General features: G+C 38.1%; 1 protein-coding gene and 1 pseudogene across 1 annotated transcript; one reads left to right on the top strand and one right to left on the bottom strand.

Moving 5' to 3' along the window:
• Positions 1 to 19,873: 19,873 nt before the first annotated feature.
• On the bottom strand, positions 19,874 to 19,990 carry LOC125244265 (annotated as a pseudogene).
• Positions 19,991 to 23,935: 3,945 nt separating this feature from the next.
• Positions 23,936 to 53,771, top strand: LOC125243567 (NACHT, LRR and PYD domains-containing protein 12-like). The gene is made up of 9 exons (XM_048153312.1): positions 23,936 to 24,011; positions 48,067 to 48,160; positions 48,238 to 48,375; positions 48,537 to 48,587; positions 50,590 to 52,394; positions 52,755 to 52,921; positions 53,030 to 53,203; positions 53,312 to 53,485; positions 53,594 to 53,771. The coding sequence occupies exons 2-9, from the start codon at positions 48,091 to 48,093 to the stop codon at positions 53,769 to 53,771; spliced, it is 2,757 nt and encodes a 918-aa protein (XP_048009269.1). The 5' UTR covers positions 23,936 to 24,011; positions 48,067 to 48,090.
• Positions 53,772 to 61,842: the final 8,071 nt, after the last annotated feature.

Below are 61,842 nucleotides of genomic sequence, written 5' to 3'. Positions count from 1 at the left end.
AGCAACCCTCCAACTCAGCACAAGTTCCTAAACAAACGTAAAATAAAACGTTCTGTTCAGTACAACTAAGAAATAAATAAAAAAGTGCTGTTTTTTTTATTTTCTTTATTTTACTATAATGTGTATTATATATATATATATATATATATATATATATATATATATATATATATATATATATATATATATATATATATATATATATATATATATATATATATATATATATATATATATATATATATATATATAGTGTGTGTGTGTTTTCTTTTCACTTACTATGTGTTAAGAGATGTTGCCATATTTAAAACATTAAGTTTTTTTTGTTTGTCTCTTTATACATGTGTAAATTGTTTTCACAAGACTGCATGGAATTTTTTTTTTTTTTTTTTGTTCTCGGGAAATCAATATACTTTAAAATAAATGGAATACAATGAAGAGCACAACTGTCCCTTTATTGTAGAATAAATTTTGTTGATTCTTGTAATGCACTTACATTTTCAGCATCATTACTCATGTCTTCAATGACAAAATTCAGAAATAATTGTAATATGATGATTTGCTGCTCAAATGTTTATAGCTGAAAACAGTGTTAATTATTAGTTTGGAAACTTCTGTAACACCTCCTTTTTATTTTTCAGATGTTACTCTGAGGGGTTCAACAGGTTTGACATGTACTGATAAAAACGCCTTCACAAAACAAATGATCTTTTAAACCTATTTTATTATTCCCACAAGCGCTTATTTACATGTGTCACAAAGTCAATGAATAAACTTGAAAGCCAGTTTTGTCTCTTTTAAATGAGTCCGTGAGGTGAAGTAAACTTAGTGTTAGTCCAGTCTTTTGATGAGTGATGAAGATGAAATGAGCTTTAAAGGTTATTTGAGTGCGATGCAATGTTTTAAGTCCTATAATCGTTCAGTGTCGTTTGTTGACCCACTGTGTGGGTTAAGGCCATGAGCTGTAGCCCCGCTACATGCTTGACAAACTGGAAATGCTCTCACAATATCCACCATGATACGACGCACGTGACATTAATAAAGTCCTTTATTTGAGCAGAAACTCAAAAAAGAACATCAATTAGAAGAGCAAGATGGTAGCTTGAGTTCAAACCATGAGGCTTCCCTCTACCAAACAAGCTAACTTCTTCTATGGTGGCCAAGCTTATATGCCCGGCTACCTCCAGGCACTAGCGCCCTCAAGCTGCTGCTAGTGGTACTACCAGTGATTTACACACTACACACTAAGGCATAAAATACAATAATGCAACAGGTAACGTCTTGTCCGTTACACTTCATTACAATGTTTTAAATCAGAAATCTTTGATAAATAAAAATATAAAGAATGCATACATACATAGGCCTAAAATGTGTAATATGTTGAGCATATATTTTTATAATATATAAAATAAGTGCAAAATAACATAATGGTAATACTTGGTATTGACTAAGATCTTAGCTATAATTTTATATTTTAAAGTATATTAAAATAGAAAAACATTATGTATTTCTGTGATGCAAAGCCTCTGAACATTCATGTTACCTCTATGGCATTTTATATAGGCTACTATATTTGTTATATTATATAGCCTAAATGTTAATGCGCAGTTGACAAACTATACATCATTGAAGAAGATCTAAGACTCAAGCTTCACATTTTGACCTCTGTTTTACTCTTATAGTGACCATAATTTGTTAATAGCCTATGCATCAGGAGTTATGAATATGTAAAATGGAGTCATTACCTTCCGTCTTACCTACAACATCCATCAGGGCTTTTAGCTTAAAACATGCACATTTGGAGAAATATTGATGGATTCTCATATGTTTATGCCAATTTTCTATACAGAGGAGTAATATTTATTCAATATTTATTGTGCGCTGGATTCTGTGTTTTCAATTCATACTTGCAGCCGGAGGGCGCTCTGCCCCTTTAGTCCACAAATTAATCTAAAGAAGAACAGGAATACCATGTGACATTCCAGGAACTAACAGAGGCTTCTAGAGGTCACTAACCATGGCTATAACATACAGATAAACACTTTTGAATATAATAAATACACGATTGAGACGATGTATGCATGTATTGACTGAATTTGCGTCTGAATAGCGCTGGCTCCGTGGGCGTGGCCGCATTAGCGGATAATGAGCTGAATCACGGATGTCTGACATGTCTCTCTTTTCATTCAGATTACATAAACACAGAATATTTGTTTTCGATTTGACTTACACGATTTAAAACCTGACATTTCACTGTTTCTTTAGACATAAGTCTATTTTTTTCTGATTAATATTCACTAAGTAACACTTCATTTTCTGAGAACTCTCAGATTGGACTATCGGTGCGTTCACGCGGCCTCGTGATTCCTGTAGTTACGAGATCCTAGCTTGTAAAAAGCGTTCACGTCCTCGTAGAGCTCGTAATTACAGCTTGTAAGCTGGGAGTTTTCTGAAAGCTCCCACATGTACCACGTGGCCGCTGTACCACCTGACCGCTGTAAATTCATAGGCGTTGATAGTGGTGCCACGAAAACGCATAATTCCCAGTCCAAGGATGTGAACAGCTCCGAATATAACGTCACGTGTCGTCATCTCAAGATTCCGCTATATTCGAGGTGGCGTGAACTCAGCATGTGTTCAGAGGGAGACGAAAGATCACACATCATATTACTCTCCTTTATTTTGCAAAAAGCACATTTGTTTTTACTCTGACTGTACACAAACAAAATAAATGTTTGTGCAAAATTGACAAGAGTAATTTTAGTTTCACACAGGTAAGAAAAAAACAGGTAAGGTTAAAATGTTTACTTTCCCTGCCAAAATTATCTTACAATAATAAAATAATTAAAAGACAATACAGCCAACTCCACTGTTAGTGAGTTTTTGAAAGAGTCAAATGTTCAAAGGAACGCCTACTTTCCCTGCCAAAATTTCACCGCAGGTCTTACAATAATTGCGCCTGTAAAATGGAGCGCGCAATTAAAAGAAATCAAAATGTTTTTGCCCTACCTCGGCATATAAAATATTCCTTTCAGTGCACCTAATAAAAGTCTTTTTCAGTTGTAAAGACAGTTTCAAGTAATATGCAAAAGTGTATAAAACAAAACATCCTCTTTAGCACCTTAATACATGTAACTTTAATAAGTTTATGACACAACTTAGGTTATCTATATAATAGTTAGACAAGTACAGTAAGTGTTAGATAAAATAATTCAGAGATCAAGTATTTCGAGAAAGTCTTTCAGGTTGAGCAATCTAGCACAGAAAAGCAGGTACCTGGATGCCAAAAAATGAGACCGACACCGAGTGCAGTTCAATCATTGGCACACAGTTAATTGTCCAGGGGTGCACTATATAATTCAAATATAAGAAGTGAAACTAACAGTTCAGTAACTGAAGTACATAAAAGGACTATAAGTTCACTCATTACTATGATGTGAGGCCTGCATCCTTTTAGGGTGTACAGAGAAAGATCACATGATGAAGAGAGACAGGGCACAAGATGTTTCTAGAATCTCACAGATTGTTAGAGGTGTTTACATCCAGCTGAGGTCTTAGTCCGATTACTAACGGATTGTAAAAGTCCACGTTAAAGCAGCATAGCAGCAAATGATACGAACAATTATGAAATCAATGTGTATGGACTCAATAATGTTATATAGTTATCAAACAACAGCACAGTGCAGAAGAAGCTGATATAATAATGACCAAAACTGTCTCTCTTTCTAGTGAGCAGGTTACACACTGGTACCTGCAAATCCTGAAAACCTTCAGGAGAGTTAAAAGCATCCCCAAAGCCTTGAAATGCACAATGTGGACAAAACCACCTTGGCCTTGTCAAGTATAACTGCAGAGATACATATAAGTAATTATTCTTGTTCGCACCACAACTTCATAAGAACTCAGACGCTGGCTTTCTGTGTTTTCAGTAACACTGCTGCATCTCTCCAATTGAAAAAGGCAAAAAATACAGAAAGAATAAGCAGCAGATAACTGATCAGAGGTTTATCACATCACACGATTGGTTCAACCTCATTATAATCTTCATGTCTGCTGTAAATCTTCTGTAGATCACAAAAAGAACAATAAAACACTTAAAAATAAGGTTCTATTCATTAAATTTGGTAATTATTTTAAGTATCATGAATTAACAGCATTTATATTAGGGGTGTGCAGCGGCCCATAATATGGTATCAGTGGTACCTAATATCTGAATATTGCTCAATTTTTTCTGCTAATAACTTTTTCTATGCATACAAAAACCTATGAAATTTGATACTATGTAAAATTCTAAACATAACGGGTTATTAAATATTGACATTAACCAAGATTACATGCCGCTAGTGATCATGACTGGTTTATATTAAGTGTAGCAAAAGAATGTGATATTTTATATATTAAGCATTCCCCCGGCACACGACCGTGAATGGACCTTGTTTTCAGCAGTGACGGAAGAGCGGGAATGGAGAGCCTGAAGGTACATTTGTTAAAAATTAACTCATCTAAATATAAGAAACAAATGCATGATTTAAGAAGTCAAAGACTAGAAACAAGTCAAATTATCTGCAGTGCAGTAAGATGATTACACTTGGTAAGACTTCTTAAAATAAGAAAATGTCTCTAGGCTTCAGAAAAAATAAGCATTAAATCACTTATTCCAAGCTGTGTATTTAGTCTATTTAACTTAAAAACTAGCTTTTTAATCATTTTTTTAAACAGTCTGCTTATCTTAAAACCAGAGTTACTAAACAAGATAATTCTTCTGAATTTAAGAATTATGTCATTATATATTCTGACTTCAAATGAGACAAAACATTTAAACTTAAAACAAGATTAAAAAAAAAAAAATCAAGATCATGCATACATATTGACAACAACTATTTATTCAAATGAAGACTGTCTTGTAACAGTAGTTGCCATGTAAAAACATTACTTGCTCTTAATGCAACAAAACACTGAATGCATTTTGACATTACTGAAAAATATGTCAAATGAGAATAAAATAAAACTACAGAACAACTTTAGTAAAAAACTTTTTTTAAATTCCCTTGAACACAGAACAGTCCCTCCAACCGTTCCAGATGTTCACCAGGAACACTGATGATGCCTTCTTACTTTCTTTTAATCTGGTATGGTCCTCCTACCAATTCCCACTAATAACCTCTACTTCCCAATAAAATCTTTCCACTCTGCCGTGGCTTTTTTGTATGGAGCAGTGGTATCCCTCTCATGAATCGAGTGCTCTAATATTTGGGTCTGAATGACAGAAAGCAGGGTTTCCACACACTTGGGGTATGTGAGATGAAGGGTGTAGTAGTAAGCCATAACCAAAAGCAAAGTGGACCGGGACATTGGTGCTTTCACATATCACCAAGAAAACAAGCCATTTTATATAAAATTAAAAAAAATAAATAAAAAAAATAAAAAAATTATATATATATATATATATATATATATATATATATAAAATACAGGTCCTTCTCAAAAAATTAGCATATTGTGATAAAGTTCATTATTTTCCATAATGTAATGAAAAAAATTTAACTTTCATATATTTTAGATTCATTGCACACCAACTGAAATATTTCAGGTCTTTTATTGTTTAATACTGATGATTTTGGCATACAGCTCATGAAAACCCAAAATTCCTATCTCAAAAAATTAGCATATCATGAAAAGGTTCTCTAAACGAGCTATTAACCTAATCATCTGAATCAACTAATTAACTCTAAACACCTGCAAAAGATTCCTGAGGCTTTTAAAAACTCCCAGCCTGGTTCATTACTCAAAACCGCAATCATGGGTAAGACTGCCGACCAGAAGGCCATCATTGACACCCTCAAGCGAGAGGGTAAGACACAGAAAGAAATTTCTGAACGAATAGGCTGTTCCCAGAGTGCTGTATCAAGGCACCTCAGTGGGAAGTCTGTGGGAAGGAAAAAGTGTGGCAAAAAAACGCTGCACAACGAGAAGAGGTGACCGGACCCTGAGGAAGATTGTGGAGAAGGACCGATTCCAGACCTTGGGGGACCTGCGGAAGCAGTGGACTGAGTCTGGAGTAGAAACATCCAGAGCCACCGTGCACAGGCGTGTGCAGGAAATGGGCTACAGGTGCCGCATTCCCCAGGTCAAGCCACTTTTGAACCAGAAACAGCGGCAGAAGCGCCTGACCTGGGCTACAGAGAAGCAGCACTGGACTGTTGCTCAGTTTTGCATGTCATTCGGAATCAAGGTGCCAGAGTCTGGAGGAAGACTGGGGAGAAGGAAATGCCAAAATGCCTGAAGTCCAGTGTCAAGTACCCACAGTCAGTGATGGTCTGGGGTGCCATGTCAGCTGCTGGTGTTGGTCCACTGTGTTTTATCAAGGGCAGGGTCAATGCAGCTAGCTATCAGGAGATTTTGGAGCACTTCATGCTTCCATCTGCTGAAAAGCTTTATGGAGATGAAGATTTCGTTTTTCAGCACGACCTGGCACCTGCTCACAGTGCCAAAACCACTGGTAAATGGTTTACTGACCATGGTATTACTGTGCTCAATTGGCCTGCCAACTCTCCTGACCTGAACCCCATAGAGAATCTGTGGGATATTGTGAAGAGAAAGTTGAGAGACGCAAGACCCAACACTCTGGATGAGCTTAAGGCCGCTATCGAAGCATCCTGGGCCTCCATAACACCTCAGCAGTGCCACAGGCTGATTGCCTCCATGCCACGCCGCATTGAAGCAGTCATTTCTGCAAAAGGATTCCCGACCAAGTATTGAGTGCATAACTGAACATAATTATTTGAAGGTTGACTTTTTTTGTATTAAAAACACTTTTCTTTTATTGGTCGGATGAAATATGCTAATTTTTTGAGATAGGAATTTTGGGTTTTCATGAGCTGTATGCCAAAATCATCAGTATTAAAACAATAAAAGACCTGAAATATTTCAGTTGGTGTGCAATGAATCTAAAATATATGAAAGTTTAATTTTTATCATTACATTATGGAAAATAATGAACTTTATCACAATATGCTAATTTTTTGAGAAGGACCTGTAAGTGATCGTTTCTCTAGATAAGACCCTTATCTCTTGCCTGGGATCTCATAGAATGCTTTGAAGCTGCAATGAAACTAATTTTGACCTTCAACCTTTTGGGCTCCATTGAAGTCCACTATATGGAGAATAATCCTGGAATGTTTTCATAAAAAACCTTAATTTCTTTTCAACTGAAGAAATAAAGACATGGACATCTTGGATGACATGGGGGTGAGTAAATTATCAGGAACATTTTAATTTGAAAGTGAACTAATCCTTTAATACCAAAGTACTCTGCAAATGTGTTTATTTTAAGCGTGCGGTGGCACCAGATACTCTTTTATCGGTAATGACAAACAGAGACATAATTCATTTATAACATTAACAAGATGACTTGCTGAATTCATTTTGGGAGCTATGGCTGAATATTTTTAGTCAAATGTCTGTATATAAGATTAGTATTGACAAAGTTCAGAGGCTGTCATATATGTGAATCAACTTACTTTGTTGTGCATTTTCAATATGAAAAATAACTTTTATATTGATGGATTAATTGCATTTAAAAAAATCCGTTTTTATAATAAACCTTTTAAAATCAAATGTAGATTTGAATTTTTAATGTTTTTATATCCAAAAAATGCTATGTGAAGGTTTGAAACAGAAAATAGTGGTTTTCATCTTGCCACTTTCCTGGTAAAGAAAACACCTTTTTACTCAAATTAATCAAAATAGAGTTATTGCATTTTGGAACCCAACACTTCACATTGTTTTCAGTGGACTAGAACGTGTCAAGAATGGTATGAAAGTAAGTATCTGAAAACACATTGTATGAATATGTGAAAAGAAAACATAAGCAGTTATATACCTCCATGTAATTGTTGCTTATACAGAAAATAAAGTATCCCTGCCTATTAAGTGGTGCTTGTATATAGATTACTTAAACACATCACCGCTACAACTGTCTTTATAGTATGTATACTGCACTGGAAATAAACAGCCCCCCTGTTGCTAATAAATTAAACATACACCATTTTTATCTTCACAGGCAATTTTGTAGCTGAAGGCAGGGTGTAATGTGGGTATACACACGATCTGACCACTGGTGGGACACATTCATTCCAGATTTCACCCCCCTACAATCAGGGATGGACTGGGACTAAAAAACGGCCCTGGACTTTGACTAGGCCTGGCCCAAAGCAATCGGCGTGCGGAAACTCGACAACAACAACAATAACGCCTGGCATGAGTGTCACAAGACTTTAATTGACGTGGCTCCTGATACTATACCATCCAAATTATAGCAATAGCACTGATGTTGACTAGATGTTGTGTTAAAAGCATATTAGATTAACTTGAATACTCATATAGCAGGGGTCTCAAACTCAAATTGTCGGGGGGCCGTTTCTGTGATGACACCTCATAGGAGGGCCATATTAACATTCAAGCGCAAGAAAGCGCAACATTTCAGAAAATTTACTGAATTATTTCTCATTTACTTCAAATTTCATTAGGCCTACTAAAATATTTTTAGACCTATAATATAAATATTTTATTTACCATACTAAATGTAAACAGCAGTGTCTCTCTCGTTACAGAGTGTAATATAATTATATAATACTATTACTAATATAATACTAATATACAAATATAATACTATTAATTGCAATAGTCTGGTGCAACTTCTTACAATCCAACAAGGTGCATGGAATAAAAAAATTAGTAATTTAGGAACAAAACCAGCAACACTTGTGGCGTGGAGGGTCAGAAATAAACAAAAAACTGGGTTTTATATCAACTTTATTTTGCCAAAAATAAAATCTCTCATTTTACATACATTATTAGTTTTTAACATCTAGTGAAGTATTTTCCCTTACTTTATGTTAGCTTAAATAACATTAAAATCTTGCACTGAACAACACTGTACTGAACAAATACAATCCCTGAATGCATTTGTACACTCCTCTGTTTCTTGACAGACACCTGCAGCGCTTGTGCTCACACAGCTGAGACACATTTGACCAATGCCGTTTGAGCATCGGTAACGTTTAATGGCTGCATCGGACGCGTTTTGGTGGTTTAAATCGGCGCTCATGACTTAAAGTCGGTGCTTTTACCGTAATTTAGGCAAGCGCTCATAATAGAAGCGATTGAGAGAGCGGCTCATGGTTGCATAGCAACGACAGACGCCACTGGAGCGAAAGCGCATTGGAAAGAAGGAGAATGCGGCGCGGCGCTTATGTGACGCGATATGTGAATGTCCCTTAGAACGGTGACTTTTTCTTTGCATATCAGACAGGTAGCAACTACTCTTCCACTTCTTCTTCTCCTTACTTGGCGGCCACGGCCAGTGCAGCTGGCATCCAACTTAAAGGTGCATTGCTGCCACCTACAGTACTGGAGTGATTAGTGGGGGAAAAAACAGATGATGACTGCGTGCGTGGCGGTGGTGGGCGGCCGCCGGCCGTCCTGGAGTACCGGCCGTTCTGTGATTCTCCAGATCACACAGATGGCCAGTCCACCCTGTCTTAAAAACATTAATCTTATAACATTCTTTATGCAATTATAATTTAACATTGTGAGATGAAACATTTATAAATGCATTTACATTTCAGTTTCAGAGGTGAAGAAACGCATACTTCATTACGTACCCAGTACAGCCGACTACTTCAGCCCAAGCGAGATGTAACAGCTACAGCAAAGCAGATCTGGCTGCTTAAAGATATATGGAGTTCTTAAGGAAACGCATGACGTCACGCCACACAGAGACCAGTGTAAGTATTCATTGGAAAGAAGGAGAATGCGGCGCGGCGCTTATGTGACGCGATATGTGAATGTCCCTTAGAACGGTGACTTTTTCTTTGCATATCAGACAGGTAGCAACTACTCTTCCACTTCTTCTTCTCCTTACTTGGCGGCCACGGCCAGTGCAGCTGGCATCCAACTTAAAGGTGCATTGCTGCCACCTACAGTACTGGAGTGATTAGTGGGGGGAAAAAACAGATGATGACTGCGTGCGTGGCGGTGGTGGGGCGGCCCGCCGGCCGTCCTGGAGTACCGGCCGTTCTGTGATTCTCCAGATCACACAGATGGCCAGTCCACCCTGTCTTAAAAACATTAATCTTATAACATTCTTTATGCAATTATAATTTAACATTGTGAGATGAAACATTTATAAATGCATTTACATTTCAGTTTCAGAGGTGAAGAAACGCATACTTCATTACGTACCCAGTACAGCCGACTACTTCAGCCCAAGCGAGATGTAACAGCTACAGCAAAGCAGATCTGGCTGCTTAAAGATATATGGAGTTCTGTATATTGTTTAAGGAAACGCATGACGTCACGCCACACAGAGCATCTCCATAAAGCTTGTCAGCAGTGGAAGTAAAGTGCTCCAAAATCTCCTGGAAGATGGCTGCATTGACTTTGCACTTGATAAAACACAATGGACCAACACCAGCAGATGTCACGGCCCCCCAAATCATTACTGACTCCAGAAAATTCCCACTGACTTCAAGAGCTTGGACTGTAGTACACAACTGTGAACATGAACATGTTGTAGAAAAGAGTTAGTGCACACTTTCCTGTATGATTACATTTCTAAATGAGGACTGACAAATTCAGATCCTTTTTCAGCAGAATAAAGCTCCACTCAAACACATAAATCAGGCCAAAGATTTGACTGAGAAAGCTCCAGTGCCTCATCATTTTGACATGTATGCCATCAAATTTGCATGTCTCAGTCAATGTTTCTTAACAGCTATTTATTGCCCAAACTCTTATTATATCACATTAATTAAGTCACTTGTACTTTCACAAATTTTAAACCTCTTTTCATGTATTCTTACTGTTAATTCAATCACAGTGTGATTTACTATCATTGTATTCCAAATGTCAATAAAATGTCTGCAAAGGGCCCTTTTGAATGGAGAAATATGACAACAATGTTGAAAAGCTGATTCAAAATTAAGTAAAAAAAGAAAAAAGAAAAAAAGATGTTCTATTTTAAAATCTTGTGTATTTCTAAAGATCTTGTGTACACTTATGTATACTCAAAATTGTTATTTTTACTTCACTACACCAAATTAAATTAAAATGTATTTTAAACTTGATTTAAAAAAAGTTACCTTTTCTCTATTGTGGATACTTCTTTACATCAATTAATTATTGACTTTACAGCTTGAGGGAACTGTTGAAAGGAGATGAGAAGAACCCAAACGAACCGAGTAAGCAAGAAGACTGCGTGTCAGATGGATCTGACCTGGACGCAAGAGTTCAAAATCAGCCTGGGACTGCTCAAACTGATACTTGCCTTGAAGAGAGTGTTTTTATAACTAAAAAAACAATCTGAAGACATAGAAATTCAAAAACGTACAGTGTTGATCACTACATTAGTAACATTAATTTGTGAGTAAAATAATGAATTCAATTTATGAGGCAGAGGAATCAGAGCAGATTGGTGCAACCCCAAATTATTCACCAAACCACCCTCACCATATCCACCAACATTTCATCTCACTCACATCTCCACTCATCAAATCTGCCTTTGTAATTGTGAAATGTGCTCCACTGTTTGCTGGTGGCTGAATAAAGATGTGTTTCCCATTGAGGAAACCCAAGCAGTGCGGAGACTGACACCTTTACATTGCCATTCCTCCTCAGTTCCCAAATTTAATTGGGAAACATAAACTGACAAAATCTATAACTGTTACATAAAGCAGGGCTCGACATTAAGCCTTGTCATGTGCTTGTCCTTTGGTCTTTGGTCATTCACTTGCAAAAACTTACATTTCCAGAATGAAAAAAAAGGATTGTAATTGTGCAAATGTAATTTATCCTCATCAGCGTTCTTTTAGCTTTTATTTGTTTTTAATCATGCTATTTTTCCTTCAAAATAATTCATAGCCCTGCATAAAGTCAATGCAGCTTAAATATGAAGTTTTGATTGTTTATAAATCATGATTAATATTCATTATCATTCATTGTCTTTCTGTCATGATCTCTTTTTATCCTTTTTGTTTAAAGTTGCCAGAAAACTAGATTTAATTCACATTTATTTGAATAGCGTTTTTCACAATACATATCATTTCAAAGCAGCTTTACAGAGAATGCATGTCAACATCACAATTTATTGTCCAGTATATGTGGTTTCAGAAATGTACATATATAATCATGCAGTTAGCTAACAATGTAATAATTTAGGCAATTTAATATACATACTGTATGTAATTTTAAGCATGCTTTTCATCAAACATGCTTCTTTACTCTGTCTCTTCCTTTACCTTTTAGACAATCTTCTTTCAGTAGCATTTTTAATTTAAGTAAAGCCCCAGATATCATACGAACAAACCTGTTGCCACAGAGTGTAGGGTTAATGATAGATCTGGCAATTTACCGGTATGAGGAAAAGCAACATTACCAGTAAATTGAACAAAGAATGAAGATTAGCGGTGTTAGCAGATACATCGCAAGATCGTGCTGACATTAGGAGTCTGTATTGAGCCAATCATAAAGCTGTGTCGGAGCTTCCATGGACGATGTGTTCATTGGGCATTAGCAAGTTTGAACTGCAATCTGCTGCCATTTTAGTTGAGTTGAGGTCAGGAGAAAAGGAGAAGAATGTTTGAAGAAAGAAGTGAATGTGGAGAGCTGGACACTAATGAATTCTTGTTTGCTAAAGTCACTGCAGAGGTCAGGACTCTCTTAGTGTCTGTGCAAGTGAATGTGGAGCTCAAAATCCAGAGATTCTCAGATAAGCTCATATGCACAAACATGTAGGACAAATACTAAACCTCACAATCATTGAATTGGATCAGGTTAATTTCTCATGTTCTAAATTTCTCTTTTACTTCAAGATGAGATCAGCATGACGGATTCTGATGAAAGGATCCTGAGGATGATGCTCCTGCTGGAGTCATTTGGAGGGGGAATTACACAAGAGAAGAATTAGGAAAGCCAGGATAACAGAAAAAGCGCAGCTTGACCTAGTTTAATCAGTGCATCCTGGCTTAGTCTGTTGCACGTTTTCTGAGTCAGGGTGAGTATGTGCAGCTATGTCAAGCCAGGTTTAGATAGTTAGGATAAGTCCATTCGTCACTCTCTCCGGCCTTTCTAACAGACACCGTTTTCTTGTCTCTGCTTATTTCATTTCAAAATGAAAACATGCACTGACCCACTTGATACACATTTACAGGTTTTTGCAGTCACTAGGACACATTTCCAGAACTCTTCACACAGTTCTCCTGACCAACAGAAGATACAGGTTTACTCTTCACCAGCTCTCATCTTAACACTGCGGTTACAGCTTTTTAAATGTTCACAGTTCCTGAAACTATGGCTCCATTTTCTCAAAACTCTAAACCACAAAACACAAACAAAACATCACATATATCTTGCAAAAGCAAACACTTCTAAAAATGCTATTATAACACAGTAGACACTTTTCACATCTGTGTTAGTTTTTCTTGTTCAGAGAGCAGTGGTGTGGACAGGAGTTTGTCACTCACAGATACACTGTATACACAGTATGTGAGCACAACTGATGAATTTTACACAGTTATTGAACTGAACAGAATCAACACTGAAATTACTTGAGCTGAATAATGTCACCATTGGCCTGTTAACAGTGTTACAGCTTTTACACAGTAAAAGAGTTACTTGAGGCTCAATCAGTGAATCATTCACTCATGTACTGAATCTTCAGACCAAGACTGTAAAACTACAAACACATTACGTGCTTTACACTCAGTTTGATATTGTAAAACAAACTTTTTTAAAAACTATAAACGCAGTCCTCTATAACAGACACATCACTGAAAACTAACAGCTCTTGTGTTTCATTTGAAAAACACTGCCATTTAAATACCACAATAATTTACTGATCACCTAATATATATATATATTATATATATATTTTTTTTTTCTGTCATGGCAACTCTCAGAGTGTTTGGCATGGTAATGGATATGACAATGTAGATATGTTCGGTGGAATAGATCTGCTATGCTGCTGCAGAGCAAGTACAGGACTTGCGATGCTAAGCAAACGCTAACTCATGTATTTAAAGATTAAGCACGCAAGCTCATTAGCTACTAATACAGCTGGAACCAATCATCTGTGACCTATAGATAATGATGTGATTATTCATATATTCATTATTATATGTAAGTGATTTCACAAAATATTAATAATAATTGGTAAAATATAGCTGCAAGCAGCAATTCGGGGCCAAGCCCCAGAAGGGGCAGTAGCGCAATACGGAGCAGGTAGAGCAAAAACAGCAGAAATTGAATGTACATGCAAAACAGCTGGTTCAGAAGGACAGGTGGAAATGAAATGAAAATCAATAGAAGTTCAGATGAGAATGAACACAGAATGAACTAAAAACACTTGTATCTAATTCAAGAGGAATAAAGATTAGTACAATGCTTATTTGGATAAAAAAGGAATCAAAATGACTCATTACACACAATTGCATAATGACCACCCAACACGGGATTCGAACCCACAACCTCCAGGTCCAGTGTCCATTGCGCATGTCATTGCACCACTGTGCAGGTGACTGTTGACACAACTGCCGAAGTTCACTAGTTTATGTGAAAATGGACTCAAAAAGAAGAATTTTTATGAAACTGCACTGAATGTTATATTTAATAACTTTACTTTAGATCATTCTGCAGCTCATCATGCTGTAGCGCAATACAGAGCAGGAAGAAGAAAAACAGCAGAAAATGAACAAACATGAAACACCTGGTTCAGAATTATGGGCGAGAATGAACTCAGAAAGTACAGAAGCTTAGATGAAAATGAACACAGCATGAAACAAAAAGCATTTATTTCTAATCTAGAGGCAATAACGGAATCAAAACACACAATTTCATAAAACCACTCCACCCGAGATTCGAACCCACTATCTTTAGGTACAGGGCTCGTCAGGTACCTGGCTTTACACATTGAGCTACATTATGACACATGTTCAACATGTTGTGGAAGAGAACTTTTAGTGTAACAAAGAATTTACAAAAAAAACATTTCTTAGCATGCTAACCATATTAGCATGCCAAGCTAACTTAATGCTAATGAAGCTCATGGTTAACTTGATAGCTGAAGAGCCACATTAAAAGAATGACAACTGGTTAGCATGCTAAGCAATTAGCATGCTAAGCTAACTAGCATAAGATAACAATCACAAGGAAGGTCACATTCAGAGACAAATATCTCGGGAACGGTAGCGAATATCAAAAATCCGTTCAGTCATTTCTATGCGGCTCGGTCCAAAGATCTTCTGAGCTGATTGTGGACAAAATAGGACAAAATTTGTGGGAGGAGTAGCGAAAAAACTGTTTTTCATTTATTTCAATATGGCAGACAGGTACATTTAAGGAAAATGACAAATGACACATCGTTGGAATTGGCATTAGCCAGGGAATAAAATGACATAAAGTATACACGTTTTGGAAAGTGTTTTCAAAAGTTATAAGCATTTTTGCAAAAAACATTATATCTGTGGAACAGTAGGTGGCGCTGTGTTGAAACTTCTCAGGTACCTTCGGGACCTACTAAAGGTCATACATACTAATTTTTGTGAAGATATGTCAAATAGTTTAAAAGATATTGAAATTTATGACAAAATTCAAAATGGCAGACATGCTTTTCATCCGATGTTGACAAATTCAATATCCCGGATTCGGCATGGCCCAAGGAATCCATAGACACCAAGATCTTGATTTTCTAATAAAGTGTTCAAAAGTTATTGGCCAAAATATCCATTTTACAGATCTCATGACCTGTAGGTGGCGCTGTTCCCAAATTCGGCAAGGAACCTCAGATCATGGTCTTGATCAAGTGTACGAATTTTTGTTTTGATCGCTCAAAGTTTGGCTGAGATACAGCCTCTATAGCAATTTTGGGTAAACCTCATTAACTTCGTGACATCATAACTTTTGAACAAAGATGAATAAAAAAAAATCTGCTCAGTCATTTCTGTGCGGCTCAGACCAAAGATCACCTGATCAAAGTCTGGACAAAATTGGACAAATTTTGAAGGAGGAGTAGCGAAAAAACGGACTACTGTACTTTTCAAAATGGCCGCTACTGTAATGGGTGGAGACTTAATGTAAGAATTTGAATAGAATCAGCATGAAGAGACAAATCAGATGTACTAAATTGTATTTTTCTAGAGCAAATGGTTCAAAAGTTATAACCTTTAGAATGTTGAATTTTTGAACTGGTGGTGGCGCTATAGAGTTGGTCCTTGAGACTCCAAAATTGGTCAGATTTCTAGACATGACCATCACTACAAGTGTGCCAAATTTCATCATTTTCTCATGTTCCGTTGATAGGGCTGCCATAGACTCCCATTCGGGAGGAAGAATAATAATAATAAAAGGGAAAACGTACAATTACAATAGGGGCTACAGCCCCTTTGGGGCTTGGCCCCTAATAATAAAAGGGAAAACGTACAATTACAATAGGGGCTACAGCCCTTTGGGGCTTGGCCCCTAATGAAAATCAATAGAAGTTCAGAGAATGAACACGGAATGAACTAAAATACTTGTATCTCATTGAAGAGGAATAAAGATTAGCACAATCCTTATTTGGATAAAAAAGGTATCAAAATGACTCATTACACACAATTGTATAAAGGAACCCCACACGAGATTTGAATCCATGACCTCCGGGTCCAAGGTCCATTTCTCATCTCATTGCACCACTGTGCAAGTGAATGTTTCCACACCTGCCGAAGTTTATTAGTTCATGTGAAAATGAACTCAAAATGAAGAATTCTTATAAAGCTGCACTTTAGATCATTCTGCAGCTCATCATGCTGTAGTGCAATACAGAGCAGGAAGAGGAAAAACAGCAGAAAATGAACAAACATGAAACAGCTGGTTCAGAATTACGGGCAAGAATGAACTCAGAATGTACATAAGCTTAGATGAAAATGAACACAGCATGAAACAAAAAGCATTTATTTCTAATCCAAGAGGCAGTAAAGGAATCAAAACACACTATTTTATAAAACCGCTCCACCTGGGATTCGAACCCACTAACTTCGGATACAGGGCTCTTCAGATAACTGGCTTTACACATTGAGCTACTTGAGGATGCACATTCAACAGACTGTGGAAGAAACCTTTTAGTCTAACAAAGAATTCACAAAAAAAGCATTACTTAGCATGCTAACCATATTAGCATGCTAAGCTAACTTAATGCTAATGAAGCTCATGGTTAACTTGATAACTGAAGAGCCACATTAAAGAGAATGACAACTGGTTAGCATGCTAAGCAATTAGCATGCTAAGCTAACTAGCATAAGACAACAAACACAAGCAAGGTCACATTCAGAGATGAATATCTTGGGAATGGTAGCGAATATCAAAAATCCGTTCAGTCATTTCTGTGCGGCTCGGTCCAAAGATCATCTGAGCTGATTTTGGACAAAATTGACCAAAATTTGTGGGAGGAGTAGCGAAAAAACTGTTTTTGATTTAATTCAATATGGCAGACAGGTACATTTAAGGAAAATGACAAATGACACATCGTCGGAATCGGCATAAGCCAGGGAATAAAATGACATAAAGCATACACATTTTGGAAAGTGTTTTCAAAAGTTATAAGTGGTTTTGCAATAATCATTACATCTGTGGAACAGTAGGTGGCGCTGTGTTGAAACTTCTCAGGTACCTTCAGGACCTTCTAAAGGTCATACGTACCAATTTGTGTGAAGATATGTCAAATTGTTTAAAAGTTATTGCAATTTATGACAAATTCAAAATGGCGGACACGTGGTTCATCCGATGTTGACGAATTCGATATCCTCGGATTCGGCATGGCACAGGGAATCCATAGACACCAAGATCTTGATTTTCTAATAAAGTGTTCAAAAGTTATTGGCCAAAATAGCCATTTTTCAGATCTCATGACCTGTAGGTGGCGCTGTTCCCAAATTTGGCATGGAACCTCAGATCATGGTCTTGATCAAGTGTACCAATTTTAGTTTCGATTGCTCAAAGTTTGGCCGAGATACAGCCTCTATAGCAATTTTGGGTCAACCTCGTTAACTTCGTGACATCATAACTTTTGAACAAAGATGAATAAAAAAAATCTGTTCAGTCATTTCTGTGCGGCTCAGACCAAAGATCACCTGATCAAAGTTTGGACAAAATTGGACAAATTTTGAAGGAGGAGAAGCGAAAAAAACAAATACTGTACTTTTCAAAATGGCCGCTACTGTAATGGGTGGAGACTTAATGTAAGAAGTTGAATAGCATCAGCATGAAGAGACGAATCAGATGAACTAAATTTAATTTTTCTATGACAAACAGTTCAAATGTTAAAACCGTTAGAATGTTGAAATTTTGAACTGGTGGTGGCGCTATAGAGTTGGTTCTAGAGACTCCAAATTTGGTCCAATCACTATTCATGAGCATCTCTACAACTGTGCCAAATTTCATCATTTTCTCATGTTCCGTTGATAGGGCTGCCATAGACTCCCATTCGGGAGGAAGAATAATAATAATAAAAGGGAAAACGTACAATTACAATAGGGGCTACAGCCCCTTCGGGGCTTGGCCCCTAATTATTGTGGCATTTAAATGTCAGTGTTTCCCAAATGAAACAAAAGAGCTGTTATAATGTCATAATTATAATGTCAGATATAAACTTGCTATTGCCTTTTTTATTTTTTATTCAGTTGCAAAAACAAGCTTCCATAAACAACAGATAACATTATACATTTAGTAAAATGTCTTTACAGCACAAGAATGATTCTCTGCTGTCTGTAATTCACTGCAGTTTATTTTACATAATCCATGATTTCATTACAGTACAAAATTATTCCTAAATTCCCCTTATGAATGATAGTAATGAAACTGAAAGATGAATATTTCAGTATGGTATTACTGTAGAAATGTTACTCGGTTTTGTATTGTGTTCCAGTGTTTTTTTCGATTGCTTACACACTAAAATTAAAAATAACACACTGAAACCTGACGCTCGAGGAGGAAAACCTCAGCCCAGAACTATAAGCACATTCTCAGCCTCACGCTTTCTGAAAAACACTAAACACACTTCTCTACATTAGACACAGAAATATAACATGTCACTTCCTTGCCATTTCAAGACACTGCTTTCCAAAATACCACACCTCTGAACCCGTTGATCAAACACGGCCGTCAGCTGATGAAGAAAAACTGTCTGACGGCCAACCGTCGGCTTGGTGTTTTCCTGCATTTTTATGTTTCAATTTTGCCAACTGCTTTACGCTTTAATGCTAAAATAGAAGTTATTTATTGTGGCCAGAGGAATAATCTCCTTTTATAATAGTCGATAAGGAAAACTGATAGTTTGCTGGACAAACTAGACCAGTCTTTCTAAATGAACTTTTGAATGAATGAATGAGGCATTTATATAGCGCTTTCATATGTACTACTGTACACCCAAAGCGCTTTACAATCATATCAGGGGTCTCTCCTCATCCACCACCAGTGTGCAGCATCCACTTGGATGATGCGACGGCAGCCACAGCACAACGGCGCCAGTGCGCTCACCACACACCAGCTGTAGGTGGAGAGGAGAGAGAGTGAAAGAGCCAATTCAATGGATGGGGATTATTAGGAGGCCGTGATTGGTAAGGGCCTATGGAGGGAATTTGGCCAGGACACCGGGGTTACACCCCTAGTCTTTACGAGAAGTGCCATGGGATTTTTAATGACCACAGAGAGTCAGGACCTCGGTTTAACGTCTCATCCGAAGGACGGTGCTTGTTACAGTACAGTGTCCCCGTCACTATACTGGGGTGTTAGGACCCACACAGGCCACAGGGTGAGCACCCCCTGCTGGCCTTACCAACACCTCTTCCAGCAGCTACCTGGTTTTCCCAGGAGGTCTCCCATCCAGGTACTAACCAGGCTCAGCCCTGCTTAGCTTCAGTGGGCAACCAGTCTTGGGCTACAGGGTGATATGGCTGCTGACATTGTATCATTTTAAACTAGAACTATAATCTGTTGTAATTAATTCACAATATATGTGCATAATTTGGTCGATTTATTTTATAATTTATCATAACCCTTGTGCGTACCGCAGGCCTCAGCCTCAAAAGGTGAGATGAAGCCTCATGAAGCTTTTCAGCCAAGAGGTTCACAAAAGGGTTCATTTCTCAAGGCTTCATTTTCTCACAATACCACCTGGTGGTCAAAGAGTGTAAAACAAGCAGATTCAATACAGGTGACCTGATGTGATCTGTGATACACTTTATTTTGCGGCAGTTAAGGCTTAGAAATAACAGTGAAGAAAAAATCAATTTCCACTAATATATTTATTTGAATGTAATGTGTATTTTCTGGTTGTATATAATGATTGTATAACATAACTGTGTAATAAATGTATTGGCTTCAAATGAATTCGGCTATTAAATGTGTGTAATAAATTCTTTGGTCATAATAGGCAGGAGGGGCAATATTATTATTCTAAACCATTCTGAAGGGATCCATGTTTTATTCAGGTTTATATATCTGCTGTTAGTGAAGACGAAAGCATTTGTTATTGTGCAGAAATTGAGTTTTAATGACGAGATCACTGCTTTCATGTGCTCAACATTGTCTGTGATTGACTACAATGATCATCTCTGCAACCTTTCATGCCACCATCTAAATTTAATGCCATAGATCTAAATGTAATGCAGCACTTTTCACAATTAGTTAACCTTGAGAGCTGTAATAGTAAAAACGTTAAAAGTAAACTTGGCTATTTCAAATGGAAAGATGTCAGCCAATCACAGCAGTGGGCGTTTCCACTGAAGTCTCACACAGACACGCCCCTTAAAACAGAGCGTTCAAACCAGAGGCTGAAATCAGGGTAGGAAAAATGCTTTTTATTCATGAATTATGACAATTTTTGATGTAAAAAGCATACTAACATTATAAGTGCACCTCAGGAAACATTATAAAACAATAAACCAACGCAGTTCATGACCCCTTTAAGAATGAAAACAAAATAGTAATAATGTCATAAGAAATAAACCCGCCCCACAGATTAATGTGATATCATATCAGATATATGGTGATTATAATAGCAATATAAATAAGAAGGAAAGACAGTAATAGCGATTAAACACAACACTATATGGAGGCATAAACACAAAGCACAGCAGAGTCAGACAGGAGCCGGAAGCAGACGAAGATCTTCCTTCCTCACATTGATCTCACTGATAAACACTCATCTCTTAGTGACAGGTTACCATCATATTCACACCGTACACTGCTTAACATTTATCATACTTGATAAATATGCAACTTCCATGTGTTTACTGACACACTTCTGCACACACAGTCCCGTTCACAGCTTCCGTCCGTCACTCTCTCCGCTGATGATGACTGATGGAAAGTAGCGCAGGAACTCGGCCTTTCTAACAGACACCGTTTTCTTGTTTCTGCTCATTTCATTTCAATTTGAAAGGCAAAATGAAAACATACACTGACCCACTTGATACACATTTGCAGTTTTTTGCAGTCACTAGGACACATTTCCAGAACTCTTCACACAGTTCTCCTGACCAACTCTCATCTTAACAGAGAAGATACAGGTTTACTCTTCACCAGCTTTCATCTTAACACTGCGGTTACAGTTTTTAAATGTTACACACAGTTCTTGAAACTCCATTTCTCAAAACTGTAAACCACAAAACACACACAACATGCAAAACATCACATATATCTTGCAAAAGCAAACACTTCTAAAAATGGTAGTATAAGACAGTAGACATTTTTCACATCTGTGTTAGTTTTTCTTGTTCAGAGAGCAGTGGAGTGGATAGGAGTTTGTATAAATGATCCACAGTTTAGCTCACATAGACTGATGTTGTGATCACTGTGTGAAGAGTGAACATAGATAACATAACAAATCTTTAACGTAGAAATTTTACAATTTTATCCACTAAATGAGCTCTTTTCAAATTTGATGCCTGCTACAGGTCTCAAAAAAGTTGGCAACAAATGGCTGAAAAAACAAGACATTTAGAAAGGATTCAGCTGGGAGAACATGTAGCAACTAATTAAGTTATTTGATATCAGGTCTGTAACATGATTAGCTATGAAAGGGATGTCTTAGAGAGGCAGAGTCTCTCAGAAGTGAAGAAGGGCATAGGCTCTCCAATTTGTGAAAGTGCGTAAAAAAATTGTGGAAAACAATGTTCCTCAACATCAAATTGCAAAGGCTTTGCAAATCTCATCATCTACACTGCATAACATCATCAAAAGATTCAGAGAAACTGGAGAAATCTCTGTGCGTTAGGGACAAGGCCGAAGACCTTTATTGGATGCTCGTGGTCTTCAGGCCCTCAGACGACACTGCATCACTCATCAGCATGATTGTGTCAATGATATTACTAAATGGGCCCAGGAATACATCCAGAAACCACTGTCGGTAAACACAATCCACCGTGCCATCTGCAGATGCCAACTAAACCACTGTCGGTAAACACAATCCGCCGTGCCATCTGCAGATGCCAACTAAACCACCGTCGGTAAACACAATCTGCCGTGCCATCTGCAGATGCCAACTAAACCACTGTCGGGAAACACAATCCGCCGTGCCATCTGCAGATTCCAACTAAACCACTGCCGGTAAACACAATCCGCCATGCCATCTGCAGATGCCAACTAAACCACTGCCGGTAAACACAATCCGCCGCGCCATCTGCAGATGCCAACTAAACAACTGTCGGTAAACACAATCCGCTGCGCCATCTGCAGATGCCAACTAAACCACTGTCGGTAAACACAATCCGCCGTGCCATCTGCAGATGCCAACTAAACCACTGTCGGTAAACACAATCCGCCGTGCCATCTGCAGATGCCAACTAAACCACCGTCGGTAAACACAATCCACCGTGCCATCTGCAGATGCCAACTAAACCACTGTCGGTAAACACAATCTGCCGTGCCATCTGCAGATGCCAACTAAAGCTCTATCATGCACAAAGGAAGCCACATGTGAACATGGTCCAGAAGCGCTGTCGTGTCCTGTGGGCCAAGGCTCATTTAAAATGGACTGTTTTAAAGTGGAAAGGTGTTCTATGGTCAGACGAGTCCAAATTTGACATTCTTGTTGGAAATCACAGACGCCGTGTCCTCTGGGCTAAAGAGGAGGGAGACCTTCCAGCGTGTTATCAGCGTTCAGTTCAAAAGCCAGCATCTCTGATGGTGTGGGGGTGCATAAGTGCATACGGTATGGGCAGCTTGCATGTTTTGGAGGCACTATAAATGCTGTATATAAAGGTTTTAGAGCAACATATGCTCCCCTCCAGATGACGTCTATTTCAGGGAAGGCCGTGTGTATTTCAGCAGGACAATGCAAAACCACATACTGCAGCTATTACAACACCATGGCTTCATCGTAGAAGAGTCCGGGTGCTGAATTGGCCTGCCTGCAGTCCAGATCTTTCACTTATAGAGAACATTTGACGTATCATTAAACGAAAGACGACCACAAACTCTTCAAAAGCTGGAAACCTATATCAGGCAAGAATGGGATCATATTCCAACACCAAAACTCCAGAAACACATAACCTCGATGTCCAGATGTCTTCACACTGTTTTGAAAAGAAGAGGAGATCCTACACCATGGTAAAACATGCCCCCGTCCCAACTATTCTGAGATCTGTAGCAGGCATCAAATTTGAAATGATCCCATCTCATTTTGTGCATAAAATTCGACACACATAAAATCACTTTAAACATTTATCAATAATGTGATTTGAAAGTCTTTTAGTTTTCATTTTATTCAAATTTAAAAAACCTGTATCAACAAACTTGAAAAAACACAACTAAAAAATTCAGTTTAGTGAGAACACACATTTCAGAGAAGAGTTAGTGTGTTTGCTGACGTCTGACTGTCACTGACACTTCAAAAGCAGTTTCACTTCCTTTATTTCACATAAAGTGAACACTTTCAGAGCCGCTGTTCAACACAGAAAAGTCTTCAAATATGGTTTGAGGTGAGTGTTTCATCTTTCTTTTTTTGTTTTCATCTATTTTAAAAAATAGATGAAAAAGAGTCCATAAATACAATATTTTCACTTTTGAATGCAGATCTGTGAAATGTGAGATGGGAAAAGTAGGGCTGAATAATAATGATTTATAATTAACTGACACGTAATCTGTGCTGAAAACTACGGAGCCCCGCTCATGACACGCAGGAAAACAATAGTAGGCTAAATCATGCGCACGATTTATAAACCGAGGGAACAACTATGTAAAGCGAGCATCATGTGCGGGGCTCCATAGAAAACATCTGAAGCTTTGAGACGTTTATCTGAAGTAAACTAACCCTGAAACATCTTCTCTGAGATACAAACCTGCTTTCTGGAAGGCCTGTGAGTGTATGAATATACAGTCAAACCAAAAATTATTCAGACACTTTGACCTGACCATGTTTTGCTGAAGTGTTATCTGACATAATTAATTGATTGTTTTCTGACACAGTTTAACTCTGAGATCGTGTCATATTTCATTACCATTTTTTTTAATAAACTGCATTAATGAATGAAATGTTCAAGGTGTCTGAATAACATTTTGGTTTGACTGTATATGGTTTATGAGGAGACAACTGTGTGTAGTGACATGTGTATTACATAAACATGTTTTATAAGAACACTTCATTTGTCCTCATAAACCAATCGACTTAAAAAAAAACCTACAAAACAATGTTTTATTAAATGTAAAAATGCAGACAGTTTCCTGTGATGGTTAAGTTTAGGAGTAGGGGAAGAGTAGGGGGAGAGAATGTACAGTTTGTGCAGTATAAAAACCATTACACCTATGGAGAGTCCTCACTGAGATAAAACAAACCTGTGTGTGTTTGTGGATGGGTGTGGGTGTGTCTGTGTCTTTTTAAAAAAAAGTGACAAAAAGAGCAGCACATTTACTCTCTCTGGTCTGAGGCTGTGTTACATCCTTCCGGCTGATAGCAGACTGTAGAGTCTTTGGTCTATAGTGTAGTGGTAAAGCGCTCTGTGAATAAACTAGACTCGACACTCGAGGCATGACCAGTGACTATATCACCTGCTGAACCTGGTAAAGTTAACCTGGAGATCCTCTTCTCATCAGCTCTGCTGGAATCAAGTGTCTGTTCAAATGAGGAAGATCTTCTGGAGACTCTGAGGAGATCTTCAAGGTTTCTGTTGTGAGATTTTATATATTGTGTCTGATCTGTGAGTTGATGATTGTGTGTCTGTGTGGATCTGTTGTGTGCTTGAGATTTTCACTTCATAGTTTCAAACCAAATAGCTGAAGAGCTGAATGAAGATCAAATTCACATCAGTACAGCAGGTGGCGCTGACACCCAGTTTACTCCCATACTGGACTGTTGAAGTGACAGCTTTAACACTGAGATAAATGAGCATTTTGTTTACAGATGGGATGATGAACACAATTAAAGTCATCTGCACTTTTTACAGTTTTTACATCTTTAGGACATGTTTCTCAATACACTTCTTCAAATCTCGTTACTCAGCTCTCCTCATCAGCTTTCAGATAACTTCATGTTCGAGATGCACTAGTACTAAACTACCAAACACTTCTACAGTTTTAATCAGTTCATTCTTTCTGTAGTCACATTTTCAAAACTCTTAACACTATTAGCACAACATCCGTCTGTTGAGACCACACCATTAACACAATAACTAGGAAGAGATGATCGGTTTACGTGTGGCTTGAACAGCGATCTGTCATGACACATTAAACAAATATTTAAAATATACTTAAAAAAAAAACTTAAAAACTCCAATGTTTTTAATCGAGATTAATCCCAATCAATTACAGAAAAATTAGCATTTAATTTTTTGAATCAATTTTTTAAATCAGCAATAATGCTAACAATTCAACCTTAGTTTGTTTGCTTAAAGGGATAGTTCACCCAAAAATGAAAATGTGATGTTTATCTGTTTACCCCCAGAGCATCCAAGATGTAGGTGACTTTGTTTCTTCAGTAGAACACAAATGATGATTTTTAACTCCAACCGCTGCCGTCTTTCAGTCATATAATGCGGGTCAATGGTCACACAATTATGTATATGCGCGAGACATCACTTCCGCTGTCAGAGCGCGATCAGACATCACCAAGCGAATGCTGAACGCAGTTGGACATAGTGGTGTTTTAGAGGTAAAAAATGATATAAATACTGTTCGGTTTCGATCGTTTCATGTCTTAGGACATCAATGTGTCGTCACGAGCCGCAGGGTTTCATTTGTATTTGTCTGTGCATGATTATTAACTCTTATAAATTGTGTGACCATTGACTGCATTATAACGACTGACAGACGGCAACGGTTGGAGTTAAAAATCATCATTTGTGTTCTACTGAAGAAACAAAGTCACCTACATCTTGGATGCGCTGGGGGTAAGCAGATAAACATCACATTTTCATTTTTGGGTGAACTATCCCTTTAATAAGATCTGCACCAGTTCAGCAAGAATAAGGAGACCGTACTTGTGTTTTGATGCTCCTGTGAGCACGTGTTCACTTCCTGACAGAGGTGCTGGAGGGAATCTCGGCGGTGCTGATTGGCTGGCGGTCGGTCGTCGTTGAGTTCTGAGGAGCAACACTCGATATGAATGGATGGTTGGCTTTGCAGGGCTGAGCCTCATGTGTTGGTTACGGGCTTACACATTGCTGCATAACAGAAGTTTCTCTACTTCTCGAGCTGCTGGAAGCAAGGACTTTGAGAGGTTCTTCTTCAGTGAGGTTCAACGAAGGCTCAGGCGTAAAAGTTGAGTCTTGGAATGAGCTCTTAGTGTCAAAGAGCATGTAAATGTGCAAGCAGAATGATTGTAAAAGATTGTAAAAGTAAGCCCGAATTAAAGCGAAAGCCAAGCAAAACTGCTTGTCATTGGGTTTTAACCATCTGACCTATCCCCACGAGTGTTTCCGCCAATCAGAAACTGGTCATAGTACTGGGAAAGGTAAACATGTAGAGATATTAATATTTATGAAGACTATTTAAAGGGGTGGTTCAGTGTTTTTTTTCTAGACTTGATTGTGTTTTTGGGGCACAGTTTAACATGTCTTAATGCTTTGGATTTCTTGAAAACGCTGTATTTTTCATATATTTTACCTTTATTCTACACCTCTGTTTCCACTGTCATATGAACGGCTCGTTTGACTTCCTGCTTCTATGAAGCCCCTCCCTCCGACATACGCAATGTGCTCTGATTGGTTAGCTGGCCCAGTGTATCGTGATTCGCTGAAACATCCGGAAACACCACGCCCCTTACCATTTGTTGTTACATGTGCTTCAGTGGAAATGTAAATAACGGCATCTATATTGCTGTATCAAATAGAGCTGAATCAGACCCAGATGAAGAGGAAAAAGCAGAACCTCTCCAATCGCGGCTTTTAAAGGAATGGTATTTTATGAATGGTATTTCATTTAGTATTTGTGTCAAAGTGTTTAGATGCTGTCACTGCTGTTTGTTAGCTTTCAGTATACAGTTTTATCCTGATTAAAGCTTTACTGTAGCCGAATACATGACTGAGTAGTAGCATTTTTGTCAAGGTAGCGTTTAATTTATAGCATGAACAACTGTTTGTCTATGAACATAGAAGTTTGTTGGTGTTTGTTGCACTAGAACTTAGCTAACTGGCTAACAGAAAGGAGTTTCTCTTTGTATATGTCCTTGATGCAACCAAAAATAGCAACAGAACTATAACATTACGTTTAAAAGACAAACAATAAAACGTACTTACAGTTTGGGGCCGATAAACAGCAGCTTCAGCTTTTAAAGTGGGAACTGCTTCATCTTTCAGTAAAAGCCTTTGTGTAAATCCAGCATTGAACTCGTGTAGATTCTGGAAGCTGTCTTCAGTGCCGCATCCAGTGTGAAAATATCACAGATTATAATGGGCTCTATTATCTTTAGACGCGCCACTGATTTGCTGCACAAATGGTCCTGACAGTATAATAAAGCATAGCAGCCTTCTCACACACAGCTCCTTTGTACTCAGCAGCCTTAGCAAGGTCAACCGTTTCACTTTGCAGATATTTGTGCAGGTTTTCAGTTACAGACAGAAAGTCTTGAACATTATCAATAGGTATACTGTGGAGAATCTGCTAAGTTTGGCATGGAGTCCTACTGTTGATGCTGGAGAGACACAGAAGAACTGCAGGGAGATTCTCTAAGACGGCATTTATAGACACTGGACTTGACCAGCGGGTCTTTGAATGCTGCACAAGTTTGAATGGCTCTAACCCCAGCTGATTTTGAACATCTCTGAGTTTGTGATGGTTTACAAAAAAATGAGTACACATTCTGCAGCAGGTCAAAGAGATCCATGGACCTCTGGTATGGCCTGACAGGTGTGACATAAAACTAGGTTGAGATGATGTGCATAGCAGTGCACATAAATGGCCTCAGGATGGTTTGTTTTAAATCTGGCTTGTACACCACCTACAGCCTAACTCATAACTGCCGCGCCATCATACGACTGTGCTACACACTTAAGCTCATCAATGGCATGATGCACTAGCTGCTCTTCTATAGCAGCAGTAATACAGTCTGCATCAAATTCTTTTAGTGTCGTCATTGCAAGCAAGCGCTCCTTCACTGTATCTTCCATAGAAGACACACATTTTATTTAGAAAATAAATAAAACAGACAGAGAGAGTTAGGCGAGTTGAATTTGTATGTTTCTGTCGATGGATACGCATTCTGGCTTTCCCTAAACTTTGTTCAGTGCGAGCGCCGTGTGTTCTATGAGCAGTCATTTACGCCGTCATCACCTGGGTGTTTGATAGCCCGTGAGCGCATGTGAAACCTGAACTGCACACTTTGCTATCTGCGTTTAAACTAATCTCTTGACAAAGCCTTGACAATTTAAACATTCGAGTGCAAGGCGCGACAGAGAACTTACACACGTGCATAAATATTGAGGTCTTCTTCAAGTCTTGTGCTTGAACAGACAAATTCACACAAAATTATGTCAACATGCCCGTCTTGGCGAGCACCCTGGCAAGCATAGTCGGTTATGTCTTAAATGAACTTAAGCGCTCAAGAAAGAACGCATGTGTTCAGTATCCGTGTACTATGTCTTAAAGAGACAGCAGCCCTTGTGTTCCTGCTGTCTGAATGTGTTTTAATGTTTATCAAACAACAAAAGACAAGGAAATCACTCTTTGCTCATGACTGAATAGTAACTTATTAAAGGTGCCCTTGATTCAAAAATTGAATTTACCTCGGCATAGTTGAATAACAAGAGTTCAGTACATGGAAATGACATACAGTGAATCTCAAACTCCATTGTTTCCTCTTTCTTATATAAATCTCATTTGTTTAAAAGACCTCCGAAGAACAGGCGAATCTCAACATAACACAGACTGTTACGTAACAGTCGGGATCATTAATATGTACGCCCCCAATATTTGCATATGCCAGCTCATATTCAAGCCATTAGAAAGGGCAGAACGTCTGGATCTGCACAGCAGAATCATCAGACTAGGTAAGCAAGCAAGGACAATAGCAAAAAAGGGCAGATGGAGCAATAATAACTGACATGATCCATGATATCATGATATTTTTAGTGATATTTGTAAATAGTCTTTCTAAATGTTTCGTTAGCATGTTGCTAATGTACTGTTAAATGTGGTTAAAGTTACCATCGTTTCTTACTGTATTCACGGAGACAAGAGCCGTCGCTATTTTCATTTATTAAACACTTGCAGTCTGTATAATTCATAAACACAACTTCATTCTTTATAAATCTCTCCAATAGTGTAGCATTAGCCGTTAGCCACGGAAGCACAGCCTCAAACTCATAGAGAAACAACTGTTAACATCCAAATAAATACTTTACTCACATAATTCGAAGCATGCATACAGCATGCATGACGAACATCTTGTAAAGATCCATTTGAGGGTTATATTAGCTGTGTGAACTTTGTAAATGCGCTGTAATATAGTTGAGAGCTGGTGTGGCAGGGAGCACGCGAATTAAAGGGGCGGCGTCGAGTGTAAATCAGTGCATAGTTAATGATGTCCCAAAATAGGCAGTTAAAAAAATTAATAAAAAAAAAAAACTATGGGGTATTTTGAGCTGAAACTTCACAGACACATTCAGGAGACACCTTAGACTTATATTACATCTTTTAAAAACATGTTCAAGGGGACCTTTAATTAATAATCTATATTTAATTTATAGTGATGATTACATGCAATGTTGTTTTACATATTATTAGCTACTTTATTCAATTTCTGTACCTGAAAACTGGATGAAAAACCTGAAATGCTTTATTTATTTGTGTCTTTGCTTTACTGTATTTATAGCTGTTTGATTATTTGTTCTTATTTTCTTCATTTTTATTTGACAGTAGTACTTTTTTACCTATACATAGCACATACCAAACCGTACCGAAACCGTGAGCCTAAAACCGTGATACAAACCGAACCAAGAGTAATCTTAACCATTGCACCCCTATTATTTTGTGACCAGTGGTTTTTGCCCTTGCTCCCTGTCTGATGTTCTCTGCTCATCTCTCCCTCAGTTTCTCCATTGCTCTCCTGCCTTCTCCACTCTCGCTTTGCCCTGCCTCTGACTGTCCCTCTCTCTTTCTTCTCCTCGACCTGCAGGATCCCAGTCAAACACTGGACAAAAAGGCATCAGTTCTCAGGAAAACTTCTATAAAGTCTATGAAATTGCATTATCCAACATCAGGCAAAACGGCCTAAGGTGAACCGGCTTCAGACAAAAGGATCTCAGGATGAGCAGAGAGTTGGTAGCTAAACTGGCTTAGTTTGGTTGCTAGCTTGCAAAACTAGCTAAGCTATCTGAAAATTTATAAATGCAGAAGTGTCGTTTCTATTAATAAATAACTACATAATTGGTTTAAGTTTAAAATGCCAAACAATAGTATAGTCCTTTTTAGTCACTAGGTAATTAGCAGTCATTAAGGGCCAACTGTTTATGTAGTTTCATAAACTAGATCTAGCTAATTGAATATTAATTTCATATCCGAAAGGATTGTTATCATACACAATCACAGACAGTACCATGGAACACAAAACTTTTATTATTTTCTGTGCTATAGAGTGATGCAAGTATGACGTCAGACCCTGGAAGACTAATTCACCACTGGTTACCTCCTGATTTTCTTATGCGGTTTTATAATGGGGGTTTTCGATTTATGTGTAAAATAAAGCCTGTGGTAAACTTGACAATAATTTGACTTTTTGTTCTACAATGAAAATTACACACACCATACCGAAAACACGAATTTTGAAGTAGATGCACATTTTTCAAAAAACGTAGGCTTAATTAGGTCTACGTTTTTAAGTAACTACACAAGGCAGTTTGAGGTGTGTGCATTGTACGTTTCTGACGTCCATCTACAGGAGCTAATAATGCTTGAGTCAAAATAAGATATCTGAATTATTTAGAAACTTTAGTTTCATCATGTTTTCATAGCCTACTACCTCGCGATCTTGCGTCCTTGCTCTATGTCATCATCAACTGTTCAGTTCCAATAGAGGGTTTGCATCGACGTCACTTTCCCGCCGGAACACTCTCCCTCAGCTGGACTGAGTGGCAAAACAACCTGCTGCGTGACTGGATTTAATAGAGGAAACTGGGAAAATGGGAAAATGCGAGTAAAACTAACAATTACACTAAAGGTTGGGCTCGAAAGTGTTTCTCACAACTTGTCAAATAAACCTAATCCATGGACATGTAGACAGGAGTCGTATTTTCTGACATTATATGTGCCTGATTTCGACGCCGGGGAAATATACAAAATATTAACAGGCAGATTTGCGTTATGTAAGTACAATATAGGTAGGTCTAAATCGGAGTAATCACTTATATCAATGTTATAATATATATATATATATATATATATATATATATCCAGGGGCGGAGCCAGACGTTGTGAATATTTAGGCTTAGCCCAAATATTTTGCCCAATGACATTTTAATTTTCTGTTAACAGCTTTACTGTCATGAAATGAGCTTTGTTGTCATGAAATGAGCTTTGTTGTAGTATTTTTGTACATTTTAAGGTTAAATGCATCAATCTGGTGCACTTTGAGAGCTCAAAATTAAGAGCTTCAACCCATGTACAGTGTGCAAAATTGAACAAAGAAACAGCATTGTACCTGGACATGAAAGATGGTTCAAACATCTTTTTAGTTGTGATATTGTCTCAGTCTACATTGTGTTTTAGGATACCAAACAATTATTACAATAATATAAAAATAATAATATAATAATGATTTAGGCCTATATAATTATTCATATGACAGTTATATCCACATATTGTAACAAATGCACTCTAAAATAAATGTAAAAATAAAAAAATATTTTACACAACAGTACAAAAAAATTATTTTACACAAAAGTTACTTTACACAACAGTATAGGGGAATTACAATGGCCTACTTTTGTAGTAATTAATAAGACAAATCCTTTTATTTTGATCACCAGCTGATCGTGTGAGCAAATGTGCGCACTTCTCTTTAAAACACGCAGCACAGACAGACTGTATATACTTAATCACTGTCTTTTGCTGTTTTATAAAGGTAGAAAGCAGTGGCGTGCAGTGGTGTTCTGAAATGAGGAGGCACTTTTTTTTTTTTTTAATGAATCAATATAAATTCATGTTGAAATACAAAATACAACGTTGAGACCATTTATGTTTTAAATTTTCGGTTCATTATGAAACGGCGGCAGCACAGGGTCATTAATAGAAAACAATGAATGAATGTTTAGCTGACAAATGTGCTAAAGTTGTAATATCAGTTATATTAAAACAAAAACCCTGCAATAGATGTAAAGTGCTGTAATAGAAAGTTATTCTCGTGGCCAGAGATTAACATTCCTCTTATAATAGTCTGTGAGAAAACTAATGGTTTGCTGGATAAACTAGGATAATTTCTCTAAACAACTATTAAGCTAGAACTAATCATATATGTAATTGATTATACTCCGTTGTAATTAATTCACCATATATGTGCATTATTCCCTCTTGGGTCGATATATGTATCATAATTAATCATAAGGCTTTATGATTTATTATATTCATATATTACACCCATAAATTGATTAAATACTTGTAATATCACTAAAGATCGTTACAGTGCATAATAAACTGGTTAGCTTTATATCTGTAAATCAACTTTGATGAACTGTAATAAAGTGCTCTCACCTTCATTACTGCTGTATACAATATCACTGTGGAGACTGTAAGCTGGATCACGAACAGTTTTTGTACTAATCCATCCTTGGCTTGAATAACAACTTTTTAGTACAGTCTCTGTTTTGTATCGTCCCTTTGTATTGATATTTGTTCATTAAGCAGTCCGGTGTGAAATGATTCATGGAGACATAAATGAATTTCGGTAGAGTTGAGGGAGATTTTCTTCTAAAACAAAATTAATCCACCTCATCTTCAGCGGCTCAGATTTCGGGAGTAAATGGAGAGATCTATGTAGATTAATCCATTCAGCTACAGAACACCTAAAACACTTGGGAGTTGTTCTCGTCAGTGCAGCAATGGTGGACTTATTTACAACTCGCTGTGAACTCGCTCAGGGGTGCGTTTCCCGAACAACAATGTAACTCGCTACTGAACTACCACAGTACGATTTATTTGAATTATGGTTTTGGGAATCTTAGTAACAACGGAACTTGTGATGTTAGTTGGATAACAATGCTTTTGGGAAACGCACTCCTGGGCGGTTCTATGTTAAAACTAGTGCTGTCAATCGATTAAAAAAAAAAAACTCGATTAATCACATTTTTTTCTGTGATTAAAAAAATTTGTTCCCTTTCGAAGGGAACTCCACTCTGCGTTTTCACGCTTTGGGGGAACGTCTAACGTGACTCGGTGTCTGAAAAACAACCATCCAATAACTCCAATGCTCATTGGCCGGCGACAGCCTATGACGTCATAGGGGCGCGACCCGGAAGTATAAGAGCGCGCCCGCGGAAGCAGTCATTATCTCTCGTCTTTCAGGGACTGCTTGTGTCTTGCACTGTCTGTTTCTCCAAATTACAAACTGTGAGTACAAAACTATGTCTGAGGGCAAAAGTTTTAGGAAGTGTGTGGATCCTTGTCCGAGGTTTCTGACCCCGGAGGATCCTCACACTTTGTGTGTGTTATGTCTGGGTGAAGAGCACGCACGGTCAGCGTTTGAGGACACTGGCTGTGAGCTGTGTGAGCGTTTTCCGTTGAGAACGCTCCGTTCCCGCCTGACTCTCTTCTCGAGGGGAGAGACGTCGACACCGGTTCCCGGGGGATCTGGTCCTGCTCGTGCCGAGGCCGAGCGGCGGCTGCGTTCTTGGGGTTCGCAGGTGGAGCTCGCCGCTGAGTTTGAGAGAGGTGTCACGGTCTCTCAATCCCAGGCGGCGGCTGGCGGGGATGAGCTCCTGGAGGGCGATGATGCTGTTTCATTGACGTCATCGGATCCGGGAGCGATTGCTCTTCTGGCTCCAAGCCCCCAAGAGCAGGTGTTGGCTATGGAGGAGGAAGAAGTGGCTGAGGCTGCCTCTTTCCCCTCCAAGCCGCCCTGTCCAGCATATGTGGAATTATTAGAGGTTGTGGAACGCGCTGCGGGCAGGCTGCAGCTGCCTTGGTGCGTCAGAGAGAGCCCGTTCGTGGCAGGTTGGACGAACGGTTTCTCTACGACCACAACCCTATAATTCCTGCGAGCCTTCCATTCCTTCCCGACCTACATGTTGAGGTGAAGAAGGCATGGAAGAACCCATTCTCGGCCAGGATTCATCAGCATCAGCGGGGGAATTTCGCTGATGTGGAGGATCTGGGCCAGCATGGGTATGTGTCGATGCCCCCCATTGACGAGACGTTTGCTAACTATCTCGTCGCGGGTAGGGCGCCGACACTGAAAGCTCCGGTTCTGCCGTCTAAACCCTTAAAAATGACATCACGTTTGAACGGCAGAGCATATGCTGCTGCAGGTCAGGCTGGTGCTGCTTTGCACACGATGGCGGTGTTGCAAGCATACCAGGCTGACTTGTTGAAGGACCTGGATCAGGGGCAGGGTTTGTCCCCTGAAGCGGTAGCTGAGCTGCGCCAAACCACGGATTTGGCTCTCCGTGCCACGAAGCAAACGGCCGCCTCGATCGGGAGATCAATGGCGGCTATGGTGGCTACGGAGAGGCACCTATGGTTGACCATGACGGACATCGGGGAGAAAGAGAAGGGCTCTCTCCTCGATGCCCCGGTCTCGCCATCTGAACTTTTCGGCGGTTCCGTTGAGGCGGTCGTTGGGAAGTTCAGGGAGGCGAGGGCGCGCTCAGCGGCATTTAAAAAATGCATCCCGCTCAGGTCCGATTCTGGGCCCAGACAGCCGGGGGGATCTGGTCCGCCTCGAGCCGAGGCTCAGAGGCAGGACCAGAGATCCAGTGTCGCCGCTCGAGCGCCTCCTCCGCCACGGAGTAGGTCTCAGAAGCGGCGGGATGCGAGGAGAAGGAAGACTGATCTGAGAGAGGTGATCAACAGGCGGCGTGATCAGTACCGCTGATTGCTCCCCTCTCTCAGCGAGGGAAGGGTTTTTACTTTCCTTCGCCCCTTCTCCTCGCCCTCCCGGGACATGTTTTTTAATCTAATCTGTGCACGTTCAGGAGAACACCTTTGAACAGTCAGGACCGGTGGCCGGCCCATGATGAATTTTTTCTGAAGGCCCGCCTTCTGGCTTGATAGTGAAAAGGTCCATAGGCTTATGGAACCGGGGATATCATTCTTCTCCTTTAAAAGAGCGAGGAAGGAATCTCTGGTCTTCGAGCCGCGGGAAGGTAAGACAAGGTCTGATTTTATCGCTTAAATGTTCGACCTTGTTTTTATTCCTGTATTATTTCCTGAATGTGTAACAGTGAAATGCTAGGGATTTTATTTGGGTATGGTGTTTAGCCAGGCTAGAACTGAGTGTATGTATGGTGTTCGTATAATGATTCCCATATGTATTTTAGTTTTTGGCCTTCTCCTGAGGGAGTGGCTGAACCTTTTTGCCCAGATTATCCCTTTATTTATGTAGGAGCGACGTTGAGTGTAACAGCTAGGTTTTTAGACTGCTTCGTTAGAAACCTGATGCTGTTTCTCAGGTGGTAGGCCCTTATCTTGTGTAGATAAGTTATGCTTCTAATATTGCTAGGCCCCACTCTCTAGAATGTTCATGCGATAAGAGGGAAAATAAATTATTTTTCCGAGCCACTTGATTTTTCAAGTTTGAGTTGACTACGCAGCATTTTAGCTCGGTCCTCTAGGCTTGGAACAGATTTGAGAATCTGTAACAATGATTTTATTTTTCCCTGTGTCAAAATAGCATGTATTTCTAGACGTTTGCCCTGCATTTGATATGTGAGCTGGTTATGCGGCCACAGGTTGGCACCCGCTTATCATGGCCTTCTTAAAAAGTGGCCTCTATGTGAGCGTTTATGGATCCTTTTCCAGGATTACTGAGTGCATCACCTGTTGGATTGCATACTCAGGGTAGCTAGATCACTTTTTGAGGAAAGTTAGTATCTGTCAGCTCCCTTTTCAGTTATCTGTTTTTCAGCTATATTGCTTATACGGTGATTGTAGGCTAGATTGTAGTTCAGCCTCCTTCTAGTTAGCAATGATTTATACTGCTGTTAATAGATTCCAGTCTGCTCACATACTGTTTTTTACACTGCTTCAGGCCACTGCAGCACGTTGCTTGAGGTAGCAGGCTTAAACTCGCCTCCCTTGAGCCATGTTGGTTGTGTTTGGTTCCCTTTTAAGTCACATAACTTAGGGTACTTTGCCTGTTTGGAAAGTGTAGCCTAGCACAGTTGGCAGTTATCTTCCCATAGTTAACTGGGTTAGAACTGGTTCCCTGTAGCTTGGTTCCCTGGAAATTCACGAACTGAAGCCACGTGTTATCGAATCGGCAGCCCTCCTTTTTAGTTTACATGTTGGTACAGATTGTGTTTTTCTGTGTGACTTAGGTTGAGATGACAGTAGTAACACCATACTGAAGTTTGGTTTAGCCTATTGTTGCCTCTCTGAGTCTGTGATTCTAGTTGAGCTAAGAGCCACCTAGCGCCTAGGTTGGATCTTTAGGCTCCTAGAAACGGCCATGAGACTTACGCCATGTGTCCTGGAGGATAACTAAGCCTGCGGGCAGCCTTTTTGGACACATTGGTGTTTGTTTTGGGTGTATTTCTCTCTGAGAACTAGTTATATACACTTTTCTTTGGCCAGGGGCCCAAGTGGTAGATTTACCTGGCTTGGGACCTAAACACTACCACGAGCTGATGCCACGTGTTTGTTGAGGTTATAGGCCTTCAAAGCAGGCCTTCCTTAATACGTGTTGGCGTATGTTGTACTCCTCTTGCTTAAAGAGTAAAAAGGTGCTTTTCCTGAGTACACTGCTTGTCGGATTGTGTTGGGTGGATTATCATAAGAGCACTGTGCAGCTTTCTATTGCTGTCATAGAAGTCGACTGTCTGCCTCACGCTTAGACAGATGTTCAGAATGGCTGTGCCAAAGACAGGCCATTTTTCTGAAGTTACTTCTGTTTTCAATTATTACTGTTGTCATGTTATAAGTCCCTCCTGGGCCTCCATGGTTATGTGCTCTTGGCATAGTCTACCTGTTAGGTGAGCTCTACGCTTCCCCCTTGGGGTTGGGTTTTGTAATAGTGCTTAGCTCCCTAAGCTGGTTATGATGGTTAGGCCTTGATCAGGCCCCGTCTCAAGAATCAGCCCCCAGGCTGGTTTGTGCTCCCCTTTGGGAAAAAGGGTTTTTTAGCGCACAGCCTCCTCAGTGCGTTAATTAAGCACTGGGTAGATCCTAGGTGAGCGGAATATCTCCCCTCGATATGAGGGTTCATAGCACTCAGCTGAGTTCTGCTCTCCAGGATGCCCGTCTCTAAGCGCGGGTCTGAGCTGGTTTCTGCCTGTCTGCAGCCACTCTTACCTGTCTCTTCTTGAAGAATGCTTTCTAGAGGCTCTGTATTCAGACAGGGTTGGCCTGGACTAAGTCTGTTCCCCTAGAAGACTAGGTCGGCCTCCCTGGTGGCAATGAGGGTGACCCCGTTCCCCTCAAGAGTGGCTGGCCGAGGTTCCCTTTGGTTCCTTGGCCACATTCCCTTAAAGGGACCACTTTTCCTTCGGGAAAGTGGGTCCCGGACGCCTTAGCGATTTCCTTAGGCTCTATTTGTGAAAGGTTATAGGTAGAAGCTTTTGGAAGTTCAGCTTGGGCTGTTGGCCAAAGGGAATGCTGTCACTGACAGCCTGGTGTGACCCGAGGGGGAGTTGCTGGGCAGTTCGAGAACTGCTTTGAGACATTTGTTTCAGCCATATTTTTGGCAGGCACTCTCCTCAATCATGGCGGCGGGGGTATATCGTTCCCAAAGCGTGAAAACGCAGAGTGGAGTTCCCTTTGAAAGGGAACGTCTCAGGTTACTTATGTAACCATAGTTCCCTGAGAACAGGGAACGAGACTCTGCGTTTCCTTGCCATGTTTCAGGCGACACACCGAGTCACGTTAGACGTTCCCCCAAAGCGTGAAAATGCAGAGTCTCGTTCGCTGTTCTCAGGGAACTATGGTTACATACGTAACCTGAAACGTTTATTACATTATAAAATATATAAAAATTTCACAGTTATTCTCCAAATTAAAACAACATAAAGAAGCAACATGAAGACAGTATATTTAAATACTTGTTTAATGGCATCTTTTTATGAATGAAGGCCAATATCACTGATACTGTAATGCAACATAACAGCATAATTCGGCATTACAGTGTAATTGAAAGCTATATATATATATATATATATATATATATATATATATATATATATATATATATATATATATAATTTTTTTGTTCCACTCTGCGTATATATATAATTATTTTATTTTTTATTAGGCTTCAAAAATATTAAAAAAACTTTAATTTAACAATCCACACATAAAAATAAATGCCATATTTACCTGTGCCTTTCCTACTGTCTAACAGATACAGAAATTATGCACTGCATAATTTATAGCCTAAATTAAATATAGCTTAATCATTATTAAAGGGAAGATGGCGATCCCTGCCATGCCTTGGCTTGCGGCTCTTCCACATTGTTTGATTGTTTCTATCGATATATATCTTAATTGTTAAGTTAAATTAATAGTTATTTTGGTATCTAGAGGCTATAATGCCTCCAAAGAAGGTAATGATGGAAGAAACAATAAAAGAAATGAATGAAACGCTGAAGAAACTGACGCAAGATATAGGAGATGTCGTAGCAAAGCAAACAGAGATAACGAACCTTTTGGCAGAAATCAGAGAACTCAGAGAAAGTGTGGCCGCAAAAGATCTGAGGATTGTCGCACTTGAAAATAAAGTGTTGAAGATGGATGAAATGGAACGTAGAATCCAAGATATGGAACTGTTTACTCGAAAAGAAGATGTAATTATAAGCGGCCTTGATGTTAAACCGAGGACATACGCTGCCACGGTGACTGAGAGAGATGACGAGAAAAGCCTAAATTCAAAAGATCAGGAATCCCTTGAAACGCAGGTAATCTCCTTTCTTCAAAGTAGGAACATCCATCTGGACAAGAGTAACATCACAGCTTGTCACATTCTACCAAGAAAGGACCGCGCAACCAAGCCCAGAATCTTGATGCGTTTTGTGAATCGTAAACACAAAACGGAACTTTTGGTGCAGGGGAAAAAGCTCAAAGGCACGGCGGTGTACATCAATGAACACCTAACATCTAAAAATGCCGAGATTGCCCGAGTTGCTCGGCAGCTATGGAAGGAACGTAAAATAAAAGCCACCTGGACTAGAGATTGTAAGGTGTTGATAAGATTGAATGGCCCTTCGATTGAAGCGGAGAAAGTGTTGATGATTAGGGAGCTGAAAGATCTGGACTGCTACAAATGAAGATGACGGTAAATATGCTTCTTGGGAATATAGGAACTTTGGGCCAGGTGAAGATCAAAGGATTAGTTACGTTTTTGGCCGGATATGTAATTTATTTTTTATTTTTCTTGAGGGGTATTCGAAAAGTTTCTATCCTTGACCGATGTTTAATTAGTTTTGAAGGGAGTTCGGTGAACCTATGGGAACAAGGTAGGAAATATTTTTCTACTTTGACTATGACTGTTTGTAGTATGGTTACTTATTTATTTATTTATTTTATTCATCGATCTGGATTCACAATGTTTTCCTGGAGACGCAGGCTCAAATTTTATAAACTGTCAATACTACACTGCCTTTGCTACTGCCGCTTTTTCTGTAAACCTTACTTTTCCTTTTCTTCATTTTTTGCCACTGGGACTTCCTATTGCAGCGACTTTTTATTTTATTTTGGACTTATTGTGGACTAAATCATTTATTTCTCCATGTGGCGGCACTTGTTGGTTAAACACAGCATTTGTAAAAATAATATTTGTAGGGTATTATTATTTGTTTATTTGTTTGCTTATAGAAAATGATGACTGATACTGATTTCTCTGGGCCTACAAGGGGCTATACATTGTTAAGAGCTAAATATATAGACTACAAGTTGTATGATTTTGAATGCAGTATTGATCCAGAAAATCACTGCTTTAACACAATTAATTCCATGTGTGATTACTATACAGAAGAAAAGTTTAAATGATATAGTTAGCCTGGACAGTAATTTTTCAGTAATACATTTTAATTGTAGGAGTTTGTATGCAAACTTTACCAAGATCCAGGAATACTTAAGGTCTTTAAAACATAAATTTTCTGTTCATAGCATTGTCAGAAACATGGGTTAATGAAGCTTGAGGTGTAGAATTTTGTATGGAAGGTTATGAATTGCATCATTGCAGTAGAAGAGATAAGAGGGGAGGCGGTGTTGCCTTATTTGTGACCACAGATTTGAAATGCAGAATTGTAGAATGTATGACAACAGCCATTAATGATTTATTTGAATGTATTACAGTGGAGATTGATATGGAAAAGAAGAGGAATGTTGTTGTTACATGCATTTACAGAACACCTGGGTCAAAAATTGAAATATTCAATGAACAGCTAGAAAAAGTGTTATGTCAGCTGAATGAAAAGAAAGATTATATTCTGTGTGGGGATACAAACATTGATGTGTTGAGTGTGAATAGACAAGTTGCAGCTAATGATTATTTGGAGATGCTATATAGTAGAGGGTTGTTTCCATTGATCACCGAGCCAACTCGGATAACTACAACATGTTCGACATTGATCGACCATATTTTTACAAATGTTTTTGAAAGTAAAACTAAGAGTGGATTGGTGATCAATGATATAAGCGACCATTTACCTGTTTTTTGTATTTTGGATTGTCAAATATCCAATGAGAAAGAAGCTGGCTGTAGGACTAAATATGTTAGAAAAAGGACAGATGAAGCAATTTTTAGATTTAGAAATGATTTGAGTGAACAAGACTGGAAAGAGGTGTATGTCGGGGAAGTAAATGCAGCATATGAAGCTTTTTTAGATAAATATCTTATATTATATGAAAGGCATTGTCCATATGTGCAATATAGATATAAGGATAGTTATAGCAAAAACCCTTGGATTACTAGGGGACTACAGAATGCATGCAAAAAGAAGAATAAACTTTATAGAGATTTTATCAAATTTAGGTCAAAAGAAGCAGAAATGAAGTATAAGCTGTATAAAAATAAATTAACAACAATAATGAGACAAGCGAAAAAAGATTATTTTGGAAGTTTATTAGAAAAAAACAAAACTGATATTAAAGGAACATGGAATATTTTGAATAAGCTGATTGGGAAAAGTACATCAGGTCAGGACAGTACACCACACCATTTCGTAAACGAGGATAACAAGAAATTTGAAAACTTAAACGAAGTAGTAAATTGAATTTAATTCCTTTTTTGTAAATGTGGGACCCAAGTTAGCAGAGAATATTGAAAAACATAATTTAGGGTCACAGAATGGAGGGACAAGGGGGAGTAGAGTACTCCAATCAATGTTTATTGGAGATGTTAGTGAAAATAAAATTTTATCTATAGTAAATGCATTAAAAAACAAGACATCTACAGATACGGATGGGTTAGATATGATTATTGTGAAAAAAACCATTGATTGTATTGTTAAACCTTTAAGTTACATATTTAATCTTTCATTTCAAACAGGGATTTTCCCTAATAGGATGAAGGTAGCAAAGGTGGTCCCACTATATAAAGATGGTGATAAGCATATGTTTACAAATTATAGACCAATTTCGTTATTATCTCAATTTTCTTAAGTCCTTGAAAAAAATTTTGTGCAAAAACTAGATGAATTTGTTGAAAAAAAAACAGTTGTTAAATGAGAGTCAGTATGGATTCCGTTCAGGTAGATCTACAGCTTCTGCGACTATGAACATAGTTGAGGACATAATAAATGCAACTGATAATAAGAAACATACAATAGGTGTGTTTATTGACTTAAAGAAAGCATTTGATACAGTTGATCATTCAATCTTGTTATCAAAGCTACAATTATATGGTGTGAGAGGAATAGTATTGGATTGGTTAAGTAGTTATTTGAACAAAAGACAACAGTATGTTCAGTATAGTAATACCAAATCCAATAATATGCAAATTAAATGTGGTATACCGCAAGGTTCAGTTTTAGGACCGAAATTATTTATACTTTACATTAATGACATTTGCGATGTATCTAAGTTATTGAATTTTGTTCTATTTGCAGATGACACAAACATTTACCTCTCAGGAAATGACTTAAATGAATTGGTAATTAGTATGGAACAAGAAATGGTTAGAGTGAAGGAATGGTTTGATGTTAATAGGTTGTCATTAAATCTAAAGAAAACAAAGTTTATGATTTTTGGTAATAAAAAAAAAGATGATAGTATTATACTATCAATAGCAGGAACAAAAATAATGAAAGTTAGGGAAATTAGGTTTTTGGGTGTGTTATTAGATGAAGGGTTGACTTGGAAACCACATATATCATACATACAAAAAAAGATATCCAAGAGTATTTTTGTATTAAATAAGGTAAAATATGTGTTAGATTATAAGGCATTGAGAACTTTGTATTGTGCACTGGTGTTGCCCTACATCAGCTACTGTGTGGAGGTGTGGGGAAACACATATCAAAGCAATACAGAGTCACTCTTTCTATTACAAAAGAGAGTTATACGAATTATATTTAAAACAGATTATAGAGAGCACACAAATGTTTTGGCTCTAAATTGTTAAAATTTAAAGAATTGGTGGAACTACGGACACTTATTGTTATGTTTAAAGCAAAAAATAGAGTACTGCCCACAAACCTTCAACATTTATTTGTCCTTATAGAAAATGAAGGAAGAAGAAAGGGACATTTTAGGTATCAAACTGTAAGGACAACAGCAAAACAAATGTGTACTTCAGTGGTGGGAGTGAAAGTTTGGAATTCACTACAAAATGAATTAAAGCAATGTAAGAATATATTTCAGTTTAAAAAAAGATTTAAAGAGAAAACAATGGATTTGTATGAAAACTTATAGAAATTGATGATGATGATGATGATGATGGTTGTGATCATGGTTTGCTTTTGTTTTGGATGAACACTTATAGAAATTGATGATGATGATGATGATGATGATGATGGTTGTGATCATGGTTTGCTTTTGCTTTGAAATCTGTTTTAGGTTGATGTTTTGGTTTCTAGTTTGTTTCATTTGTTATTGTCATGCATTGACGGGGATTTGATATGTTGAATTTTTTTTTTTTTTATTGTTGAGGGGGCAGGAAATATAAGACATTCTTCACCCTGCCTCCTTTTCATCATGGTTTTATAAATTATATATATGAAGATGATGAAGTAAGATTTGTTGGAAAAAAAAAAATATCCATGAATGAAATAAACATTTATCTATCTAAAGCTACAAAAGATCTTTAGTCAACAGCAGTGAGTAATTTTCTAATAACGGATACTTCCCATAATTGAGGTATAAGTCTATATGAATTTAGCTGTAAATGTTTAACACAGAAAGATCTCCACAGTTCATGTAAAACACACAATACATTAGATATATCTAAGGCAAATTAATGCAGCTTATTGGCAGCAATTTTGAGACCGTGTTTGTTAAAAACCATGAGGCATTTGATCTTAAAGTTTGTGGAACAAAAGAGGGTCTTCTTTATTGGTCAGCTCTGTCATTGAGGTACAGCAGGCATGGGCTCCTTCAGCAGTTGTGGTTTGGTGGAGGATCTCTGTGATCTGTGGTGTTTTGTTCATGGATACTCCTTTCCTCAGTTGTTTTCATGTATGAGTGTTGTGTTATAATGTGTCATTGGTCACTTCTGAGACTTTCATGCTGTGCTGAAGTCAATCTAATGGTTTTATTTAGTCCTCTTCATTTCATGATCAAACTGATGATCAAGTGTGTCTTTGTAAGTGAATCACAGAAGGAAGAACATTGTGATATTACTGTCACAGGATGTGAATTTTTCTCTGTTTTACTCTTTATTAGTGAGTGACTGATGCTTTTTCTAACAGTATTTCTTATCATGCGCTCTTTGAGAGAGAAACTCAACAGATTGATGACGTCTGCAGACAGTTTTGATGTAATACTGCCTCCTTCTGTCTGTATGCTGAACTCTACATGAAAGAGCAGCATTTCTCCTCCATTATCAGTGTTGAACATCATCAGTGACACAGTGGTACCGCATTAGATCAGGACACACAGGTTCTGCAGGTTTGAGTCCCAGTGTCTCCTCGTCTCTGTTCACTCTCCTGTCATTAAAAAACTGAAAACAACAACATTCAGAAGTGTGCAAATTACATTACATTACAAATTATTACAGTTTAGAGTGTTTGTTGTGTGTTTATTAAGTGTTTCTTAATGTGATACAATGTAATGTTAATTTAACAGTGTAAATGTAGCTGCAATCAGCAATTATTAGGCTTCAAGCACAAATCAGTAATTTATTTAATATGTTTTTCATTTATATTATAAGACAACTGTTCTCTCTTTAGCAGTATGTTTTGTCTAACATTAAATTAATTTCAACAGCATTTTCATGTTTGTAACCATTATAACACTTTGATATCTGTAGCATTATATCTTTTGTCCATATGACATCAATTTTGCATGGATCCTCATACTCTTAAAATCATATAACAGAATAGCAGTCGTCCAACATGAGGATATGGATCTAAACATAAGTTTTAACAGCAAACAGGAAAAGAAGAATTAGACCCTAATCTAAAGTGTGGCCCATTAATCTCATAACATTATATATGCAGTTGTAACTGCAGTGAAAATTCTTTCATTGCACACCTGAGCTTCATTAAAAAAACTGTAAATACATCTAAATGCACTTCAGACGCTTCTTTTGTTTCTTCTGCAGTCAAAACATAGATTTTGTTGATGCTAATCTAATTGAATTGATAACAACTCAATATGTTGTTATTCTAATTGCATTTATTGAATATATTTAATTAATTTACAGGAAAAGGTTAGAACATTTGCCAACAACATCAACAAATCATTTGTCACATTGAGAAGAGCAGTTTCAGTGCTATGCAGACCTAAAACCAAACTGATTTTTTTCTTCATTTAAAAATGTAAAAAGTTGAATAAGAACCACATTCTCCATTATTTTAGTCAAAAAAGGCAATTTTGAGATTGGTTTATAATGATTTAACACTGACAGGTCCAGACTTGCTTTTTATATTTGCACCAGAGCATGCCTAAAATAGGATTGGACCATGTAAGGTTCAAGTTATGTTTTTACAGAGCTTTATTTACGCATTTTGATGATGTTAGTGGAGTGTGATTCATGTTTCACAGTGTGATTCCCGCAGGCCTGACTGAAGCAGCGTTACTACAAGGTTAAGACATAAGTTAGGTGTGTTTCAGGCTAAAGACATGAGTCTGTGTTCAAGATTTAAACTGTGAGAGTGTGTCTGAGTCCTGAACATTGCCAGCAAACCAATAATAATATTTCTAACTTGGAAAATGGAGAACTTTCACCTGGTCTAGAGGAATAATGGAGTTGTGTATATACTTCAACTAAATATTTAGTTTGACCTCCACACGTACTCAACATTTTCTGAAGTTTCAACACCTGCTTTCACTGACTATTTGAAAAAAAAAAAAAGTTATTTATTTATTTTCAAATTGTACCTTTATTTTTTGAAAGTGCCTGGTAAAAGCAGACTTATTGTTTCATTAGTAAACAGTTAAATGCTTTAGCTATTAGTTAACTTAGTTATCATGAACTAAGAATGAACAACACTTATATAGCATTAATCTTAGTTAATGTTAGTTTCAAAATAACATTGTACAAATCAATAGTTACTACAGGGAGTGCAGAATTATTAGGCAAGTTGATTTTCTGATCATATTTTTTTCCCAAGCACATTTTACCAATTCCAATCCACATCAATCTTAATAACTACTATTAATATTGTTTTTAATCATTTATAAGTGATATATAATTGTTCATGAAGGCTGGAAATGAAAAATGCCTTATATTCAGGTGTGCAGAATTATTAGGCAAGTTTTCTTTTACAGGCAAAATGAGCCAAAAAAGAGATTTAACTCAGACTGAAAAGTCAAAAATTATTAAATACTCATGAGAAGGACGCAATACTAATGCAATACTAGAAATTGCAAAGTTAAAGCATGACCAAGGGACAGCAAAATGCTCATTGGGTCAGCGGGGTCAGACAAAAACAGGTGGAAAAGAAAAGACACATGTTAACTGCAAAATAATTAAGAATTATGTGTGAAACCATCAGGAACCCTTTAGTCTCCAGCGCCACCATTTTCCAGAACTGCAACCTACCTGGAGTCTCCAGAAGTGCAAGGTGTCAGGATCTCAGAGACTTAGGTTAGCTAAAGAATCCTAAAAAATGACCTGCACTTGATAAGAATCACAAGCTGAAGTGTTATAAAATACATGAAGACTGGGTTTTAATAGGGCTTATAGACAGACAGCTTGAGAATGACTCCTGATGGACCAGCACCACATCCTCTTGTACCACTGTTTGAAGAATTTATCCAGAATCTGGCAGTAAGGTGTTTGAGTTCACTTTTAGTCCATCTCTTATCCTGAAATGTCTGTCTTGCAGAGATGGACTAAAAATGATCTTCCAAAACTTACTGCCAGATTCTGGAAGATAAATTCTTCAAACAGTGGTACAAGAGGATGTGGTGCTGGTCCTTCAGGAGTCACTCTCAAGCTGTCTGTTTATAAGGCCTATAAAAACCCAGTCTTCATGTATTTTATAACACTTTAGCTTGTGATTCTTATCAAGTGCAGGTCATTTTTTAGGATTCTTTAGCTAACCTAAGTCTCTGAGATCCTGACACCTTGCACTTCTGGAGACTCCAGGTAGGTTGCAGTTCTGGAAAATGGTGGCGCTGGAGACTAAAGGGTTCCTGATGGTTTCACACATAATTCTTAATTATTTTGCAGTTAACATGTGTCTTTTCTTTTCCACCTGTTTTTGTCTGACCCCGCTGACCCAATGAGCATTTTGCTGTCCCTTGGTCATGCTTTAACTTTGCAATTTCTAGTATTGCATTAGTATTGCGTCCTTCTCATGAGTATTTAATAATTTTTGACTTTTCAGTCTGAGTTAAATCTCTTTTTTGGCTTATTTTGCCTGTAAAAGAAAACTTGCCTAATAATTCTGCACACCTGAATATAAGGCATTTTTCATTTCCAGCCTTCATGAACAATTATATATCACTTATAAATGATTAAAAACAATATTAATAGTAGTTATTAAGATTGATGTGGATTGGAATTGGTAAAATGTGCTTGGGAAAAAAATATGATCAGAAAATCAACTTGCCTAATAATTCTGCACTCCCTGTATACTAATACATTATTCAAATCAAAAGTTGTATTTGTTAACATTAGTTAATGCACTGTGAACTAACATTGAACAGCTGGATTTTTATTAACTAACATTATAAAAGATTAATAAATGCAGTACCAAATGTCATTGTTAGTTCATGTTAGTTAATACATTAACTAAAGCTAACAAATGAACCTTGTTGTAAAATGTTACTGTTTTTCTTCATGTTCATCAGCAGTGATTGAGTCAGTGAAGGACGATGGCATCTGCTGATCAGCATTGTGACACACTAGATGAGATGGAAGAAGAAAAGCTGAAACACAAGGAAGGTAATAAAGGAAAGAATATCAATGTATAATATTAAAGTTTTCATTTAATAAATGTCATGATTCTTTCTCTGTTCTAGACCAGATGAGCAGCAGCGCTCACAGTGAAGTCAGTGTTGATGTGAATGCTGAAACAGGAGCAACTGTAAATGCCCCTTTACTCAATAGAAACAATTTCACAGGCCCAGTGACCTTCATCTACAACACTGCAGGAAACGGTATCAACAGCGCTTACTGAGACACAACTAATGAAGTTTGTTTTATGACAGTATTGCTCATGGGCAGTCATGCTTTGGCTACATAACCAGTCTTTTCTTTAGTTTATATGTATATTTTGTCCTTTCATTTTTACCTTCTCTCCTTTTCTCTCTCCACACAGCACCACAAAAAGCCTCAGAGAGACAAACGGAGAAGCACACAGCAGATCAAGGTACAACAGTCGTATTCTCTCTCACTGTACTGACAGATGCTGACTAACACCAACAGACACGTTTGTTGTATTAATCGACATAGTTGCAGTATTAATCGACATAGCCTGTTTCACAGTATAAAAGATTATAAAAGAACTCACTCTGTTTCACTCTATGTTAAGAAGCTACAGAAGCTCATAATTTCAAACGCAACTGATAGTGATGTTGGAGCATACATTGATTTTGTATATTTTGGAGCGAAATGGGAATTTAATCTCATAATTGTCATGTTTGGCACTATGCTAAGCAAATATACTTGCTATACCTGTTGTCAGAATCAATTGTTTTATTACTAAGGTCACGTTCACACAGCAGCAGAATACGGTTGTCAGTCCTGTATTTCAGTTCCTAATACGGTTACGTTCACACACAGTACGGTTATTTACGGGAGTGACAACCGCATCCAATTTGAAATGACAGCTTGATTTTGATTTTTACAGCGTGCAATAAGTTGCAATTCTATTGCCCCTTCATCCCAATAATACTGTACAACTCGACGTACATTCACATCACATTAGGGCTGCATGACGCATCGTTTTAGCATCGATATTGTGATATGCACATCCATGATAGTCACATCGCAGGAATTGCAAAGTTTAACCAAAGTTGCACGTTGTTTAGGTCCTGTGACACATAGAGCCACGCAGACGCAAGTGAACACCAAATTACGTTCACTTCTGCATCTACTTCACTTAAACAGACATATACATGCAGAATTATGTCAAAATGTCCTTGTAAACACAGTTGCTTATGGCTTAGGTAACCCAAACAAAGAAAACGGATGTGTATCATTATACAGGATCCGCGCATTCGGTCTTTAAGTCACAGCAGGCTTGCTGCTTTCTGTGTCATGAATGTTAACAAACAACAAAATACAAAGAGAAAATCATTTTTGCAGCTTTAACACAGATTAATTATATTCAATTTATACAGTGTAGACAATGTAGTGTTATTTTTACATTGGATTATTCATTTTCTGGACCTGAATACTTACCTGAAAAATATTTATTTCATTAAATCACCCCAGTCATTCTAGAATTATTCTTTCCTAATTTATTTCATATCGCAATATGTATCCGCAGAAATATATCGGCAATGTCAGATTTCTCCAATATCGTGCAGCCCTACGTCACATGTTAACGCAGCAGTAGAGTTACACTCACAGGACACTGCACTTATTCACAATCACAAAAGTTCATTATTTGCACGTGCTTTGCCGGTTAAACATTTAATTCGCATGCTGTTCTGACATGCGTTTTTTCCGAGCGTGTACACCCGAAGCGCGCACACTAAAAGTCTGTCAAACAGCGCCTGATTACATCTGATTGTGCTAATACTGTCAAATACACACAAGATTTACATAAACACAGATGGTTATGTCTAAAGTGAAAGTAATCAATGTTTTAGCCTGGTCGTTCACACCTCTGAGCTGGAAAAACTCTGTTAAAATGGGTGTGTAAAGCTCTGGAAAAGTGGTTGTGTAGAGGGGGGGAAGAGGGGAGAGAACAACTAATGAAGCACAGACATACAGCACACTCATTATAAAGAACAATGAATATTAATATATGAGCACAGAGAAAATGACAACAAACTCCCAAGCGCAAGAGAGAAATGCAAAAGAATATTTAATAGGGCTAATAATAGGCTACTTTGATTACATTTACGAGCACTGCAGTCGAGTCGACACTGTACTGTATGCGAGTCGACATGAGTTAAGGCATTTCCATGACTGCAAATGTAGTCAACTTAAGCATAGTCTGTGTAAGACTACATTTAAACACTGTTACAGTATGAGTGTGATTCATTTGAATGAGTTAGAAGCACAGTTTTCAGGTTACCACACATGTGCAGTTGTTATTTTTGTAATAGGAATCACAGACTATATTAGAATTTACATATAGATTTATTATTTTATTTCAAAACTGATCACTTTTTGCTGATTTTTTTCCCTCTTTCTCAAAGGCTCAGCTGCAGAGGACAGTAAAGCTGCTCTTCATGAGATCAGCCGGAGACTGAAGGTCAAATTAAAACAAGAGTATGAACGAATATTGGTTGGTAATTCTCAGACTGGTCATCAGAAATACCTGAACAATATTTACACTGATCTATATGTGGTGGAGAATGAGACTGGAGGAATACTGAGTGAACATGAGGTGAGACAGATCGAATTCAAACAATTTGATGCCAAGGACACACCAATCCAGTGCAATAACATTTTTAAAGTCCACGAGGGTCAACGAAACAGAAGAGTGCTGACAATGGGCATCGCAGGGGTAGGAAAAACAGTCTCTGTCAATAAATTCATCCTTGACTGGGCCAAAGGAACAGAAAATCAGGATATTGCCTTAATTTTCCCGCTTCCATTCCGTAGACTGAATTTGATTAAAGAAGAGTACAGTCTTATAGGACTTCTTAACAAATACTTCTTTAGTAATCCTGAAGACCTGCCCTCTCTTCCTGATGGTGACGGTAAAATCATGTTCATCTTTGATGGGCTGGATGAATGTCGCTTCCCTTTGAACTTTAAAGAGGATGACGGATTTACAGATGTTAAAGAAAAAACAACATTGAGTAAGATAATAACAAACCTCATTAAGACACATCTGGTTCCTTCTGCACTCATTTGGATCACATCCAGACCAGCAGCAGCCAGTCTGATACCTCGAAACTACATTGATCAGGTGACAGAGGTGCGAGGATTCAACGATGAGCAGAAAGAGCAATACTTCAATAAAAACAGCAGTACTGAGGTTGCTGGAAACATTATCCGTCATATCAGGAAATCCAGGAGCCTGTACATAATGTGCCACATCCCCGTCTTCTGCTGGATCTCTCTCACTGTTCTTCAGCCTCTACTGGCTCGAGAGAGCAATGACAAAACACCCACAACTCTCACAGGGATGTACACAAGCTTCTTACTTACTCAGCAGCAACAAATGACAGCAAAATACAGTGATTACCCTGAACCTAAAGCCAATGCCAGGTCTTTTGATGAGATTATTCTGAAGCTTGGGAAACTGGCCTTTCAACAGCTGGAGAAAGGAAATCTGATTTTCTACAAAGAAGATCTTGAGGAATGTGGACTAGATGCCAGTGAAGGGTCGGTGTTGTCTGGGTTATGCACTCAGATCTTTCAGGAGGAAAAAGCTGTTTCAGCAAGAAACGTTTACAGCTTCGTTCATCTCAGCATCCAGGAATTCCTTGCTGCTCTCTATGTGTTTTTGATTAGCAAAGATGAGAAAGCAAAGCTACTTTTTCAGTCCCAGAGAGAAAAACTGACATGGACACTGTCCAGAAAGACACAGTTTCAGCTTCATAAGGCTGTGATCAACAAGGCTTTACAAAGCGAGAACGGACACCTGGACCTTTTCCTCCGGTTCCTCCTGGGTCTCTCTCTGGAGTCCAATCAGAGTGACCTGAAGGAATTAGTGCCAGGACTGAAACTCAAAACAGAGAATATGAAAAACACTGTTGATTATATCAAAAAGAAAATAGAGAAGGAGAAATCAGTGGAGAGGACCATCAATCTCTTCTACTGTCTGAGTGAACTGAAAGATAACTTTTTGGAGGAAATCCAGAAGAATCTGAGCTCAGGAAATCTTTCAGCACAGAATCTCTCCTCTGCTCAGTGGTCTGGTCTGGTGTTTGTGCTCCTGATGTCAGAAGAGACTCAAGAGAAGTTTGAACTGCAGAAATACAGAAGATCTGATGAAGCAGTGATAAGACTGCTGCCAGTGATCAAAAACCACAAAAAAAGCACTGTAAGAGTCTTCATTACATTCATTTATATGCACTGATGGTCTTTTGTAGTTGGGACTTCTTTTTAACATGGATGACTTAGACAGTTCAGAAAAACGAATAAATGTAAATGTAAATCAATGTGTGTGATGATATTAAATGCCAAAGTGTCTCCACCATCAGACAAGTTGAACCCTTTTTATTATTCTTAATTGTATCATAAATTAAAGAAACTGAAAATACAGGTTTGATGTTTTATGAAAATTGTTTTAGCTTTGCATACATCGCTACAGTCAAAGGTTTTTCCAAGTTATCTATGCTCTAGATTATAAACACTACTTAAGAAGCATTGATATCACTGATTGTTTTGTTCGCTACACAGGCTACAGTGCTGTAATCTCACTGCTCAGTGTTGTGAGAGTTTGTCATCAGTTCTACAATCCTCAAACTCCTTCCTGAAAGAGCTGGACCTAAATAACAATGATCTACAGGATTCGGGAGTGAGGCTTCTTTCTGATGGACTAAAAAGTCCAAACTGTCACTTGGAGATAATGAGGTTTGAGTTTAAATGCTTTATTTATTTATTTTCCATTAAGTTAATTATTTATAAACACACAGCTAAGATTGATTCTGTATGCAATTACATTTTGTCTTTATTGTTCAGATTTTCCATATGTAATCTCACTGCTCAGTGTTGTGAGAGTTTGTCATCAGTTCTACAATCCTCAAACTCCTTCCTGAGAGAGCTGGACCTGAGTAACAATGATCTACAGGATTCAGGAGTGAAGCTTCTTTCTGATGGACTGAAGAGTCCAAACTGTCACCTGGAGATAATGAGGTTTGAGTTTAAATGCTTTATTTATTTATTTTCCATTAAGTTAATTATTTATAAACACACAGCTAAGATTGATTCTGTATGCAATTACATTTTGTTTTTATTGTTCAGATTTTCCATATGTAAGCTCACTGCTCAGTGTTGTGAGAGTTTGTCATCAGTTCTACAATCCTCAAACTCCTTCCTGAGAGAGCTGAACCTGAGTAACAATGATCTACAGGATTCGGGAGTGAGGCTTCTTTCTGAGGGGCTAAAAAGTCCAAACTGTCACCTGGAGATAATGAGGTTTGAGTTTAAATGCTTTATTTATTTATTTTCCATTAAGTTAATTATTTATAAACACACAGCTAAGATTGATTCTGTATGCAATTACATTTTGTCTTTATTGTTCAGATTTTCCATATGTAATCTCACTGCTCAGTGTTGTGAGAGTTTGTCATCAGTTCTACAATCCTCAAACTCCTTCCTGAGAGAGCTGGACCTGAGTAACAATGATCTACAGGATTCAGGAGTGAAGCTTCTTTCTGATGGGCTGAAGAATTCAAACTGTCAGCTGGAGATACTGAGGTAAATGATTTTAAAATAATTAACAATATGCTATCACGTTAAATGATTATAACCGAATGTGACATTTGTTCTCGATGTAATGGAAATAGTCAATGGAAATTGATCGGGCCCGATACCAAGCTCATGTACTTGTACTCGTACTCGTACAAATATGGATTTGCTTGAATCTAGAGATGTCCCGATCAGGTTTTTTTTGCCCTCGAGTCCGAGTCATTTGATTATGAGTATCTACCAATACCGAGTCCTGATCCAATACTTCTATAATACATAAAAAAAGAATAAAGAAGAGCGAAAAAACAGATCCAGGATATTCCTTTTTTTTTTAATTCACCCATTTTTAATTCATTATTTTAACATTCAACAACTCTGTTAACAAACAGAGCACTTCTGTGATGTAGCTTGAACAATCAAGTAATACATAACATAAATTCTTCACTTTTGGACTTTAGTGCAACAGTAAATATAAAAAAAGTCTAATATAAAAACAAATAGCACCTCAACTTAAAACACCCGGCAGGCATGTAAACAAATAAAAAAAATAAAAGTGCCACAGTGTTTGCAAAGCCAGGAACTGCACTCCTAACTCTTACTGTCATCACAGTTTGCTATGGCAATGTTGTTGTCATCAACTTTATAATACCTACAGACCGCAGACATACTTGCGCTTTCCGCTTCAAGCTGCTTCCATGTTCTACTTTGCCGGCATTTAACCAATAGCATCTCTGCAACAAAGTGATGTCATGCCGCACACGTTGCTGTTTCTGTGTGGAGTCAAAAGGGTCTAACTCTGTGCCACAGCATAACTATAGATGTGTTAAAAAATGATGAGAATATATATACATATATATCCGAGTCCTGATCAGGAGGTAACGTCTGATTCCGATCGAGTCTGAAACCACGTGATCGGGCCCGATTTCCAATCACGTGATCAGATCTGGACATCCCTACTTGAATCATTCATTGAATCGTTCTTCAGATTCTTGACTTGTCACCGGCTGAACAAGCCCAACACAGTTCGATTGCTCGCCATAGAAAATCAACGATTCAGCGGATGGAATCAAATTTGCTATTGTGAATGGCACATGCTCCACTACTGTACAAGTTTAGAAAATTGAATGAATACTTTGGTACACTTCCACAAACACTTTTGTTACTTTAATTACTGAATCTACAGAAAATAACAGCATACAAACTGCACAGGTCAGTGTGTGATAGTGACTGGTCTGATTGTCAAACTAATGTCATGTGTACTGTTGCTGTGTGTGTTTGTAGATTGTCTGGCTGTATGGTGACAGAGGAAGGCTGTGGTTATGTGTCTTCAGCTCTGAGTTCGAACCCCTCACACCTGAGAGAGCTGGATCTGAGCTACAATCACCCAGGAGAGTCATTCATTGATAAATTCAACCATCAAAACTGCTTACTTAAGTATGTTGAGCTGGAAGAGTTTGATTTTATTTATTTCATACATTTACAAAAGTTCTTACTGAGAATAGACAGAGGTTTAGCTGCAGTTACACTACAGGGCTGTTGAATGCTTGATTCTGATTGTTTGACAAACTTTTTAAAGTGCTCAAATATTGTCAAGTAAATGCAGAGCTAAAGTAGTTCCAGGCAGGTCTCAACTAAATTAGAGCATGATTTTTCCCACTCTATGTCCAATACAAATGAACACAAATGCAGTACAGACACACACTAACACACACATATTCAAACATACACATACACAGAAATGTGTCAGTGCTGCCCCACGACTTCATCAGTAAAATAGTTTCACAATTAATGTAGTATGCCTGAAAAAGTGACTGTAGTTAGTGATGTCCGATAGCTTTCCTCAAGGGGTGTTGGTCAAAACACAGGATCCAATCAGCTTCATCCAAAGGAAGTTTATTTGTTCCTAACACAATGGTAACTTTCATCCAGGCTGTACACAACACAGCTGTACAAGGGCTTTACAGAATTAAAGGGTTAGTTCACCCAAATTCTTTCATTTATTACTCACCCTCATGTTGTAGAGATGCGCGGATGGGCTATTATTTCATCCGCAACCGCATCACAAAACTCATCATCCGTCCGCCATCCAACCGCACCAAAGTTTTTGACCAATTTTCAAAACCGCACCCGCCCGCCATCCGCTGATTGGGCGATGCAAGGCGCTGCTGATGACAGCCGCGAGACTAGAAAGCTCTCAGAATATCAGCAGTGAACTCCGTCTCCGATCGGCGCACAGGGACAAAAATAAATAAATAGCCTAAATTAAACTCACTGTACTGTACAATATTTTCATTGTAGCCTAATAGAAAACGCATTTTGGCACATCATTTCAACATGCTGCTATTTAGCCTACTACTAAATGCCTATTTCACTTTATTTTTTAGCAAATAGATAGAAAGCTCGAATAAAATAAGTGAATGACATTTTAATTTTCTGTTAACAGCTTTACTGACATGAAAGGAGCTTTTGTTGTAGTATTGTTGTTCAGAAAATGTACATTATTTGGCACTGTATTTGGCATATCACGGTTTCGATTTTAGTTCGTTGGTAAAATACAACTTAGAGACAATTTAAGCTTTGTAGGCCTATGTTTTAAATTTTCGGTTTATGATGAAACAGTGGTGGCGGCACAGGGTCATTGGGAAACACTGAATGAATGTTTAGCTGACAAATGTGCTAAAGTTGTAATATCAGCTGTTCACATCATAACAAAAACCCTTCAACCGGACCGAACGAGAGTCTCGAGGCCTGCCGCTGCTCTGACAGGAGGCGTGTCTGTGTTCAGCTGCGGTGTGCGTGAACCATGGCATGAACGCGCTGTTGGAGAGAAGAGAGAGAAAGCGCTGCCGGTGTATGGATGCCTGTATGCAGTATATACAAAGCCAAAGCGCAATGAAATAAAGCAACTTATGATTTCGGGGGTTTACATAGGCTATTCTCCAGTTTCATATGCTCAGTGACAGTCATTACATTCGGGGCTTGACTCAAAACATTCGGGGCTGAAGCCCCGGCAAAATCGGCTGGCGCCGCCCCTGGTTCAACCGCCCGCCAGCCGCCCGAATTTAATTAGGGCCCAAGCGAAAATTCGCGCAGGGCCCTCTTGTTCTTCTAAGGATTATTATTATTTTTTTTTTTTTTTTTTTTTTTTATTTTTTTTCCGTCTTCCGGGGCTTTTTGGGGGCCTTAACATGCTCAAAAACTCTTGAAAATTGGCACACACATTGGAATCCGCGGCCATTAGGACGCCGGAGAGGCTGGTACCCGGGCGTGGCAGGGGGGCTCGACAGCGCCCCCTTGAAAAAAGTCTGAAAATTTGGTCCATATATTAAACACGCTTGCACGTATTAGTATGAAACTCAGTACACATATAGACCTCATCGGGCCGAACAACTTTCGTGCTCTAAGTTAAACACCACGCCAACAGGAAGTCAGCTATTAAGGGTTGTTTGAAAAACGCATGCTCTGGAATTTGATATACTCCTCCTAGACGATTAATCCGATCGCCACCAAACTCGGTCAGCATGAAGTCAAGACACTGATGATTAAAAATTGCCAGGGGATTTTTGATATCTCGAACGGTTTGGCCGTGGCGAGGCAACGAATTTATGGCGAGAAAAAGGAAACAGGAAATGTGTTATAACGTCTGCATACATATATTGATCTTTATGAAACTTCACGAGTGTGTTCGTTATAGGAGTCTGATCACATGGATGTGACTATTGTGAGTCAAAGTTATAGCGCCACCAACTGGCAGCAGGAAGTGTATCACTTTTTGAAATGTTTTGAGATCACCCTCTTATTTTTACCTGATTTGCTTCAAACTTCATCAGTGTAATGTCAATACACAGCAGATGTAGACCTATGACAGGATTTTTGATATTTGAAATATTGTTGCCATGGCAACAGGTCAAACTGTAATAATATTCTTGAGTGTTTTTGAGGCTCTTAACATGCTTCAAATTGCATGAAACTCGACACACACATCAATATTGTCAACCAGTAGACATGGACAAAGCCATAGAAATGGGCGTGGTGGAGGGGCTCAGTAGCGCCACCTTTTGACAAAAGTGGGGGGTTAGTTTTTCCTACAATCACCAAACTCGGTACACATATTGTTCTCATCAAGCCGGACAATTTTCTAATTTACATTCATTAGCTCCGACCAACAGGAAGTCAGCTATTTTGGTTTGAATGTTAATTTTTTGAAAAAAACAGGCTATGAATTTTATACTACTGCTCCTACAGGGTTTATCCAATTTACACCAAACTTTTTTAACTTGTTGCTAACACATTGAAGTTGTTTAATTGCAAACGGATTTTGGATATCTCAAACGGTTTGGCCGTGGCGAGGCAACGAATTTATGGCAAGAAAAGGGAAACAAAGTGTTATAACTTCTGCATACATTAATTGATTTTGATGAAACTTCGGCTTAGTCTTCGTTGTACAAGGCTGATCACATGGATGTGACTATTGTGATTCAAAGTAATAGCGCCACCAACTGGAAGCAGAAAATGTGTCACTTTCAGCATACATTGAGATCACCCTCTTATTTTTACCTGATTTGCTTCAAAATTCATCAGAATAATGTTAAAACTTGGCACATGTAATCCTTTGAAAATGGGCAGGGAGGAGGGGCTCTATAGTGGCACCTTGTAGTGCAGTAAATGTGGAGTGAATTTGACATAGTCCTTTGATGTTTAACCGTTTTAAGTGCCTATTGCCCGCTGTGCACAGTTGCCCTGAAGCCACCGGGGTGGCGGTGCCACCGGGCTTGGGCCCGCCATCGCTGCTCGCAGCTATATTTAAAATATTATTTTTCGTCACCTCATCCGCCCGATCCGCGGTTTATCCGCGGAGTCCGCGGCTGTAACCGCAAACCGCGCATCTCTATCATGTTGCTCCACACCTGTAAGACCTTTGTTCATCTTCTGAACACAAATTAAGATATTTTTAATGAAATCCGATGGGTCAGTGAGGCCTGCATAGCCAGCAAGTTAAATTACACTTTCAATGCCCAGAAAGGTAGTAAAGACATATTTAAAGGTCCCCTAGAACATGTTTTTAACCCTCAGGGGTCTGAGGATTTTTGGGGCCCTGGAGAAGTTTTGACATGCCCTGACATTTGTGCTTTTTTCAGTTGTTCATAAACATATTAATGACAAAAGTCTCATTACACTGTATTCAGCACAAACTAGGCTACAATAATATGTGAGGAACATGTATGTACATGTTTGTGTTTTTGAAGGAATAACGTTTATGCGTGGTTATTGAAAAAACAAAAAACTTAAGTCACTGAAATAAGGCCAAAAAAAGTACATTAAATCTGTGTTTACAATACTTTAGGGTATTGGAGGTTGTAGAGTAGAGTTTTTGCTTCAAAATTATGTAAAAATTATGCTGACTACTCTTTCATTTATAACAATATATTGATTTAGTTTTTGTAAGACACTTTTTGCCAAGAAACACGGTATGCGTGGAGGCGTGAATCACCATGAATTCTCACCTGAGAAGACAAAAGAATCGCATAGTAATGACCTGAAAAGACTTGCATATTAATGAGGCATTTCAGTCAGGTAGGCTGTGAAAGAAACCTTCTGTGATGTCTCAAGCTCATCATGGTATATGAAACATACAGAAAAATATTATTACAATATAAAATAATGGTTTTATATTATACTTTAAAATATAATGTATTTCTGCGATGCAAATAGTCTGAATATAGGCTTTTAGTTTAAAGGCATGCACATTTGGAGAAATATTGGATTCTCATATATTTATGTCAATTTTCTATACAGAGGAGTTAAATTTATTTAATATTCATTGTTATCTCTATGTTATCTCTATGTATAATTCATACTGCAGCCGGAGGGCGCTCTGAATAGCGCTGGCTCCGTGGGCGTGGCCGCATTAGTGGGTAATGAGCTGAATCACGGACTTCTGACATGGCTCTCTTTTCATACAGATTACATAAACACAGAATGTTTGTTTTCGATTTGACTTACACGATTTAAAACCTGGCATTTCAACGTTTTGTTAGACATAAGTATGAATTTTTTGTGATTAGTATTCACTAAGTTACAGTTCATTTTCTGAGAACTATCAGATTGGACTTCGTTCAGAGGGAGACGAGAGATCACGCATCATGTTAGTTTTCTTTATTTTACAAAAAGCACAGCATTTTCTTTTTACTCTGAGTGTACACAAATAAAAGAATATATTCCACAGATTAAAATGGTGTATAACTCTTAATTGTATGTGCAACATTGACGGAGTATTTTGAGTCTCTTTCACACTGATAAGAAAAAAAACACGGTGATCACGCCTGGCGTGACCGCCGACCCCAGAGTGTTAAAAGATGTAATATAAGTCTAAGGTGTCCCCTGAATGTGTCTGTGAAGTTTCAGCTCAAAATACCAGATAGTTTTTTTTTTCTTAATTTTTTTAACTGCCTATTTTGGGGCATCATTATAAACGGGCCGATTTATGCTGTGCGGCCCCTTTAAATCTCGTGCTCCATGCCCACGAATCTTGCGCTTGTCTTAAACAGTGCCATAAACAACAGTTTCACACAGCTAATATAACCCTCAAATGGATCTTTACAAAGTGTTTGTCATGCATGCGGCATGCATGCGTCGGATTATGTGAGTATTGTATACTGTTATATTGTTTACATCTGATTCTGAATGAATTTGAGGCTGTGCTCCGTGGCTAACGGCTAATGCTACACTGTTTGAGAGATTTATAAAGAATGAAGATGTGTTTATAAATTATACGGACTGCAAGTGTTTAAAAATGAAAATAGCGACGGCTCTTGTCTCCCTGAATACAGTAAGAAACGATGGTAACTTTAACCACATTTAACAGTACATTAGCAACATGCTAACGAAACATTTAGAAAGACAATTTACAAATATCACTAAAAATATCATGATATCATGGATCATGTCAGTTATTATTGCTCCATCTGCCATTTTCGCTGTTGTTCTTGCTTGCTTACCTAGTCTGATGATTCGACTATGCACAGATCCAGACGTTTACACTGCCTGCCCTTGTCTAATCCCTTTCATAATGTTGGGAACATGGGCTGGCATATGGAAATATTGGCATATTAATGATCCCGTCTGTTACGTAACAGTCGGTGTTATGTTGAGATTCTCCTGGTCTTTTAAACAAATGAGATTTATATAAGAAGGAGGAAACAATGGAGTTTGAGACTCACTGTATGTCATTTCCATGTACTGAACTCTTGTTATTTAACTATGCCAAGATAAATTCAATTTTTCATTCGAGGGCACCTTTAAAACAGTCCATGTGACTACAGTGGTTCAACCTTAAATTTATGAAGCAACGAGAATACTTTCTGTGTGCCAAAAAAACAAAATGACGACTTTATTTAACAATTTCCTTTCTTCCATATCAGTCTCTGACGCACGTTAACAAGAGCACCACAACACATGCGTGTGGTGATACGAGTCGTTTCCTTGCATGAATTATTCAAACTTTCAAGTTGTGGCATGACAATATCACAATCGATGCACTACACTGTCTTGTTCAGTAGGCATCACTTGCCACTGATGACATCTACACCACCAGCTCTCCATTGTCTTTCAGAAGCTTGTGGCTGTGGTTGTGTTGCAGCCTCTTCTATCTCTTTTAGTTCGTTCTCTGTATATTCTTTTTCAAATAAGTAAGGATGTGCAAAAAAACACCTGGGTTGTTCCACACCCGTAGGACCTTCATTCATCTTTGGAACACAAATTAAGACATTTTTGATAAAATCCGATGGCTCAGTGAGGCCTGCATTGCCAGAAAGACAATCAACACTTACATTGCCCAGAAAGTTACTAAAGACATATTAAAATCAGTCCATGTGACTATGGTGGTTAAACCTTACTATTATAAAGCGATGAGAATTTTTTTTTTTTGGCACACGAAAAGCAAAGACTTTATTCAACAATATCTAGTGATGGGTGATTTCAAAACGCTGCTTCATGAAGCTTTGAATCTTCACGAATCTTGTGTTTCAAATCAAAGGTTTGGAGTGTTTAAGTCACATAATTTTAGTAAACGAGGCTTCGTTAAG

Source organism: Megalobrama amblycephala, linkage group LG13, assembly GCF_018812025.1.
Source record: "Megalobrama amblycephala isolate DHTTF-2021 linkage group LG13, ASM1881202v1, whole genome shotgun sequence".
In the NCBI taxonomy this organism is placed as follows: Eukaryota; Metazoa; Chordata; class Actinopteri; order Cypriniformes; family Xenocyprididae; genus Megalobrama; species Megalobrama amblycephala.
This window is presented reverse-complemented; position numbering and strand designations above follow the sequence as displayed.

Bases quoted from the DNA above. Each gene is read 5' to 3' on its own strand.
- LOC125243567 (XM_048153312.1), top strand. From the start codon at position 48,091: ATGGCATCTGCTGATCAGCATTGTGACACACTAGATGAGATGGAAGAA. The intron at 48,588-50,589 runs GTACAACAGTCG...TCTTTCTCAAAG, and splicing joins GAAGCACACAGCAGATCAAG to GCTCAGCTGCAGAGGACAGT. The intron at 52,395-52,754 runs GTCTTCATTACA...CACAGGCTACAG, and splicing joins ACAAAAAAAGCACTGTAAGA to TGCTGTAATCTCACTGCTCA.